General features: G+C 37.3%; 3 protein-coding genes and 1 pseudogene across 4 annotated transcripts in view; 2 read left to right on the forward strand and 2 right to left on the reverse strand.

Moving 5' to 3' along the window:
* Positions 1-2,129: 2,129 nt before the first annotated feature.
* Positions 2,130-10,297, reverse strand: LOC149828275 (triosephosphate isomerase, cytosolic). Its single transcript, XM_090017484.1, has 9 exons — positions 10,189-10,297; positions 8,884-8,959; positions 8,235-8,358; positions 6,127-6,211; positions 5,613-5,745; positions 4,847-4,941; positions 3,471-3,549; positions 2,487-2,569; positions 2,130-2,370 (listed from the first exon to the last, which is right to left on the reverse strand). Exons 1-9 carry the CDS (start codon positions 10,225-10,227, stop codon positions 2,320-2,322), a joined length of 765 nt encoding a protein of 254 aa, XP_089873610.1. The 5' UTR covers positions 10,228-10,297; the 3' UTR covers positions 2,130-2,319.
* A 15,140-nt stretch (positions 10,298-25,437) lies between these two features.
* Positions 25,438-32,176, forward strand: LOC149828276 (uncharacterized). Its single transcript, XM_090018149.1, has 4 exons — positions 25,438-25,471; positions 25,519-25,832; positions 30,933-31,149; positions 31,257-32,176. Exons 1-4 carry the CDS (start codon positions 25,438-25,440, stop codon positions 31,730-31,732), a joined length of 1,041 nt encoding a protein of 346 aa, XP_089874275.1. The 3' UTR covers positions 31,733-32,176.
* Positions 32,177-51,524: 19,348 nt separating this feature from the next.
* Positions 51,525-67,378, forward strand: LOC149828277 (transcription factor AS1 pseudogene; annotated as a pseudogene). Its single transcript, XR_016434009.1, has 3 exons — positions 51,525-51,715; positions 65,914-67,065; positions 67,155-67,378. The product of XR_016434009.1 is annotated as a transcription factor AS1 pseudogene (transcript).
* Positions 67,379-71,186: 3,808 nt separating this feature from the next.
* LOC149828278 (methyl-CpG-binding domain-containing protein 5-like) overlaps positions 71,187-72,089 on the reverse strand; it is a 2,540-nt gene continuing 1,637 nt past the window's right edge. Inside the window, exons 3-4 of the mRNA XM_090016798.1 lie at positions 71,645-71,832; positions 71,187-71,556 (exon numbers count right to left, since the gene is read on the reverse strand). Of these exons, the coding sequence (XP_089872924.1) occupies positions 71,553-71,556; positions 71,645-71,832 (192 nt within the window). The 3' untranslated portion in view covers positions 71,187-71,552. The remainder of the gene's footprint in view (positions 71,557-71,644; positions 71,833-72,089) is intronic.

Raw genomic sequence — 72,089 nt, forward strand, 5'->3', positions numbered from 1 at the left:
GTTGAAATCACATACTCCTTACATCAAAGATTCAAAGCTTTTAAGCATTCAAGCTCTTCAAAGATCTCCAACAACGAACTATCTTGAATCTTTTTTGTTGTTAGATATATTTAGGCATTTTGTTTTGAGGTTTATTTCACTCATGATTATCATTGTATATAAATCTTGTATTGTAAAATAGTGACTTGTTTTCAATCTATTTGTGTTTGTAAACTCTAGGTTTATGCTATTGTGAACCAAAAAAGGTCACCTTGTTTCACAAGGGGTATGAAACGGTTGTGTTGATAGCTAGCACCGTTAAGTTAGTGGATTAAACATGAGGCTGAGAGAACGTAGTCTGGGATTAGCTGAGCTTCTATAAATTTGATGTCTTGAATTGTCTTCTTCTTCCTATCTCTTGCAATTTCTTTTGTATGTATCAAAAAGTTTTAAATCCCAATTCACACATTTTTTATGTTTTACCTTATTGGAACTCAACACTTTTTTTTTATGATGAGAAACCCTCACCCAAGCGAGAAAAACCTCGGGTGAAGCCACAACCACCTTGCCTTACGTGGCCCACCTCTGAAAGCTATGGACACACCTATGCGCCAGCGGGGTTTGATCTGGTGCCTTCATCTCAGTACCCTCACAGCCACCCAACTGGCCACACAGGTGACCCACATCCACGTGAGTTATCCCATGTGTACTGAAAAATCAAATGTGTGTGCATATTTCATGGTTAAACAATGACTCACGAGGGCTCCACTTATGTGGTTAGGAGGTGTTTCATGACATAACTAAGGCTTTGTCTGGGAGATGGTGTTGCAGTTGGAATGAGAAAGGATATGGAAATGGATATGAAATGGACGATGGGCACGTAGTTGTCAACTACATTCTTGTGGACATAGTTGAAATGGGAAGATGAAGATGAGTGGCCATCTCCACTCTAACCTCTCAAACTCTGTGCTTCTAAACAGCAGCTTTGGTAGGAGATTGAATGGATCTCCATCTCCCTCTCAAATCCAACTCCTAAACAGAGACCAAGTTGGAAAAACGTCACAGGTCACCTGAAGTGCACAATTTCCACTGCAAGGCTGAAGCTGGGTGCAGTCCCTGGTAAGCAAGGGGAGCCTAGGGTTTTTCGCTGACAACACTGTGCATGGTCAACTGATTGTACTTGTTGACAGAAAATCAATAGTTTTCGAGTCAAGATCGGGTGCAATTACATGGCACAAAATGTGTGCATTAAGCACCTGATCGCCCTCGATCAGGCCTTGGCCCCACAACTGACAGGCCCTGTCCTCAAGATGGAGGGTGATCAGGTGCTTAATGCACAAATTTTTGTACAATCATATAGCCCTTGATCTTTTAACATCTTTTTCTCCAATCAAATAATGAGCTGAAACTTAGAGCATGTTTGCTTTGGTCACAGGATGAACAACCACAGCTGAAAAAGTAGAAGCTGTGATTGTTGGTTAAGGTCAATCTTGTGACAACTTCCACAAGATTCAAGGAATAAACAAAACAATCACAGCTGGCAAACGCAATCACAATTTCTTGGGTTTCACTAATGTTGAGAAAGTATCATGGTTGTGATCTAATGTTGCAAGATCTTGAGAAAATTCAAGAATTACAGGGCATTGCACACATGCCCTTAAAATTCTTGAATTACATAGGGGTCTTCTAAGCAGGCAGCTATACAATACTAAGCACCGTGCAGAATTATGGAGAAAAGTGCTTACTTAAGTTTAAGTTGATTCAGATTTGGTATGATTACATACCTAAAGTTGCTTTTGGACTTGACATTTCGATTGATCCAGGGTCCACTGAATCACATAGGGGTAAACACAGACCACCAGACTTGAATGTTTGTCTTGTGTTAGATATTGTATTACAAGATGGGGATTATGTTTTATGGAAAGATAAACCCCTTGATTGGCAATTAGCAAATTGACATGTAATCCAGTAATTTTTGCCTATTGTAGGTAAAGGTAGGGAGCCTTAATCCCGCACCCGCACCCATGTGACAGCTCAAGATCATATTGTAAAATTCCAAATGACAGAGAAAAAGGGCAGAAAGAGTCGAGCATCCAAAACAAAAACAGAAGATATAACAAAAAGTCCACCCTGATTCAAAGCCCAAGGCATTTGAAAACAAAACTTCATTATTTATTCAAGGCATGAAAACTAAAAGTTGAAACAACTCAAAGAGTATCATGCCCTGAAAGCCCTACCGACATGCTCATGGTAAAAAGAGGTCCTTTTAGGTTTCGTATAACAGTTAATACTAGGAAACAGAATGAAGGGAAAGAACCCTCAGAAACAGTTAAAACAAGCTCAAACTGACTTCTTGATTTCTGCGGACTTTATGATATCTACAAATTCAGCCTGAAGTAAAAAAGTAGGAAGAAATAAAAAAAAATGTCAGACATAACATAGATATGAAAGGAACTATAAAATGAAGAGAAACCAATAAGATAAAAGATAATAATCCTGAAAATAACCTTCAGAGAAGCCCCGCCAACCAGAAATCCATCAATATCAGGCTGGGCTGCCAGTTCCTTGCAGTTTGCACCATTGACCGAACCTGCACTTATCATAAAGATGTGTTAGTGAAGAAACTATATGGCGGTCTTTTTGTATTTTTAGGAGATGACTGCAATTTTTCATGATGATGAAATGGTTGGCAATCATAAAAATACTCTTAATTTCTCGTATACACAAAGTCCAGTGCATAAGAAACTGTTTGGATTCAACACTGTTGGACAAATTCTGGAACGTGAAGATAGGGAGATTTAATGAAAGAGAATGTAGGATTTAAGAAAAAAACATCCAAAGCATGACATGTTATCTGGTCAAGCAATAAATCTTACTTTGTCAATGGTGAAAGCAAAGGATGAGCTTTGGGAAATGCGAAACGCCGACTATTTTCACAGGGATCAGAAACCATGAAACAAGGAAGGTTAGACTGACTGGACAGTAAAGTGAGGGCTTTTTAGACGTCCAAAATACCTCCAATATGTCTGGGCTGAAGAGAAGCAACAGCCAGGACATTGGACTCCCCAGAGAATTCAGTCCCAATTAGCAGGCATTGGTTCCAATGCACGCGGAGAACGTGGAAAATAGAACAGAGTGACTAAGCAAAAGTATTTCCCAGATAAGCTAAGATTATGAGAACTGGACACGATGAAATTAAGGGATATAGGAGCATGGAACAGTTTTTTTACCAAAGCAAGCATCACCGTTAGTAATCAACAAGGATGGAGAAGCTAGAAAATGTGTAGCGATATAGGTTGATAGAAAGAATGGCAGGCAGGCATCATGCAACCAAAGCACAAATAGACATCTAAAGCACGCCTTTCAGTAAATGTAAATAAAAACATATAGGGCACAAGCACTTAAAAACAACACTGCCATAAAACAGGAAGGCCACCTGATCACAAGACTTAATGGAAGAAAGAATTGATAACTGTTCCGAACAATTTTACCTCCGTAAATAATCCTTGTGGATGCAGCAATTTCAGAGCCAACATTTGCTGCCAGCCATTTCCTCAACTCAGAATGCACCTGGTCCCAGATAAAGGAATCAATCATCACAGTCAAGGAAACATGTTTCACAATGTTTAATTATCAGCACAAACCATAAGCATCTACAGTCAAACTAATGTTACGGGCCAAAATGACTTGTCATGCTTCTCATACAATCTAAGAATATGAAACAACTTGTACTTACACCTATGATACACGCATCTATGATAGTAATATTCATAACAATCATCCACAAGGAATGCAAGAACAATAGCGAACCAACCTAACATTTATGAATGTTGGGAAAGTAAGAATTTGAATCCAATGAGAATGCTGTGAGCTGAAAAAGTGATTCATATGATTCACTTTCACAAGCACAATTTTCACAAGTTAGGTTATCCAGCCTTATGTTTGTGAAACAACAGAAGAATCATTTTCCCAGCCCAAAAATATGTACACACACGCACGGGATCTCACAGGTGCAAGTTCATTTGACACAGTCTGACAATGCAGATGCGTTCAGCATTGTCGATTTGCAAGAGAATTGCGTCCTGGATCGTGCTTTTAATGAAAAAATAGTTTTTCTAAAATTGAGAACTTTTTTAGAGCATTTACACCATCAATTTTTTAATCATCAGAAAAACCTGCTCACACATTGGAATCAGGCAATTGAAATGTTGATCCCCCCACCAAAAGAGGTCATGTAAAATCACATTCTCTAGGATTAGATTTTACCAAACAAACAAATAAATAAATAAAAAATATGAGAAGCACGGCCAATTGTACCTACAATTGATCATAGCAAACGCGTATATGTATGTGTGTATTGTTTTTAGTACAAAGAATTTGTGTGTATATATTATTTAATATACTGTTTTTCATATGCAATATGTAAAACAGATCAAGTTAGACCCAGTTCTGAACATCATTATCTGCATGGATCCAAGTAGACCCTGATGGATACATATCATCTGCATCCAACAGTACAAGTCAGATCCTGTTCAGGACCAGAGTGGAGCTTCGACCCATTTGCACCCCTAGATGAGTGCAATTCTCTGACAAAGTGTGACTCATGGTCAGGCCCATGACTCGCTTTCTCAGCTGAGTTTCAAAATCATGAGGTTCTTACTCTCATGTTTGCATTAACATGAGAAAGTGAGCCTTTGAACTTACCAGGCCAGCATAAGTGACTTTAAAGAGCACTTTGCATGTGATGGCCAAAAGAACAATTTACTAAGGTTTGAAAACATCTGAAACTTATCAGGATCAGATTACAGCATAAAAGAGATGGAAAAAACTGAAACTTGAGACCAAGTTCATCCTGTAAAAAACTTACTTCTTGTGCCTGAGCAGGGCTTGCAACTTTTCCAGTGCCAATTGCCCAAACAGGTTCATAAGCAATTACAACATTATCCCAGTTTGATACTTTGTCTGCGAGAGAACACAAATTAATCAATTCTTCAATCAATTAACAAGAACTTTCTGGAAACAGTAGAAAGTGTGGCATAATCTGGCGTAATGAACATGGTTACACGACACAACATACCAACACTCAGAGACTGAATCAAGATGAAGCATAATTAAGCAAACAAACAGTCAAACAACTACTCCAAAATGACTCAAATCCTCCGATCAGCATTCTACAGAAACACTAACTTTACAAAGGTGAATCCAACAATGCTAGCAGACTAAAATGTCAAATGGATAAATCTCGGTTTCTTTTTATACTTTTTATTCATCTCTTTGTTTTCTCCATTGAAAGGTGACTTGGTCTTTCCTCACCAAGCTGTCAATAGAAAGGAACCATCTAAGGTTTCAATTAAATAGGTATAGGGTGAGGACATATTGCACCTAAACAATACGAAAAATTCCAACAAAATGTTAAACCGAGAAAAACTAAGAGACATTTGAATGCCCAGGTTCTCAGATCCGAGGAATCAGATAAAAGAATGCTCCCTCCTCCCCCAAGAGCATGGATCTTTGCATGGGCCCACACCACATCAGCACCACCTCACACCATCTCAGATCAGAGAATCTGAGATCCAAGCTTTCAAACATGTCCCTAAAATGAAGAGAAAAAAAGTATAATTCTAAATGTTCACCTGCAATTGCCTTAGTTTGTGCAGCAACGACTTCCAATGTGGACCCTGATTCCCTCTGTTCAAGGGTCTCTCCTACACAAGCAATCACTTTCAAGCCTTGAGAAAGTGCATATGCCACTTTATCTCCAACAAACTGAGAAAAGTGAAAAGAACAAGATGGTGAACAGGCAGAAAAACACAAAACTATATATATTAAAGATCACACACATGCATATGTACATAGTTTCATCTTAACATGCTAGAAACACTTAAAGGGAAGACAAAATCTCAGAAAATACCATTAAAGAAAGCATATCAAGCCTTTATACTTGTAGTTCCTTAAAACAATTGCACTAATGCAATCTGTTATCAAGTGAATCTAGTTCTACAGCAGCCATTCTCTCTTGGATGGCTTGAATGTAGTACATGCAGGATTAAATTCCCATTATTTGTCTGTTTATGCATGTCATACAATGCACAATATCTTTGGTGATTGTTAAAATGCATAAATAATTGAATGCACAACAAGATATACCTCGTTTGCCTCATTCAAAATGAGTCTTCTTTCAGAATGGCCAAGAATAACCCATGGAATTCCCAAATTGACGAGCATCTCCGCACTGAAACAACCACAAAGAATATACTTTATGTTTCCAAGGTAGAAGATTTGCATTTGACACATAAGAACAAAAAAGTCAAACTTTAACGCAGACCAGAGAAATGAGCACTACATGGATAAAATATTATAAACAAGGCACAAGATGCATACTCCACAAAAGGCAGCTTTTGATGATGAAGTGGAGAAAGAAAAAAAGAATAGATAAAAATCAGTACAAATATCCTGATTTTTGTCTGCCTCAGTTTTCAAGCACATCAAACAGACAACACTCTAACTCGTTAAAGGATGACCTAGGGTAATGCTTCAGCTCTGCGAATCCAGAGTATAACAATTAGAGATCAAGATCATAACAGAGTGGAAGATTTCAAATTCAATATAGGTAGGCATGTTCATGCTGCAGTTTCTTTAAGTAAAGTTATTTTATTATAGCATCACTAAAAATACTAATAATGATAATAAGATCTTTATCATCATCAAGGTTGCCACACTAGGAAGCGGGAAACGATACGGGAAGCGGAAGCGAAAAGTGATGCATTTTAAATTGTATAGGAAGCAAGAAACGAGGAATAAAAATAAATAAATATAATAATTAAATGGGAATCAAAATGAATCACAAATAAAAACTAAAATAAGTGAATAATATTAAATTTCATGATTTTTTAGTGTAAGAATTAAATTTTTAACAAAACCTAAAAATGATAACTACCAATTTAGAAAAAGCACATGGAAGTGAGTGAGAAGAGTGAGAGAAACATGAAAAGTTGAGTAAGAGAAAATATAAGAAGAATAGTTGAAGTGTGTGGAATGCATAGGAGAAGCGTGGGGGAATCGAGGTTCTCAGCAAGTTTCGGAAGCGAGGAGTAACGCACTTCCGAAGCAAGTTTCCAGGAAGCGAGCTTCCCACCTATCTAAGAAGCTTCCAGCAACTCTGATCATCATCTCCACTAGCATACATTATAGATACAATGTTGTTCTTGTATTCAAGTTTTTGTAATTTTTATGTTTATTTACTTTATAGATATCAAGCAAAATCTTTAATGCTATTTGAGATACTCTAACATAATCCTTTAAGAGTATCAAAATATATTAAAAAGATTAAAAAAAATAATCATCCACCATTCAACCTGATATAAAAGCAAAAGTAGATCCATAAACTATCAAGAAGATAAAGATCAAGCTTAGGTAGAAAGAAAATACTGCTTTCATTAAAGCTGCTTTATCTTGAGTGGAAGAAATGGATTATGCAGTAAAAAAGTGATTGCTAGAAACACAAATAAAAATTATTTCTACTAACAAGCTACAAAAAATCCAAAATAAAAAGTCTAAAGATTATTAATTAATGTTTTTTATTTTGTCAACATTACATGCTAAAAAAAAAAACTTTTTTAATTGCCCCCAGGCACTCGCATGCAGAGATCCATTCTTACAAATTTGATAATGACATATCGACAATGGTTGATAACTGTACAGTGCAGAGAATCTGCCACTCACATTGATGCAATCAGCCAATCACACACCTTAACATTAGCAGCAATAAAGAAAACTTGTCAAGTGGAACATCTTTACATGTGAAGTCACCATCCAAACAGACATTCAAAGAAAGCAAGAGAAAAATACTCTCAAAAGAAGCCATAAAGAAACCAAATGAAAATTTAGCTTCATATAGAGCATGTTTGTTTTGGTCACAACTCACAAGTAAGAAAGTAGAAACTGAAAAAGTACAGGCTGTGATTGTGAATCACGAGGTCAACCTTGTGATCTACTTTCACAAGATTCAATGCAAACGCAAGAAAAAACGATCACAGCTGGCAATCAACAGAATCACATTCGCGGTGACTACAATCATTTGGTGGTCACCAGGCCTACCTAGGTAGACCAATTGTTACACTTTATCAGCCTCATAGAAATTAACAGTCGATAAGACAACGAAGAACACTCCAAAAGTGGAACAATGTTATCAGAATATATACATCTAAACCAAGAATAATTTACAATTAATAGGCAAAGAATAAGCTAGACAATACCTGATCTCACCAGTGAAAGCACCACCTTTTCTAACCCAGCAATTTTGTGCAGCAACAGAAAAATCAGAGCGTAGAAGGCTTTTTACAAAAGGAAGGAACACAAATGGAGGGCTTACCACAACCTCTGCATGATATCAAAACTCAGCAATTAAAATCAATAATGTTATTAACTAAGTACCAAACTTCTAGGACTTAATTTTCCATTATATGCAAGAAGTAATACCAAAAATAACACAAGCAAATAATACATTGGGTTATTGCATCTGAGAATGAATGAGGGCTTCAAGATGCCAATTCATTGGACAAAACATTGACTAATCGTTAACCTATCAAGCACATAAGGAAACAAAACTACAGTATGTATACTCCTCTACGTCAAATTAAAACATAGTATGTAGTTACGTAACACTGCTATATGTCAAATTAAAAGAGAGTCCTATGAGAGTGCAATGAAGTTTTTTGGTTAAGTATGTGCATGCCTGCATGCGCATTGTCATACACACAGACAGTGGGACAAATTAAGCAATTTTGTAAAGCAAGTCTCATTAAAAATAATATGTCAGCCTCAGGTTGCCCTCAACCTCTTGTAATTCCTTGTAACAACTCAAAATGAAGCACAATCCGAAACAAAAACATTCCGAATACATACCCACAACCTCCTCTGACGGCACCTCGGCCTCATTAAGAGTGGAAACAATCTTTTTGACTTCCTCATTTGTCCCATTCTACACGGCAACAAAATAAAAACAACAATCAGCACCCAGATACAATATTTGCATCAAATAAACATTAAGACTCACAACCCACTGAGGGAACAAAGTCGAACAAAGTAAAACTCGATACGTGTGCGTAATAAAATAATACATCATTACACGTATCTCATATGACAATGTGAGCACGTTACTACAATTCATGGTTGGAAGAATAATCTACAAAAGTGACCATCAAGATAGTACTGGAGAGCGGTAATCATTGCCATCATAAAGATGAATAAGGACCATAACAAGGATGGTGATGAAGATAATAGTAGCACAGACAAGGAAAACGTAAACAATTGGCAAATCGAGTTTCTGTCCTGAGTTATCAAGCCAAGATCAACACCATGCGTGGGTCAAAATAGACCCAATAACAGCAAACCAAGCAGCCCCGACACTGCAATTTCAAACCACTGCGAGCCAATGGAGGAATCGATACATAAAGAACAAAAAAGCACCCGCTTCTAACCCAAAAGACGCACATTAAGTTAAAGGAAAATGGAAAAGAATATAGGCTACACTGGATGGCACCATGCTATCCACTAAAAACCACCTGCTTCTTACATTTTCATGATTTTTTCTTGCAGATCAAGCCCTACGGAAAAGATCTAAACGGCTTTTTCAGACGTGGCGCGTGATCAGGTTTTTTAAGAGCTACAGCAATCAACGGTCCACAACGCACCAGATTCCACGACTGGACAAAATCATGTTTTTAAATCAAAACTACAGGATCCAAAGTGCGATTCCTAATAATCTAACCGTGCCGAGCGCATCCACAGGTCCAGATCAATCATATAAAGCTCACAGGTGCGAGCCTCTACTAGAGAGTACAGTACAGTCGAGTGCAGCCAATATTTTTCCAAAGAAAATCCCTAAACCATAAGCAAATCTTAGAAATCGAGAAAAATCAACATTTCGAGAAACGCTATAAAGACAATCTCAAGTTTACACATCATCGGCAGTCCACCAACAAAACGAAACCCTAATCTCAAAATCTCAATCGATCTAAAACCCTAGAAGAAGAATTAAAAGAAACAAAAATTAAAAAATATGATCATTCCAGAGATAAAGCTAACGACCGGATCGGTAGAAACGAAATCCGAGAGATCTCATCGGAGGGAAAGAAAAAAAACCATAAATTTCGAGAAAAATATGGGATTAAAAGCAGAAACGGAGAATTCTCAGGGAGAGTGCATTACGCATTTCCAGTTGCCTCCGACGAAAAATTTACGCCCCATTTTCCTTCTTTCTTTCTTCTTCTTCTTGTCTGAAAATTGTGAGATGAGGAGAGAGGCGATCGGGTTACGTGCGTTTATAGTGCGGTGGGTCTGTGGACAAGATAAACGGTGGGTATGACGCACGGGAAATTCTTAAATGACGATAATGCCCTCAATATAAAATATCCAAAAAAATCCCCAAACTTCTTCCAACTACGAATAAGCCCCTTAAATTCGAATAAAAAGATACAAGAAGGTTAATTTCAATGGACCCCTAACCTATAGTAAGTTTAACTTTCAAATAATTTTGTTTTTCAGAAATAATTTTTTTTGATAGAATACAATCAAATAATTTTGTTTTTCAGAAAAAACTCCAAAAATAACATCATAAATAAGATTTTAAAAATCTTTAGAAACAAAGAAGACATGGTGGTGAAAACTGAAAATTATGATTTTAACAGATATTTATTATTTTCACAATATTTTATGATAAAAATGTGATAATATCTGAATATTACCTACTTTAATGACTATGTTCCAAGTCATTTATATTTCTATATCACGATTTTTAATGAAGGCCCAGGGGCCGTGGCAAAGAGTGTCCACGGTCCACCGCTTTATGCTAATTAAATAGTTGTTTGATGTTCATATGTATTTATAAAATTTGAGATCCTGTTTATAGAAATAAAAGGCATTTTGAGGGTGTTTCTGAAACGTCACCATTGCTCATGGTTTTATTCTTTGTGGTGGACACTTTCGGCCCGTTGTTTTCCAGTTGAGTTTTCCAATCAAACACATTTAAAATTTCAGAAGTGATTCCTGACAGTATTTGTGCATTTTTTTTTGTTCTATTACGTAGTCAGGGTTGAGAGTAGGGGTGTCAACGGGTCGGGTTTGATTCGAATCCAGTAGAATCAGACCTAGGCTCGATTTTTGGGTATGATATCGGGTCTGGACCCAAGTTTAATTGAACCTACCATAAAAGAAATCATACCCGGACCCGATAAAAGCTACATGAATCAGACCCGGGCCATGCCTAATAAAATAATAATTTTTATCATTTTTACATTAGAAATTTGCAGGTCTTAATAGGAACTTGGTCGTACTCGGGCCTGGTATAAAATTTTACAAACTATACCCCCATCGAACCTTCGGGTCTGAATCCGGGTCTTAATCGGGTCTTCTTAATTATCCCCATACTCGGACCCTATAGGGTTTGGTACGGTTTGGGTCCTGGTAAACCCAACCCCGTTGACACCCCTAGTTGGGAGGTAGGGGTGTCAATGGGTCGGGTTTGATTCAGGCCTGACCTGTGTCCAACCTTATAGGGTCAGGGTTTGGTGATAAATATAAAGCTTCAATTAGAATCGCGGTCGGACAAGGGTCTGATTAATATATGGACTCAGGTTTGGTTTTAGAAATTTCACACCATACCCGGGCCTGACCTATGTTCTGACTAAGATCCATAAATTTTCAATGTAAAACAGATAAAAAATATTATTTTACTAAGTATGGTCCGGGTCTGGTTCATGCAATACTTATAGGATCCGGGTATGGTTTTTCTATTGGTAGGTCCTATTGGAGTCCGGTCTAGACCTAGTATCATCATCTCAAATTAGGTCTGGGCTTGGTTTCACTTGGGTCCGAAACAAACCCGGCCCGTTGACACCCCTAGTTTGAGGTAAGGATGTAAACGGATTTGGATATAACAAAAAATGAAAACCATATATACATCTGATTATAATCGGATATCAAATTCAACTAAGAATAATAAAATTTGGTCGGATATATTATATAATTCGGTTCATTGACATCCCTAATCCGAGGGACGCAAATGGGTCAGATCATTATAGAACCAAACTCGAACCCGCACATTCTGCAATGGATCTGACTTTGAATTAGATACAAAACATCATAACTGATTCTGAATCCCAAAGTCATATGATCATGTTGTCCAATAAGAAATTAGATAAAAAGTAAAAACCGTGTTGTTATGTGTAAGATGTTCAAATGGTTTGGTCTTATCCTGGATCTGTCTTAGATCTAGGATGAAATATTTACCGAATCCAAAGTTGAATATGAAAAAGCAGGATTAAGTAAGTTTCTATCTGATCCAAAGTTGAATATGAAAAAGCAGGATTAGGTAAGTTTCTATCTGATCCAAAGATGAATTCAAATCTTATTTTAAGATCCAAATCTAAAATAGTTGTGTTGGCTTAAGGGATCCAACCTATCCCGATCCATTTTCACCCCTTTATTGGGAGGGGGGCTCAAGAGTCACAGTTTTGCCATAATTTACAACAGTGGATCTGCAATTCCCAATACTATCATCTTTCCTTGTATTTGAGTAATGTGAATATGTGATATCAACATAATATTAAGTGATAAAAAACATATCTTTAAAAAGAATTTAGAATTTATATTCTCCTTTCTTATTTGGCATGTATTTTTACATTTTTAATATTCATACATGCATGGACATTACCTAGCTTTTTCTTTCCTAGAAAAAAAAGCATTTACCATGAAAGTTTTTCTTTCCTTTTTTTTTTATATTTAGACGGAGAAACCACCTTCCAAAATCAGAGACCTAGCTACGCTGGCTTTGTCTGCCGTATTTGCGATCGTAAAACTCCATGAGCTTACCCCTTGCCCTCATAGAGTCACCACGCTTCGGCTTGTGCAAGAGGTGACGCCCATGAGATTTGAACCTAGACCGCATGCCTAGGCGCCTAAGCCCCATTCCACTAAGCCAAACACCTTTGGGGGAAACTTTTTCTTTGTTGAAAAAAAAAATTCTAATCTCTGCCATTGGTTTGCATAGGATAGGCAGCTTTCCCTAGGTGGCAGGACTTTGGTATGTAGTTTTTATTTCTTCTAGGCACTATGAAAAGCCTTATGAGCCTGTTTGGTATATTTTGGATTTGGTTTTCCCATTTCCATCCCACTGATTGGGTCCATGGTTTCTAGGGTCCAGTTTCTGACCCACCTTTGGCCTTTTGCATTTTCAGCATTTAAGATACACTTGTTTTTTTTAATGACCCACTGATTGGATTTGGCCTTTTGCATTTTCAACCCAATAGTTAGTGATTTGAGATCTGAAAGATCATGGAAGCTGTGGAATTCTGGATCCAAACTCACATTTTGCTTTTGATTCTCTTGCTTTTGTTGGAAAGTGAGCTGTAGATCCAGATATTCTGAGAATGATGCTGGCTTTCTTATGAGACTCTTTGCAGGTTTAAATAAACTCATTGACTGTCAAGATCCCAATTTTTAATGAGCAAGCTATGAGTTAGTGGTGTCAATGGGTTCAAAATTCAAACTTGAAAGTATCTAAGTAGATCCAGACTCGGATCCAACTCTAATATTCTGGTACCAAGTTCAGGTTTGGGTCCCACCAAACCTTTCAAAGGCAAAACCATATCCGTGTCCTACTATAAGGGTAACTAGATAGTAAAGTACTAGCGTTTTATACATTTTACATTGAAAAGGTGTGGAATTTCATAAACCATAAACCGTACATGCCATGCTAGAAAATGATCAAGAAGGCCTATTTTTGAAATACATAGCAATTTGACAAAATCCATTAGTCAATCCTCTAGTGAACCTCATTGTTCAAGCGTGTTTAATCGTATAGGCATTCAAAGAGTAGCGCTTGAGGTAACAAAATTTGCTAGTGTACTTGGACAATGTCAACTTGTTCTATCGTGGCTCTAGGAACTCTTTCATCTTACGTTTTAGAACATGCACAAGGAAATAGGCATTAAAAATGTCTCCTTGAAATCTTCTCAAGCGATCATCGCTGCTCCTGCAACTTTGACCTCTCGAGTGGTCTCCCACCACCTCTTGTCATCATCCTTGAGTCGATATGACCCAAAGAGAGTCTTCTTTTTCTTAGGAATGTCTAGAATATCAAAAATATGCTCGGTTCCTCTTACCCAATACCCCGCCTTCTCGGGGTCCAACCTCCCCGTGAATGCATGCAGATCCAAATCCATAAAATAATGGTAAGACACTCCCTGCAGTTGCATATGCTACGCTTGGATGGTTTGGGTCAATGTGTTAAGCACCTCCATCATAAAGTCCCTCGGCTTGGTCCAATGTTGAGGCTGACGATCACTCTGTTGATTATGACCCAAACATATCTTATACAAAAACTTTATTGTTACGTACATTTATGTACAAAGTTCTCAAAACTATAGAAGCAGTATCAAGTCCACGTCCATGAATGTTGATGAGTTGTCCATGTGTCCTCTACTGCCACATTCGCTTACTGTTGAGTGCCTGAAAAATAACATCAATCGAGGAGTGAGACAGCATGTCTTAGAGTGATCCAACTATTCAATACGAACCTCACAAGGTAGTAGCATGAGATCAAATAAGTTGAAACACCATTAGGTAAAATTTCATTTCCCAAACAAGAAGAGTCAACCATCAACTCATCAGGGGTCGACCATCAAAAGATTTCACACTAGAAAAGAAACTCAGGAAGAGTGTTTAACTGTACATATACATACTTCTTTCTTCTCATTGGTATTACCATCCTTATAATACTCATAACTAGAATTAGGGAACTCCACATCCCAATGCAGTATACAACATACAAAAAGAAACATGCATCTATGCACAAATTGGGTCCCTCATGGACCAACCAAAATCAAGTTAGTGCCTTATTGCACAAAGATTGCTTAAAATCAACCAACACTGGAACCGTAAATCCATACATAATTGTTTCAGGTTGGTTCCATCGAATCCAGAGCTTAACAACCCATACCCAAACACGAAGTACCAAGAAACTACATTTGGGTAACTCAAGAGTCTGCTCTTTATGTTCAAGAGTTGACTCTTTATGTTTAGAAGTTGCCTCCTCATCTGCAAGGGTTGACTCTTAGGAAACAAGGGTCGACCTTGGCACTGCAGCTGTAAGACCCGCAATTTTTTTTATTTATAAAAAATTTATATTGTCGAATAAAAAACCTTATTTTAGTAGAAATTGACATGCGTGTTAATTCTGGTAGTAATTATCAGCTTAGGTTTGTTATGGTACAATTAACCTTAAAAATTAATTGGTAAATGTCTTCGCATGTGTATTGAATATTCAATAAATTTTTGAGTTTTAACTAGTTGATTAATCAATTGAAATTAATTAATATTTGTGTAAAACCTTAGATTTTCTACATGATATGATTTCTCGTGTGAATTAAAGATTTTTATAAATTTTTTTTGAAAGTAAAAATAAAAATTTTATTTGGAAATAATTAATTTAGCTAAGCTAAGTTACTATATTGCAAGTTTGGAGTGGATTCGGTCGGTTGGATCCAAATAGGAATCCAAACGTTCTGACTTGGGTAGTGTCGGAACCATAGCAACTAGACCCACGATCTGAGCCTGGTGGCACACAGACCAGATCAGACCCTAGTCAATGGGAGTGTGGACGGTTCTGCCCTATCAAAAAAAATTAAAAAGAAAATCTTTTTGTACCCTGACCAGTCATGGTAAATCTGATCAGGGGCAGCTTAAAAAAAAGTATATAGATATACCCGATTAGCCGTTGGGAACTGGCCAGTGATATATCGCTACAAAAATATATATGATAGAGAAAAAAGGGATATTTGGCCATGTTTTAAACTAGCTAGTGCGAACAAAAAGGTGGCACTTAAAACCAAATCATATATAATACATATATATATATATATATCAAATTCGGTCTATGACCTTATAAAATATTTTCATAAATCAAATCCGGTTTATGACCTTGGAAAATATTTTCGTAAATCAAATCTGGTTTATGACATTGAAAAAACAAAAAAAATAAAAGGGGGGGGGTCCACTTTGAGAAAAACCTTGTCAATGTATTTGTAAACTCGGAATTACAAGAGTATACGTGCAAATATGTATATATGGTGCAAACTCAAATAAACTCCATATATATATATATATATATATATATATATATATATATATATATATATATATATATATATATATGCACCTATACCTCGAGAAGGTATACACATGCAATTAAATGTTTATGAATGTTTGAAATAGCATATGTGAGTATGTGTTTAGTTTTTCTTATATTTTTCAGTTTGATAATGACGTTATGAATGAAAAGAGCATTCGTTGGAAGTCATATGAATGATATACATGTTTTCATTATCTTGCTTAAATTTTGTGAATGGCGCACGGGACCTTCACGATGCGATAAGCACAATTGTGTGGATGTTCTTAATGTTGAACCTAATATATGTTTTATGTGAGCATTGCTTTACACATCTTTAGCTCGTGAGTGAGTTGGGGTCTATTAAGAACCCATGAGGCACATGAGGAAGTGCCATGATACATATCCACACTTGAAAATGAGTTGCATATATTGGTGAAGTATTCTTATGGGCTAAAACTACCTGAGCATATATGGGAATTGGTTGGGTGCACGTGGTGTTCTGATTGTGCCATGAGGGGGTACCTGGGCTTATGAGCCTTGTTTGGCCTTATAGAATGAGGTGTGTAGTATAATAAATGTTAATTACACACTTAACCTTAATTATGAATTTTTGGGTATTCTTTGAAAAGGGTCTATGTTATTAGATTTTTAGGATTATGGGTATTCTATAAAAAGGGTGTCTATGTAATCAGTGTTTTTATAAATCTACTTAGAGTGGTAGATGGTACAACCTTGAGTGACATTGGCCATGTAGGTTTACATGTGATGCCACTTTGTTTTGAGAGCGAGGCATTTCATTGATCTTTAGTAACTCAGAGTTAGGAAGGCCGGAGTTTTCAAATGTGTCATAGGTGATTACCCCATCTATTGTAGTAGTGTTGGATGCATCCACGTTTAGTTATGGTTGTCATTACAGAAATTTTCTCAATCACAAGCCGCTCATTTGGAACCCCTGCTCATGTTGACTCTTTAAAAAAATAATACACACCCGAAGTAACACTGGTGATTCAGTAAGGATTCAAGTACCATGAATTAGGTAATCAAGATGAAGCCAAGAATTATTTGTATAGTTTGAGAATTTTTATCATTTGTTGATTTTCAACTCGTGCAATCATATCACGGATACATGGTTGATGAATTGTGTGATTAATGTAATTGTGCATTATTATCATATCATGGATATGTTACTAAACTATGAATGCTTTTTGTTAAATTACAATATCATGAATTAGGTGATTATCCTAACTTGTAAATTTTTATGATTGTATTATTTTAACTTACATGATCGAAAGAGTTTGACCCTATTTTATGGGGACACAGGTGATGATTGATGGTGTGATGGTGCGACGTGGTGGCGTAGCTAGTGAACCAAGGCTCTAATATTTTTGTGATTCAAGGGATGTTGAGATTTAAGTTAGACTAAATTCTTTGGCTCTGCATACTTTTTGAAACTTATTTAAATTTATACATTTGTCATGTAATTGCTTTATTTTATTGCTATTGTTAAATAGATGTAAATTTGTATTCTTTGAATGTATGAAAGTCTTGTTTTCTTATGGAAAATCTCGTGTGATATAGATCTTGATCCAAGTCCTAAAAATTAAATGGATTCGGTTTTTTTTTGTGTTTTCTTTTTGTAACTTGTGCAGAATTATCAAACTTATTTCAAACCAATTTTTTGTTGTTTAACTATTTTCTCTTTTGAGGTGCATCGTACTTCTTTAAAAAAAATTAACAAATTTTTAGGTTAGAAATTTTGGGGCATTACAGCAGGAGTTGACTCCCTAAATTCAAGGGTTGAACTTCTATCCCCAAAACACATTTCAGAATCAATAAAAATGAAGTATCAACCCTTAATATGCAGGAGTCGACCCTCAGAGACAAAACAAAACACATGAAAGATTATATTAGGTTTATTAAAAACCATTTAACGGAAATCATCTCTCTTAACACATGTCAAATAAAGTATATCGTTGGGGGCTGAGTTGTGCATTTTATTGATAGTTGCCTCTACCGAAAATATTAAAATACACTTAAGGTAAATTTAATTTTCATTATACCCTTCTACCAATTTTTTCCTTTTTAGCAAACCTATTTTCAATTGTTCCATTAACAATAAAATCAAAGAACTTTTTAACAAATCTTTAACATATCTTGTTTAAAACGTTGCTTTTTTTGTTTGTGTTAGACAGTTTTTTTTGGATGAAATTTGATACCTACTTTTAAGTAAAAAGCCGAAAAAATCTAGATTGACCTAGAAGAGTAAAGTTTTTTGTTCATTTTCTCCTTTTATATATATATATATATATATATATATATATATATATATATATATATATATATATATATATATATATATAAAGTTAATATTTGCTACAATTGATTACAAATACAATCGACGTAGCAAATGAGCAAAACCCCTTTTTTGGCTTTGTTTCTCACATATATATATATATATATATATATATATATATATATATATATATATATATATATATATATATATATATATATATATATATATATATATGTGTGTGTGTGTGTTCCTTAAGCTGCCTTTTTCCTTGTATCTCATTAGGCCTCTTCAAAAATCATAGTTTTTAAGCATTTTTTCTCAAGTCTAACACCACTGTAGATGTGATTTATAGGTTTTGTTTAGTGGGAACCGGTTTTTAGATGGCCAAAATCAGACCTGTACACAGGTTTTTTTATTGATCCAAAATCAATGGCTATCAAGGTACCAATTTTTTTAAGCTTATAAAAACATGTTTTATCATCGAAAAAACATGATCTAAGAGTCTATTCTCACTAAATAAAGCATGCTAAACACTGTTCAGATCTATCATAAAATACTTAAAACCTATGGGTCCTAATATGTTCAGTTCTCATATATATATATATATATATATATATATATATATATATATATATATATATATATATATGGGTCAGTGCTAAACCCATTTGGTGCTAAACCGTGTGCTAACTATGTTTTTTGAGATTTTTTCATTTTATTTTTAAATTCTTGATTTTTATAGGAATCACCTCACCTCTTGAAGTGTTCTATTTCAGCACATGGGTGAGTTTTAGTAAAGTTCAAAAAACTCAACGGTCCAAAATCTTTGTAAATTTTCAAGGCTCCATGCATCATTTTTTTCATAAAAAACACATTAATTACATTGATTCAGGTGTGGATTCTTAGTAAATTGACCATGCCCAACCCATTTATAGGGCCAGAACCACATAAAAAGCATTGGAAAAGCTGAAAAACCTATTTATCACACAGATTATCACCAAGTAGGTTTAGCATGAAAAATTACTAATATATATATATATATATATATATATATGTAGGGGTGGCAATCGGGTCGGGTTGGCGGGTTGGCGCATACCTCAACCCGACCCGTTTATTAAACGGGTCGGCTGTGGCAAACACGAACCCGACCCGTTTAATAAACGGGTAACCCGACACACGACCCGCCAACCCATTTAATAAATGGGTTGGGTCGGGTAAACGGGTTTTCAGGTTGGCGGGTCAGGTTGGCGGGTCGGGTTGTCAGGTTGACGGATCGGGTTGGCAGGTTGGTGGGTCGGGTTGGCGGGTTGACGGGTCGGGCAGACGGGTTGGCGGGTTGACCCACCCGCCTAACCCGTTTATTAAACGGGTCAGTCGGGTTGACGGGTTGGCATACCCCCAACCCGAACCCGACCTGTTTAATAAACGGGTTACGCGGGTCGACCCGTTTATTAAACGGGTTGGCTTAAGCCCAACCCGAACCCGCCTAAGAGGCAGGTTGGCGGGTCGTATCAAAAATTGCCACCCATATATATATATATATATAGAGAGAGAGAGAGAGAGAGAGATATAGATGAATTGGATCCTGATGTCTTCCATGCTTGTCAGGGAAGATACTATGTCACACACACGTGATGGAAGATTCGCCAGCTCTCCATAGCCCATTTAAAATTTTAAAACAGACGGTGAAATTCATTCTTCAGCACAACTGTGAGGTGGATCCAGGGGAGGTTTTGAGTCTTGCATGACGTCCTCCACCAATCATTTGGACATTCAGGAATGCCCCTGGAGATCTAAAATCTTACAACACTGCCATTTTAATCCAAGATTCCTAAAATGCCCTCCGGCGACTCGGGTGCGAAACGGATCCAATATAGTCTCATACCCTATTCAAAGCCAAAATATTATTTCTGGATTCCGATCTTTAAAGCAGGATCCGATGTGTAGTCGGGTCATATTTAAATTTCTTGAATCTGATTTGTATGTGTTTTTTGTCAAATTTAATTTAGATCAACATTTCTAACTTTTTTATCTTTTTTTACCGGATCCAGCACCACGATGTATATGTAAGATCTGCAGTCAACCCTGTCTCATTGAATCTGATTTGGATCTAGGATTGGATTTGGATCTACATTGTGTATTTCATATTTACATTCAGATCTAGCATGGTCCGGCGGGCGTCTGATCCATTTGCAACCCTATTCTAAAGATGTGCAATAGACTTGCAAGATATATGTTGCATTGATGATACGTCTTGGATTTGGATCAACTTCATAAGAGTGAGAAAGTTCAAATAACGGCAGCCAAATTTTAGTGAGAAATCAATTTTTCTTAATTTGTAGTGCTTTATCAACTAAATAATTAAATTAAAAATAAGGAAAATATGTAAATAAAAGTAAATAATTTTAAAATACATAAAAATACAAGGAACCTTCTTCTGAGATGTAGTCGTTAACATCATTATATGTTCAAAATATCACAATATTCTGATTGTTTTAATATATTGACATAATACCACAATATTTTTTGTATAACTATGATTTTAGCTCAATAGTTGTGTACGTACCTTCATTAATACCAAATAGAAACCGTGTAAAATATGATACACATAAAAGATACACAAAATATAGATATAAATAATAAATACATTACAACAATCATACAAATAATAATGATAATATATTCTTTTGAATAGTCATAATGATAATATATTCTTATCATATTGATATCACGATAAAAACACAATATTTCTAACATAGGTGATATTTGGAGAATATATGGTATTGTATCTGCCAATGTTATCAGTATTGGTGGGTATCGGCTGTATCGGAAGAAAATCGATAGGCTTCACCCCTGAATCGGCTGCTTTTTAATAAATGTAAGAAAATTACTAAAAATAATTTTTTAATATTATTTTAATAGCTTTAACATGTGTCACGTTATGATTGACACATTTTATTATTTTTTGGCCAATACAAAACGATTCACTTGAGTATTGGTATCGGGCCGATACAACTGAATCGGTGGCCAAACTATTCAGGGCCGATACAGATGCTGACAACATTGGTATCAGCCTCTTATCATTAATACTTGTCTCTTAAGTTGGTTGCCAATATATCCAACCTAAAAGAGCATAACAAGCAGTAAACCATGCCACAAGGACAAAAGCAAAACTCTGGTTTTAGGGATCCTACTTCATGGGATTATAGTTCAATCCAATGTAGTCAGTATCGGTGTGAATCGGCCGATTCGTATCGTATCGTATCGTATCGACAGAAAATCGAGAATTGGGTCACTTAATCGGCCCGTCCCCCCTGTGAGATAAACTCCGGGTGGGTCCACAACTACCTTGCCTTACGTGATCTTATGAATTGATTGATCCATGTGAAGATAAACTTGTATTTGGGTCGTTTTGATCATTTGGAGGCCATAGATCTTCATGGCCCCTCAATAAGTGTAAATGCATCTGATTTGTTCATATTTACTATCTGAATTTGGAGGCCATAGATCTTCATGGGTTTTTCAGCTTCTTCGGTGCTTTTTATTTAATTAGTTCCGGTCCTATAAATGTGTTGGATATAGTCTATTTACTACGAATCCGGATCATGTGTTTTCCATGAAAAAATGATGTTTAGAGCATAAAAAAATTTACAAATATTTTGGACCATTGATTTTTTGAACTTTATAAAAACACACCCATGTATTGGAATCAAACCCTTCAAGAGCTATATGGTCAGAATTTAAAAATAAAATAAAAAAGCCCCAAAAACTATTTAGCATACGGTTTAACCCAACCTATTAATCATATATATATATATATATCCGACCCATGCTGCAGGCTGCCTGGCCCATTGCTCACCTTGTAAGCAATGCTATGGTGAGTATTGCCTGAATTTCGATAAGTTTCACCTTGAATTGGCTATTTTTTAAATAAAATGCCAAAAATACTATACATTATTTTTTTTTATTGTTTTAATATTATTTTAATGATTTTAACATGTGTTACGTTATGGTTGACACAATATTTTTTATTATCTTTAGCCGAGATCGATTCAGCTGAGTATCGGTATCGGGGCCGATACAGCTGAATCGGTAGCCCAATGATTCAGGGCCGATACCGATACTGACAACATTGTTGTAAGCTCCGGATTCGGATTCGGGTTTACTATACGTCGCAACCGCACACGACCCGTTTGCACCCCTTCCCGCGAATCATGGGCAATCTCGTGACCTGAAAAGCAGATCCGACCGTCCGTTCCGTGGCCCCCACTCCCAATCGAACGATTAACGGCCGACTTGAATTTGCGCGGAATCTGCCTTTCTTTTGAGTGGGCCCCCACTTGCCAGCGGAGTCCACTTGGGCCCACTTCGTAAGGGGCGGAGAGAGACCGCCAACTTTCGGATCAAAACTTGCTGTCCAAGCAAAAAAGAAAATTACTAAAACATCCTTAATTTTTACTGAGTTCCAAAATTACCCTACATTTTCTCTGATAAGGCGAGGGGCATGAAATTCCAGTATAAGGTTTTGTAAATGCCATAAAAAAAGGTATAAAAATGAGTTGCAAAAATTTCAACATATAGTAATACATATCCATAGGTTTAAATGTTAAATTAGGTTTTAAGTTCCATAAAATCAGATCATAAAAGTATATATATATATATGATATTTTTTTCTTTGAAATGCAATCCAAGGCTGAGATCTGGATCCAAGCCTCAAGGTCGAAATTTGACAGACATTTTTAAAAAGTTTGTTAAATATTAACTTTCTTATTTCAATTGTTTTTCTAAAAAAAAAATACACTTTTTTTTGCAGGAACTTCAAATAAAACATTGTTTTGTTTGTTTTTCTCTCAAAATTTTATTAAAAAGATGAATTTTTTAAAATAAAATTTTGCCAACTATAGCTTGGGTTTAGCTTGAGAGCAAACAAAACCATTATTAAATATGTTTATGCAAAATATAAATATAAAAAAATAAAATTATAAAAAACCTTCACCCATAACCAGATCACTTAAATGAGTCTGCTCTCCTGTGAGGTAAACCTTGAGTGGGGTCACAACACCCAAACCCTTAAAGAGCTCACCAGTTAAAGGACACCTGATTACTATCATATTCCCTAGACATAGTACCCCCAACTAGAAAGTCTTTGTATGATAGGTGTTTTGTGACTTATAGGTGTTTTGTGACTTAGCCTCAGGGAATCATACTTTGTTTTTTTCTCTCTGTTGGTAAACCTCGGGTAGTAAGGGTGTGTTTGGTTGCTTGTGGGGTGCTATGCAAATGAGATTTACTTTCTAAATCTCATGAGAATTCAAATCTCATAAAATCTTATTTGCAATGGCTTGCTTTTGGGGAAGCAGATCAGGTCATGCTGAACATGAGCATTTTTGCTCATGCGGACATCGTGGCCATTCGATTTGCATTTTAAAAAGCTCAAAAGTCAACAAAACTAAGTGGCATTCATCCAAAAAGCAAACAGACGGCCACGATGTCGGCATGAGCAAAAACGCTCATGTTCAGCATGACCTGATCTGTTTCCTGCTTTTGGAGTATTGTGTACAACTCACTCTTTAAGTTCGGCTGATTTTGAGGTATTGTACAAATGAGATTCACTTTCTTCTAAATTTCATGAGAACTTAATTCTCATACGAACAAAGGCGTACCTAGGGGGGCAGGACTGGGCCAGTCCTGCCTCCCGAAACAGTTAAATTTTTTTTTTTTAAAGCCCAGTCTTAGCCCAGCCCTTATTTCATATGAAATAAATTTGTATCCATTTTTGTAGCCTAGCCCAGTCCTAGCCCAGCCCTGATTCCATATGAAATAGATTTTTATCCATTTTTGTAGCTTAGCCCAGCCCTGACTACAGCAAATAGTTTGATTTGTCTATATGAAATAAATTTTTATTAATAATTGTAGCCATTTTTTTTTATTTTAAAAAAAAAATTCAGGGGCGCTGCCCCCGAACTCCCAACTATCGCACAAATAATTTTTTTTTTTGCTACACCCCTGTTTGCCCCCCCCCCCCCCCCCTCACATGAATCCTATATGAACCAAACATACCTTAGATTTGACCCGGTGGGACAAGATCGCTCTTATAGGTTTTGTAGTCATGATTTTCCATCAATTTGTTGGCATTCACCAGTCGCTTCCACCAGATGAGCAGAGCCCGGGTGGTGATCATGTATTTACTTGACAACCAAAATGCAAGAACAAATATGTTAGTATTGACTAGTTTGAGAATAATGCAATACCTTTTATGTTAAGATGCATTTTTAAAAACAATAAACAACATTAGTACTGCAGTAAAATTGATAAGAAAATTTTTTATTTTTCTCGTTACTTTTTATTCAATTTATCCGTAATTAAGCAATAATAAATGCATCTATAGGTTTAAATTAAGAAGAAGAAAAAGCTTGTAATTATGTCCTTTTGAAATAGTTAGGGCTTACGTATGACCGAGACGTGGTTTATCAGGACATGTACAACATATTGAAAGAAGGCGAAGGGTAGTCTAGGGATGCAAAAAAACAAAAGGACATGTAGGGTATTCTGAAAGAAGGCTAGGGCCACTTCCGGCAGCATGTTAAGGACACATCCGTCAATTTGAAAATTATCGAGGTTAATTTTTGTTGACCGTTGCTTATATAAACCCCTCCACCGTCATCTTCTTCCCTCCATCCGTTGGGTTGCAGAGCTTTCTCCACCTCCCTCTGGATCACCGCCTTCGCCCATCTCCTCCTCCTCCCGGATAAAAATTAAGAAAAAGGAAAAATAAAAAAAAAATTCTTCCACGAATTTCGCTTCTCAGAAGGGTTAGGGTTTCTGAATTCCGATCCCTCGATCGGTTCCCAGGAGGATAAGAGGCAAATTTCGGAACCGATTAGTGTTTCCGTATACCCAATTCCACCCTTTCCCTAGTTTTTTTTTCTCTCTTCGAGGAGGTGAATTAGGGTTTCGAGGATGGAAGACGAACTGGTTTGATTTTCCGGGCTTCATGTTTGTCCGGGAGACGGGATTCTTCGAGGGAAGTTGGATAGGGTTTCGCTTAGGAACAGAATTCTCGGGAGGAGGTGAGTTGGGGCTTCCTTTTGGGTTAAGCTGGGAACTTGGGACTACGGGAGGCGGGCTGCCTCCTGTGGAGGCAGGCGGAGGGACGACGGTGGGGGCGCCGCCGCGGGCAATCGTCTCCAGGTTTTGGGCGAGGCAGGAGACGTGTGGGCGGGGGCGGACGGATGGGGCGACGGCGGTTTCAGCCACGAGAGCGAGTACGACCTGGCTCTCATGGTCAGGGACTTCGTGGAGAGCGGGAGCGTCGGTGCCGAGTCTTGGTGCAGTAGCGACAGCGACTCCGGGGTGCTTGATCTCGCACAGTGTGCGAAGAAGATCCACGTGAGTCCCTCCTAACGCCCTTTTCGTCTTTCCTGAAACATTCTTGTCTGAATTTAAGAATTTTAGCGTGGTGTGTTCTTTAATTCTGTTAACTCAAAAAAAAATTATCGATTTCAGAGGTAAAATGTTTGAAAGGCAATTTTATTCATTTTTCTTGCTAATGTGTTCGTGGGTGTAAGTAAATCTTGATGGTTTTTTTTTTTGTAGATATAATTTACTTTCTTACATTTATGTCGTTGTTGACCTGGGGTGGTGATGATTTTATTTAGATTTTCCATCTGTCTCGTTCCATTAATTGTCCAATAATTTGTTTTTGCTTTTTTGCTGCATTTGTGGTGATTATGTTTGTATAGAAAATTGCCATGGGAGTTGGTAGTTAATCATCCATCAGATTTCTTGCTGTTTTCGGCTGGGTTTGTTATTGTAATCGCTAGTCATCTTTTATGAAGCGGTTCGGTAATTGATATTGATTGATCTGATGTTAATGGATTTATGTCTTCTATTAAATCATTTCCCTTTTCGTTTCATGCATTTTTTTGCCATGGTTACTTAACACGTAAGAAACCAAATTTTAGAAAGACATGTTTGCAATTCTTCATGGATCTTCACATTTCATATATCATCTCCTATGGTGATCCCTCTTTTGTTTTAGTTAATCACGTCCTTTTGCTTTCTTCATTTCCAAGTTAATGCGCTCCAACTGTCTGAGAGCAAGAGCAGATGACTTATGTGGTATCTCCCTATCTTCACAACTCAATGTAAAAAAGGAGAGAGAGAGAGAGAGAGAGAGAGAGAGAGAGAGAGAGAGAGAGAGAGAGTTGATTTTTCGGTTCTTTGTCAATATAAAAAGCATTGAAATCATGATCTAGTCTCCTTCACAAATATCCTCAATTATTCAATTCTTGGATTTTATACGTACAAGGGGATTAAAACCCCTCTATTGATTGCCTTTACATCTGTGGTTTAGGGTGATAATGAATGATCCTATACTTCCATAAGTGTCAGCAACATTAGGTCAGGTACCAGGCTGTCTACTCACCTTCACGTTTGTCTAACTTGTTTGCTTAGTGGTTTAGCATGTGTATCTAATTGGTTAAGGCATATGTTCTGGGTGGCTAACTTCAATATTGATGTAATTTTGCTATGGCTTGATAGATGGAGCAAACCAGTAGGGATCCTAAAATCATATTTGGAGTCTTTCCTGTTTATGCTACCATGACTCACTCAAGCTGTGTTTTCTTGCTCTACTCTCTGGCAAGTATGCTATCAATAAATCAATATATACAAATTTAATTAAGATGACAGAATATATCCATGTTCCATCGGATTGAGTACTTGGCTAACTTAGTGGTGAGGAGGGGATAACTCGCCGGGCTCCACTTGTGCCATCTTACATGAATCTTTTTTCCCAGAAAGGTTACAAATCATTCTTTGCATTTCTGTCAGAGACACTTAAAACATTAATTTAATATGGTTCCCAGGGTTCATTATTACAGCATTTACAAGAAAATAGAAAGGACCATTTACAAGGAATGCCATGACGAATCTCAGTAATCAGCGATTGCACATTGTGTTACATTAGGAAAGCTAGATTCCATGTGCATGCAGCAAAGCTGAATGTGAAATAATTGCTTAAACATGCTTATTGAGTCAAATTATGTTTTATCAGGGAAAGGTGTTCCAATATAGCTTAAATGCCGTAATCGTGCAACAAATCACTTTCAATGTCCACAACACTGCCCTAAAGGTGTTTGGCGTAGTGGGATAGGACCTATTCAAATTCCATGGGTGTCACCCCCTTGTGCAAGCCAAAGCGTGGCGACTCTCTGGAGGCAAGGGGTAAGCCCACGGAGTTTTGTGCTGCTAGGACAGCAACCGTAAGTACGGCAGGCAAAGCCGGCACGGCTAGGTCTCTGTCCTGCAGGTGGTTTCTCCATGTAAATATAAGAAAAAGGGAAAGCAAATTTTTAGGCCCCAAGGGGGGTTAGCGTAGCGGGGTGGGGCCTTGGTTGCTAGACAGGTAGTCAAGGTTTGATTCCCACTCTGCGCAAGCCAACGCATAGCATAGGCCCCAGGGGCAGGGGTCCTAGCCTTGGAGTTTTATGCTGCTGGCACAATGACTGTAGGTATGGCAAGTTGAGCCAGCGCAACCAGGTCTTTGTGCCGGGTGTGGTTTCTTCGGGTTATAAATCCAACAAAAAAATGTCAACAACACCTGTACTTTGTATAAAGTCATTTGGGTCATAAAGTGTTGCATTTGCATGATTACATGTAGATATTAAAATATCTACTATTTTGGCTGAGATGGCTGACATTTCATCCTAAAAAAAAAGGATTGCATAAGATTGGTTAATTCTTTAAGGGAAGAGCAGATTAACGTATTTAGTTGAATATTTTAGGGTTTGTGTTCATTGAGAAAGTGGCGTCGGGATGCACTAAAAACCTTCCTAAGTCTTCTTTCCACCCAGTTTTTCTAATTTAAAATTCTTTAACTATTATTTCTGCTACTCAAAGTTTGGACCTGAAAGTCATGCAGAGTCATTGTGCAAGTTCCATTTTTTGTTATGCTCTCAACATTCATCTAACATCTTTACAAACTTAGAAATCTTAGTTGGCATGTTGATGATCATCTAAAAGCAGCTAGCATAGGGAAAAAGAATAAAACTTGTCTCTACCTTTGTGTACCTTAAAATGAAAATAAATGTATGAATGATTTGATGATATGAGTTCCCGCATTTGCAAAGATTCCAAATGCAGAACTTAGCAGAACTTATATGATTTAAGTTTGGTTATAACCATGTCTTTGATTTCATTAGTATTGATGTGATGGGAAATACAAGTATTGCCTAGCATGTTAAAGGAAAAAGAAAAAAAAAAGATTAATCATGAATGCGAAATGCGAAATGTAAGACATTTCCTTATACTCATGCATCTAACGAAAAGGATGATGTAATTCTGCATTAAATGACTTGCAACTAATAATTGCTTGTCGGTGAGTCTCGACTCTCGATCAAATGCAAAGGAAGCAGAATCACTTGTCTCAACCCCATGCTTTGCATTCCAGAATAAAGTCTTCACTAGCCTTGTACTTAAGATCTTATTTGGGGGATTTGTTCTTTGCTGCTAAGCATGCATCTCTTTGTTATTCATGATAAATGGTTGACAAGTATACTAAAAAATTATTTTGCAATTGTATTAGGTGTTTCTCATTTGAGACTTCAAGCTAATAGTTTTTTCATGGTATGAGGAAGAACATAAAGTTATTGAACATGCATACAATCATATGATAATCATCCACTGTAAATAGGTAAATTTGACATCCATTTATTAGTCATAGTCAGCAAGGTGATCGTCAATGTGTTGCATGCATAGAAAAAGAGTGGACAATGTAAATGAAAAAAAATGGTTCAATTATTTATTTTAATGAAAACTGATGTTCATATTACTCGATTCTATTCGACTTGTCATTTTTGGATTTTGAAATGAATAGTGATTCTAGACTTGAAAAAAAATAACAAATTTGTTGTGACCAAATACACAATACACAAGTTCAAGATACAAAGCTTGGCAAACCAGATACCAAAGTTCTTCATCATTAAAAAATAAAGGCCATATTGCTTCTTAACAAGAACTGGTCAGTTGCACAGATGACGCCACAGCTATTGATGTCAGAAGGAAAAGGACTAATGCTAGTTTCTAACATCCCATATACCTTAGGTTATAACAAAATGGATGTTTATCTTCCTATCTGAAAAGGGATTTTACTGCCATTTTGTTTGAATAGTTTGAAAGTGATGGCAGCATTCATAAATGAACAGTCCACATACTAGAGGACCTTTTGCATCTTTTTTTCTCTATTATGTGCTGCATTTACTTAGAGAGGCAATTGTGAGATTAATGGTGCCTAGTTTTTTGCCACTTTAAATGACTGTAAGGTGAAAGATCCTCTCATGTGTCTAGACTCTAGACCATGGAAGCTCACCAAATGCAGTTTTCTTTTCTTTCAATCACCATTCTTCCAACTAGCGTTTATCAACAAGCTTTCACATTGTTTTTTTTTTCTTCATTATGTGATGCATTTAACTAGAGGAAATCATCAGATTAATGGTGACTAGATTTTTGCCACTTCAAATGACTGTAAAAGGTGAAAGAGCCTCTCAGATGTGTAGACCATGAAAGCTCACCAAATGCAGTTTTCTTTTCTTTTAATCACCATTCTTCCACCTAGTGTTTATCAACAAGCTTTTGCATTGTTTTTTTTTTCTTCATTATGTGCTGCATTTACTTAGAGAGGCAATCGAGGGATTAATGGTGAGATTTTTGCCACTTCAAATGACTGTAAAAGGTGAAGGGGGCTCTCAGGTGTCTAGACCATGAAAGCTCACCAAATGCAGTTTTCTTTTCTTTCATTCACCATTCTTCCAAGTTCAAACTAGTGTTTATTAACACGCTTTTCTGCCCTGGGATTTTCCATTTGGTTAGTGCAGGTTATGTCGTTTAATACAAATGTGAAGTATCAGTACATTTTTTTAGCTTTTCTTTCATGAATGACTGACACTCTCCTCTGTAATGAAATTTTGAAAACATTATTTTGACATTGAGGCCCTGCAGTCAAGGAATCCCCAAAATTTGTGGTTTTAGCAAATCCACATGGTTGTTTGGGATAAGTGGAATGGTTCAGCTGAGGATTTATCACTTCCACTTGTGCAGCTATTTGGAATGCAGCGAAAAAGCTGCAATTAAAACTGGAAGAGCATTGGGAAGGTCGTCGGAGCAGTCACCGGTGTGGGAAGTGGTGTGGTATTTGGTAACTACCACCTCATCTAGGTGGGAAGTGAAATATGGAACTGGAGGTGTCAAATATAACCCTAGTTCCATAATTTTCTGCAACTGCACCCATCCCAAACAACTTTGGCTCTGGGTATTCCCCACTTCCCACTCCAGCTACCTCTGACGCCTAGTTTCCAAACAGTGCCTGAGTCAAATCCTCAAGGCATTTCAGCTAATCTTGTCTGAAAAATATTTGTGGAACAACTCATATCCTCTTCTTTGTAGCATCAGTTGCTGATGGCACTATTTTGTCATTGTGTATGATTGCAGTCCTTGAGGCATTCAGCTGATCAGCCTGAAGATGATTTGTTAGCAACAACCCGTTCACTCATCCTTTCTATCAGTGAGATAGATTTTCAGTATCTAAAAGTCAACCCTTGCAATTATAGCTGCATTCGTTGGTCACTTGTTAAGCTTTTGAGACTTTCTGGTTATGATGCGGGTGTATGTATTTCCAAATGGCAGAGCTCTGGAAAAGTACCTGGAGGTAAAAATTCTCTTCCCATAAATCACCTTCGTGTCTCTTCCCTCAATGATATTGGCTTCAGCTTATAGTAACCCTTCTGTCTTCTTTTTTCTTTTTCTGTTTGGTAGGTGATCATGTATATATTGATGTCATTTCCTGTGGCCATGCTGGGAGCTCTGAGCGGATGATCATAGATATTGATTTTCGCAGCCACTTTGAGATAGCAAGAGCCGTCGAGTCGTATGATGCCATGTTGAATGCTCTCCCTGTGGTTTATGTTGGTACGCTCTCCAAGTTGAAGAAGTTCCTCCAGGTCATGGTTGAAGCTGCAAAATCCTCATTGAAGCAGAATTCCATGCCTTTTCCACCTTGGAGGTCTCTTGCGTATCTTCAGTCAAAGTGGCAGTCTGCATATGAAAGAAAACTCAATCCTGACGACAAAATTGTTTGTGGTTCATGCTGTGATCATAACCAGTGCGTGGAACAGCTGAGAAGGCTCAAAGCTTTCCTGCAATCTGAATCTGAGGTTGAACGCTTGTTCAAGCCTATAATCAATGACAGCAATTGGAGGGTGAAATTTGGTGGCCAAAGGCATCTGGTTTAAGGGTCCTGATCCTGAAAAAGGTACACATATTAGTCAGAAGAGAGGTACTGTTAATTGGTTGTGTTCATATTTGTCGGGTAAAAGGTTGATTGGGGCTTTTCCTTTGGGATGAATTCTCCTTCCCCCTCAAAATAAGCATGAGCCCAGAAGCTAAATGGGCTCTTATACGATGGCAATGCATGATCAGCATTTGTTGGGTGTTTGAACACAGAGCAACATTGGTAGCTATCCTGATTTTTTTTTTTCTCTTTCATCTCAATTTATTCCAGAGATGTCACAGTGGGAATTTTTGTATGATCCTGCTGTTTTTCCTCTCTATTTTTTTACCATGAAGGATTTTGCATATATTGTTTTGTTGTGAGTTTGGCTCTGTCTATGGTTGAGTGAAGGTTTGATTTGTTCTTTCTTGATAGCTGAATGAATAATGTCATTGAACAGTAGAAACTTGTTTGTGATTATGTTGGCATTTGGCAATGTAAAAATAGGAGACATGATCATCGAAAATAATCCTAATACTGGCTATTTGTTTATGCAATGCTCAATAAGGAATTTTTCCTATTTGTGAAGCACACATGCGGTTTATGACAAGTTGGATACCAAAGTGGGTGAGAAGGATATTTATAGGCTTGCAAAGATGAGAGATAGGAAATCGAAGGATCTGGGTATGGTTAGATGTATCAAAGATGAAACGCAAAGGGTTTTAGTCAAAGATGAAGAGATTAAGGAGAGATGGAAAGATTATTTTGATAAGCTATTTAATGAAAGTCATGCTCAGGATCTTGGAGACTTTTCAATTCCTTTTCATGAGATGAATCGTGACTTCATGCGCAAGATTCAAAAGAAAGAAATTGCAGAGGCTTTGAAGAAAATGAAATCAAGAAGGGCAGTTGGCCTAGATGGTATACCTATCGAGGCTTGAAAATGCTTGGGAGAGAAAGGTTTAGAATGGTTGACAAATCTTTTTAACAAGATTTGGCAGACAAATAAGATGCCTAATGAGTGGAGGAAAAGTACTTTGGTGCCTTTATATAAGAATAAGGGTGATATACAAGATTGCACAAACTATCATGGTATAAAACTCATGAGTCATACTATGAAACTTTGGGAGAGGGTGATTGAGTCTAGGTTGAGGAAGATTGTCATGATATTGGTTTTATGCCTGGAAGATCAACTATGGAAGCTATATATCTTCTTAGACAACTTATTGAGAGAAATAGAGAGAGGAACAAAGATTTGCATATGGTTTTTATTGATTTGGAGAAGGCTTACGATAGAGTACCTAGGGACGTTCTCTGGTGGACAATGATGAAGAAAGGTGTTTCTCTCAAGTACATTAGTATAATTAAAGATATGTATGAAGGAGTAGTAACCAATGTCTGCACTTGTGGAGGTGTGACAATCAATTTTCCTATAACGGTTGGGTTACATCAAGGATCTGCTTTAAGCCCTTTCCTATTTGCTATAGTGATGGATGAGCTTACGAGATCAATTCAAGAAAATGTGCCGTGGTGTATGTTGTTTGCTGATGATATTGTTTTGATTGATGAGTCTAGAGTTGGGGTTAATGCTAAGTTAAAATTATGGAGACAAACATTGGAAGCAAGAGGTTTTAAGTTGAGTAAGAGTAAGACAGAATACATGGAATGTCGATTTAGTAAGCAACGAAGTAGTGATGGGAGTGTAGTGAAGCTTGGTGAGCACGAAATACCGGTGGATGATTCTTTCAAATATTTGGGATCTATCATTCAAAAGTATGGAGAAATTGATGGAGATGTAAATCATAGGATAAAGGTTGGGTGAATGAAATGGAAGAGTGCAACTGGAGTGTTGTGCGATCGTAGAATGCCATTGCGGTTGAAGGAAAAGTTTTATAGGACGACTATTAGGCCCGCTTTACTATATAGTACGGAATGTTGGGCTGCCAAGAGACATCATATTCAAAAAATGAGTGTAGCTGAGATGCGTATGCTGAGATGGATGTGTGAAAATACAATAAAAGAAAAAATTCAGAACGAGGAGATACGTAAGAAGGTAGGCGTTGCACCCATTGAAAATAAGATGAGAGAGAATCGTTTACGGTGGTTTGGACATATTCGACGAAGGCCTAATGATGCTCCAGTTAGAAGGATGGAGAAATGGGAAAATATATTAGTTAAAAGAGGTCGGGTAGGCCTAGGAAGACATGGATGAAGGTGATAAGAAAGGATATGAATGCTTTGAACCTCACCGAGGACATGGCATTGGATAGAAATGAATGGAGGAGAAGGATTCATGTGGAAGACCCATAATGATTTTCTTTGTTGGTTCATATCGCCGACCCCAATTGTTTTGGGATGAAGGCGTAGTTGTTGTTGTTGTTGTTGTTGTTGTGAAGCACACATGCTTAAAACTGCAAGAGGCTTTAATCATTCCAAACTACATACTGGATGACATGCCAAAAAGGCATCATTTTATTTAAAGAAAAAAAAAATCAATATGGACGAAAATTACCTAACCTGTAAGGGTCTTGCTGTAGGGTCAACAAAGTTGAGGGACAGTAGACACCACATAAGAAATGTGATCAAGGTCTACAGTGCATTATCGAGCCTAGGTTTTTTTACCAATCTTTTTCTTTCCATACCAATTCGTGTCTTTTTTTGCAAGAATAAATAGAGTTGTAAGCAAGAAAAAATGAATCAAATCTTTCCATCTCTGTAATAGGTAAACCCATCTTTCTCTCCCGAAGTTGTCCGAATTATTCATGACATGCAAATACACATTCCTAGCAAACAAGGAAGTTGAGCCATGTGTGAAAAGGCTGTTTTTTCTCAGAAAAGGATGTGTTTTTCTCAAAGACCACACATGGCTGGGAAAAGAGATGCACCACTCGTGGTTCTTCACGTGGTTTCCTTTGTACAAAGATTGTTTGAACTCATAAAATAAGCTCGGCAAGCCTAACATGAATAACAGATGTTTGGCTCCTTTATTAGTAATAAATACACGCGGGACTTAGTTTTTAGGGATGTAAATGGTTCAGATTTGGGTCCGTTCTAGGCATTATCAAATCCGACTTAATCGGGTTTGGGGTTGGATTCAGATTCGAATGAAAAAAGCTAAAACCAAACCCAAGTCCGACTAGCTTAAAACCCATTATTTATACTTAATCGGGTCAAGTTTTAGATGGATTCGGGTTTGGGTTTGTATGCAAAACTTAATATGAAACCTGAATCCGATTATTAATTGGATTCAGATTTGGCTACCAAACCCGCTTAATGGACTCAGATTCAAGTTGGGTATTGGGTTGCACCAGAACCGTTTATTGAAAATACCATTTCTATTCTTCGCAAATTAGAAAATATAACGAACATGGCTAATTTACTGTTTACTTGACACTTTTTCCCTTTGTTGCCTAAAAATTTAAGCTTTCTAATTTTCAAGCAACAACTTACATGGCCAAGGCCTCTAATTTGTTAGGCAGTTAGAGGGCAACACTGTCAAGAAAAAAATAAATGGTCATGTTTGGCATATTTTAAGTAATAAATTGGCTATGTTTGACATATTTTTCTAGTCTAGTCAAACCAAAGAATGATGGCAAAAGTGCGTCATTATCAGTAATAAATATAGTTTAGATATATTTTAGATCATACAACATTGTAGAATAAATCATTGAAGTGTTTGGCTTGCAAGCAATAAGTTCAAAGTTAAAATCTTATTGCTTCTAACTTTGAAATAATGTATTTTCTTTGTAAACAAGTGAATTTACAGGTCAAATTCTTTACTTCCAACTTTGAAACAATATATTTGCTAAAATGAGCAAACTAGAACTTGGCTCGTTTAGATTGGGCTCGTCATGAGCTCGAGCTTGGTTAGACTTTGAGCTCGGCTCGACTTGCCGCAAAAATGATCCCAGCTTGAACACCCCATAATATGTTCATTCTACTCATTTACCAACCCTAGTTTGCACTGCATCACACATGAACTGAGGAGCAGCATTTTGGGCAGAACCTTGTTTGGCTAAGATTTAAAATGGTGGCTAAAAGGAAAATCTCATGAATTATGGTTCTTCAACTTTGGCCATGGGAATTGTTAGGCATGTTGGGACATATTGTCAAGAAATCAAATTACCACCTCCACATCTGATGAGTCTAAACCTACCTTGGAAAGCCTATGTCTAAGAATCTAAACGGATTTGATCTAGGCATTACCAATTCTGACTTAATCAGGTTCGACCTACTTGGATTTGGATTTGGGTTCAGATTTGGATTGAAAGACTAAAACCGGATCCAACTAGCTTAAAACCAAGTATTTATACTTAATCAGGTCAGGTTTTTAGTTGGACACAAGTTTTAGTCAGGTTCGGGTTTGAATGCAAAACTTTATACCAAACCCATATCTGATTATTAATCGGATTCAGATTTGGCTACCAAACCCGCCTAACAGACTAAGGTCAGGTGTCAGGTTGCACCCAACCCGTTGACATTCCACTACATCGGTTAAACTTTTGAAATTTAATGAAGAGAGTTCACAATTCCACACTTTTCTATGTTGCACCCAAACAAGTAAAGCATAAACCCCACAAGAATCCTCAATATTCAAAATTCTCACTAGGATGTCCAAACACACCATAAAGAAATCTTGGCATGAGAAAACTAAAACAATACCGATTAAGTTTGAAAGTTTGAATCTAATGTGGATCCCTCTTCCTTTTTTGCCACTTAATAAAAACAGGTCAAGTTTTGGATATTGGCCAAACTCAAAGAGTGTATTTGAATACCTCCGATCTGAGATCCGAAAGATCTTTGCTCCGGCCGACCCATCGTGGGAAACTCAGATTGTCAGATTTGAGATCCGTTGTTTGAGCAAGGATCAGAACACGGCATGGGCCCCATGCCCTGATCCGCGTCTTGGTGGATCTCCTCAAGGTCCACAGCATTCAAATGCCCTCCAAAAGAAATCATAATTTCTTAACCTTGTTTTTAGAGATGTCAGATGTAGATCAGGTTATGCCTGAATGGACACTATCTGTTTTCAAAATGTGGATCTCAATCCACACCGGAAGCCTATTTGGATCTCATGTTGAAATTCTAGATCTGGTTAGCATTTGAGCTTCTGTGATACTGGATCCGCAGAAAAACACTAAAGCCTATTGGGGTTTCTTTATAAAATGAAACGGGTTGGCTTAGACCATATTTCAATTGGGATTCTAGTGTATTTGTTCACCTGATTGTGACTTGGATCCCAACAGATCCAACAATATTCATTCTGGACCTGTATCAGATCTAAATGCATACTACCGAAATCCCCAAAAATCGGATCGGAGCTCCGACCCATTTCCATTTCTATATTGGATAAAAACTTCCAAAAATGGAATTATTATTGGCAGCAGAGAATGCAGAATTATTATTACGAGAAAGGGGATTTTTCTACTTTTTTTAGTTAGGTCACCATTAGGACCCTTCAAAAATCATAGTTTTAAGTGTTTTATGCATAGTATGAATCATTAGACATGTTACCATTACTTATTTATTAAGAAACAAACTTTGTTTCCATTTGATTTGATGTAAAAATATAAATAATTTACCATAAAATTTTAGTACAATATATCATGAAAGTTTTATTTCTTTAAAATCAGCATATGTGCATAAAGATGTTTAATCAAATATATGCATGCTCTCTATTGAATAAACAATGATAAACACATCTAACTTGGAGAATAAAATGCTTAAAACTATCATTTTTGAAGGGCCTTAATGGTGACCTAACTAAAAGGAGGCAAGATAATTCTCATTCTAACAATTCACAAATCCCAAAACAGTTATTATTTAACAATATCTAGAACTTATTTGTCTTTTTTATTATCACCAAAACTTTAGGTGTGTTTCTGAATATTACTAAAAACAGTTAGCAGCTTTTTAAAATACTTTTTTACGCGTAAAATGGTAATTGAAGTACACATTTAAAGGTAACCTTTAACAACAAAAAAAACTCTGGACCTTTTTAATTAACTACTATAATTTTTATTGCCGTTTTTAACAATATTCAAAAGTTAAGTGTCTTTTCTATTATCACCAAAATATTAGGTGCATGATTGAAAAATTTTCAAAAAACAAATGAAAAACGACAAAAAAACCTCACGGCAGAAAATCGAGAACCTTCGAAGAGAACGTAGAACGAATCCTCAAAGACACAAATCCCATCCACACGTGCCACGTAAGCAGATATATATTTTCAACATTCCCACTGACTTTTTAGCTTAATTTAAAAATTCAGCAGTATATTCTATATATTCATAATGAACCCAACTATTGTTAGGTAGATTACAAAGTAAACTTTTCTAGATGAATTTGTAGGGAACTATTAAACTGTCTTTAAGAATGGCAGTGGACCAGGGAGAAATAGGGCTCTGCCTCGCCTTGCCTTGTTTGGACCGAGGATAGAAAACATGAAACGGGAATGAAAGTGGGGGATGAAAGTTAAAATCAAAACCCGTGCAGAGATGAAGGTGGGGATGGACTTATGCTTTTCTCGTACTCGCCATACTCGCCCTATTTGGACCGAGAATGGAGGACATGAAAGAGGAAGGGATGAAAGTTAAAATCAAAACCCGTGCAAGAATGAAGGCGGGGTGAAGTATGGGATTTTAAGACGGGGCAGGAGTGGAGACCTTGTCCCCCACCTCAGTCCATTGCCATCACTGCCATCCCTATATGTCTTGTACTAGTACAAAGATGTTACTACTTTTTTTACCATTCAACAATTCAATATTATTTGTATCGTTATCGGCCCTGAATTGTTGCGTCACCCATTCAGGTGTATTTGTCGATACCGATACTCAACTGAATCATTTTGTATCAGCCCAAAAATAATAATAAATTATTATGTATCGATTATAACGTGACACATGTTAAAACCGTTAAAATAATATAGCTTAATGGAGTGGGATCTTGGCTGCTAAACAGGCAGTCAAGGTTTGATTCCTATGGGTGTCACCCTTCTATGCAAGCCAACATATAGCATAGGTCTCGGGGGAAGGAGTCTTAGCCTCGGAGTTATATGTTGTTGGCACGATGACTATAGGTATGGCAGGTTGAGCCAACATGGTCAGGTCTTCGTGTTGGGTACAGTTTTTTCAAGTTATAAATTCGAAAAAAAAATTATTTAAAAAAATATGCTCCACACTTATCTAGTAGAGATGACTCATGGATGTCACCAAGTTGATGGAACAATGCCATTTTGAAAACTGCTGCAAGAACAAAGTTGGGTATGCACTTCAGTGGGCAAAAGGGATCCAATTATACGTCGAAATGCAAACGGAGCGATCCAAATAGACAAATTTCTGATTTTTTGCTATTCTGACCCGATTTGGATCCAACTTTTCTAAGTATTTAGCTGATTCAGATTTGATTTACACCCCTAATTATGCTGCTTCATTGGATGAGTGGAGTTTTTTCTCAAATATTACCAATGGGGGCTATGCTTATCAGCTAGGAGAGGTTAGTGCAAGTCACCTTGTGTTGGAATGTTGCAAAGTTCGAACCCCAAATGGTATGGTTGTATAACTTGTAGGGTTCGGCCTAACCCCAACTTTCTCTCTCCTAAAAAAATGAATTTTCTCAAATGTTATTTAAAATATGTCCTTAAAATATATTAAGGTTTAGATCATCTTAATCGCCTCTATGAAAGTGGAATTTATACATTCAAAAGTGAGATCAAACTTTACAGGGAGATAAAAAATAAAAAAGTGATTAATAATTTGTTTTATGTGATGTTTGAGGTTTTGGTAAAGAGTAAATGACTGTTATTCATGAACTGTGACAAATATTAGGTACGTTTCTGAAAAACTTTGCAAAACAGGTTTCTTTTTTAAATTATACGTTTTATTTTTTTAAAGAAAAAATAATAATTACACTGTTCAACAAATTATTCGAGGCAGTTGTCGTCTTGCGACCGCCTCCTTCCGTGTGGGCCCCAGCGAAGCGTAAAAAATACATGTATAAGTAAAAAGGAGAAGGGAACTAAGGAAAGGATGGGGTTTCGGGGCCCGCGGCGATAGCGACGGCACGGATCTCTGACACCTGGCGCGCTCTCGTCGAGTCCCTATCGAGCGCGCCTCCTCCGCCGCGAAATCCGGACTCCCTCCCCCTTCGCCTCGTGCTCCCCGCTGGCAGTTAAGGCAGGGCTCGCGTGGGCCCCACTGTTCGGTGGAAATATATATATATATATATATATATATATATATATATATATATAGAGAGAGAGAGAGAGAGAGAGAGAGAGAGGTTAGTGTTAAACGGCATTTTTTTTGAGTTTTTTTATTTTATTTTATTTTTATATCTGACCGTACAGATGTGTTCAATGTGCTTGGAACAGCTCTTCAAGGGTTTGATTGTAACACATGGGTGGGTTTTTTATAAAGTTCCAAAAATCAACGGTTCAAAATCTTTGTAAATTTTTGGGACTCGAAATATTTGTTTTTTTTTATGAAGAACACATGATCCAAGTGTGAATTCTTATTAAATCAACCATGCCCAACACATTTATAGGGTTAGAATCGCATAAAAAGCACCCAATAAGCTGAAAAACCCATTTAACACAAGGCTTAATACCAAATGGATTTAGAACAGACCCATTACTCTATAAGAGAGAGAGAGAGAGTAATGAGTGCTAAACTCATTAGGTGCCATGTTAAAATAAGCTTTTAGGGTTTTTTTATATAAATTTTGGCAGTACGGATGTGATTTGTGTACTTGATATTATAGCGATCAAGCATTTGATTTCAAACACATGGGTATAAAATTCAAAAAATCAACAGTTCAAAATCTTTGTAAATTTTCAAGGCTTCAAATATCATTTTTTCATAAAAAAATACATGACCCAGGTGTAGATTCTTAGTAAATCAACATGCCCCAACAAATTTATATAGAGCCGAAACCGCATAAAAAAACATCAGAGAAACTGAAAAACCCATTTAGCACGTGATTTAGCACCAAATGGGTTTAGTACAGACCCATTTTCGTGTATATATATATATATATATAAAGAGAGGCATGAGCCAAAGCCTACTTTTGACAAATAAAACATGTTGAACATATCTGCAAGGTCTGATTTGCAAAACATGATTTAGATCATTACAAATCAGCTTGTATATGCGGTACTTGGAACCATTTTTCAGCACCATAAACATTATATGAGGATCGGAATATGAGATTTAGGATGCGTTTGATTGCTTAAGATGAACTGGCATAAATCTTTGGTTATGCAAACAAGGAATCCCAAAACATGTTTAATACATCTGTGAGGTCTGCAAAACATGATTTAGATCATTAAAAATCAGCATCAGGCAGCACTTTTAACCATTTCTCAGCACCGTATATATGAGGATCGGAATCTGAGATTTAGGGTGTGTTTGATTGCTTAAGATCATCTCGCATAAATCTTTGGTTATGCAAACAAGGATTATCAAATCTTGGGTTATCAAAAGGCTCCTAATACAATGATCCCTTCTCAAAGGGGAGGTCGGGTTAGATATCTACACATTACAAATAGTATGATTTGAAATCCTATGATTTCAGACAACTTTGAACTTGTGATAAAAAAAAAAATCAAACACACCCTTATGTATCTATTTTTATTCAAAAGAAGAAAGATGGCCTTTGCCAAGAACTGAGTCACTTAATGGGCCTGCCTCCCTACAAGGTAAAACTCTGAGTCAAGGACACAACCACCCAGCTTCATGTGTCCTAACTATTAAAGCAATGGCAGATCCCATGCACCAACAGGATTTGATCCTGGGCCTTTAACAGTTTAACTTGACACAGGAACCTGCTGACCACATGGGAAATCACCAAAGTGGTAACACACTTTTTTATGTATCATGTAGTCCTGGATCTCTGGCTTCATCACTGTTATCGTTTTGTAACAGTAGCATTCAATTATCCTGTTACCGTGTATACATGCAACACATTTTTAAGCATTTTGTATCATAACAGAACATTCAAGAAATTAATCGGATAACTATTTTTAGAGTTTCACAAGTGTCAATCTTCACATGGTATCAGAACAGGTTGATTGACCTTGCTTCTCTCGTTATTCACAACCATCACAAGGCACTGCAAACTCACCCCCTCTATCGGTCATCGTGTAAGCAGCAAAACAACAGTTTTCCTGCTGCATATCTGCTGACCATCGTGTGTGCACAGAGCAGCATATCAACGCTGACGGTCACCCTATGCACAGCGGTTGGACTATAGCACGTTTTTTTTTTCAGGTTCTGCTGTGATCACTAAGCGACCTTGTTGTCGCTGTTGTGCTTCCAACAGCGCTGCTATCATCGTTGTTGTGTTGTTGACCACTGTTGTCACACTGTCGTACAGTTGCCGTTGTTGTGCTTTCCCCTACTTGTCGCTCATTTTACAGGATCCCAGATCGATCTTCTTGATTTTGATAATATGATCGTCCCTCACAGCACCGATGCATCGGATCGTGCTGTAGCTATTCTTGAGTATCGCTTCCTCTGACCACAATTTTCCTGGCTTGTGAAGGTGTTCCCACCAATATTAAGAGTAAGGCATAGATGCTGATTCATCTTCATACTATATTCATCACTCCGACAATTCTGGTGCAGTCTTAGTATAAGCACAGTTAGATGGGGACAACTGTTCCACGTGGAAATGACCTATGAAAATGACATTAAGTACGAAAAATAAGTATAGATTTGTGGATAAAAGCATCTCTCAACCACTTCCTCCACTCAATGACCACAATGGAGTGGCAAGGACATTATTTTGTCTTGGCTCCTCAATGCGCTAACAAAAGACATTGCTTGTAGTGTCATATATGTCGAGACAACCAGAGACATATGGGTCGACCTTGAGGAAAGGTTCTCTCAAAGTAATGTCACCCACATGTTTCATCCAAATAAATTGATTGCAAAACATCGACAAGAACAATCACCTTATTTACTTATTTCATCGGGCTAAAAGCCATATGTGATAAACTTTCATCCTATTCCGAAGTCACCACATGCATGTGTGGCATGTTCAAGGAACAAAATATCACCCAACAATAAGAGAAAGTATTTCAATTCCTCATGAGCCTGAATGAAAGTTTCACAAACATTCAAAGTCAAATTCTCGTCATTCAACCCTTACCAGATGTCAGTAAGGTGTACTCCATGGTTCTTTAAGAAGAAAAATAATGATCACTTCAACCTATGAGTAATCCAACTGAACCTGAAGCGTTCTATGTCAGAAGTAACACTTATGCTCAAACCAAGTTTGATTCTAATGGCTACTACCCCAAAAGAAAAAACTGAAATCAGCCTAAATGTGATCATTGTGGCATGCTTGGACATTACAAATCTAAATGCTATGCCCTTCATGATTATCCTCCAAATCATCCTAAAGGGGGGAGTTCATCCAATGTGGCACTTATTCAAAGACCTATACAAGGATCCAAAATAGCCGATTAAAAGCTTTGATTCTATCCTATCGTTACCCATGGGTCGATGCTAGGTGCTAATATTGATCACAATATGTCACAGATATCTGAAGAGCAATTCAAGCAATTCTTTGCTTTTGTCAATAGGGATTCTACACCCAGCCTCTGCTAATCTAGTAGGCAATGTCTCTCTTAATCATGTTGACAATATGACCTCTTGGATCATAGACACTGACACCTCTTATCACATGACCTCACACATTCATTCTTTAAGCAATGTAAAGAACTTAGCAAAAACAAAAGTGGTTAACTTCCCAAATGGTCAAAGTTTGATGGTTTCTCACATAGGTGACACATTGGTATCACCCAACCTAAAACTTTCAAATGTCCTTTGCATTCCCAATTTTCATTTTAATCTTCTTTCCATAAGTAAATTGACTCAATTATTGCAATGTGCTGCGATATTTTTTTCAACCTTCTGTGTTTTTCAGGGCCTTTTGCCGAAGAAGCTGATTGGAGTGGGTAAAATGTAGGACGGGCTATACCATCTTTCAAATGTCCCAAATAGTCAAGCCTTATATGTTGGATCTTCTTTTGATTCACGTATTTGACACATACGACTTGGACACCCGGCCAAAGACCGTATTTCTTTATTATCACGTGATAATCCGAATATTACTCCCTATTCTGAATTATTTTGTAATTCATGTCATAGAGCAAAGCAAACTTGTTTACCATTTTTGGTTAGCACAAATAAATGTGATTTGCCTTTTGACTTGATTCATTGCGACATATGAGGCGCTTATGTTACACCATCACACACAGGTGCACATTATTTTCTTACCATAGTCAATGATTTTTCACGTTGCACTTGGACATATTTAATGAGGTACAAATCCAAAACATATTATTTTTTAACAAAATTCATTGCCATGGTCAAAACCCAATTTAACACACAAGTCAAGAAAATTTGCACCGACAACTGAGCAGAATTTCTCTCACATATGACTAAAACTTATTTTCACCAAAATGGTATAGACCATCAAAGAACCTGTGTTGGAACCCCCCAACAAAATTCTAGAGCCAAACACAAACACCGTCATCTTCTTGAAGTTGCACGGAAATTGCTATTCCATGCCAACTTGCCTATTTCCTTTTGGGGGGAATGTGTTCTCACTGCCACTTACCTTATTAACCGCATACTTACTCATGTTTTGCATAACAAAATGCCCCATGAAGCTCTTTTTCAAAACAAACCAAAATACAATCATTTACGTGTTTTCGGGTGTATATGCTATGCTCATAACCTCATTGCATCCAAGAATAAATTTTCCTCCAGAGCCAAACATTGTATTTTCGTTGGTTATCCATTTGGGCAGCGTAGATATCGTCTTCATGATCTAAATAATGATGTTATTTTCACTAGTCGTGACGTTACTTTTCATGAAGACATATCCCATTTCAAACATCCATTCCCTATCCACCTTTAAAGACACCCGTCCAACTCGTACCAGTTATGACTCCCATAGCCTTGGTCTTATTAATAAGTCTCACGAAGACACAGTTTCATCACCTTCCCTGACTCTGGTCCAGGTCCTCCACCGCAAAATGCGTATTTGCATTAATCTACCCATACATATCAGCGCCCCAATAACCTCTTTTGACTATGTTTGCTCTTCTGCCTATACCCAGCCCACCATGCGCACTTTACCCGATTCTAACGGTCAGCTCTCTTCAGGTACACCATATCCTGTTGCTCAGTTTTTACCTACTCACAAATTTACTCATTCTCATTTCACATTCATTTATGTTATTCTTTCTGAGGGAAAACCTCCCAACTTTAGCAAGGCGATAAAGAGTCCACATTAGCAAAACACAATGTCTGCAGAAATTAAAGCTCTTGAAGACCATGGCACTTGAATTATTATGTCCCTACCACCAGGTAAGTGACCCATTAGGTGCAAATGGGTCTACAAGGTGAAACATTGGGTGGATGGATCTGTTGAGTGGTACAAAGCCCGTTTGGTAGCCAAAGGTTACACCCAAATTGCGATATTTGACTATTATGAGACATTTGCCCCAGTGGCCAAACTCGTCACTATGTGTTGTTAGCTTGTGCTATCATCAAAGGTTGGAACTTACATCATCTCGATGTAAGCAATGCATTTTCACATGGAGACTTTTATGAGGAAGTGTACATGCACCTCCCACCAGGATTCCAAAGTGAGGAGGAGCATCAAGTGTGGCAGCTTCGTAAATCCATTTACGACCTGAAGCAAACTTCTCGTAATTGGTTCAGCAAGTTGTCACTTGCATTAAAAACTGCTGGTTTTTTATAATCCAAGGCGGACTATTCCCTCTTTACTCACAATACGAGCACTAGCTTTTCAGTAGTTCGGGTGTATGTTGATGATATTATCATTATAGGCGACGATGAACCATTTATTTATAACTTGAAAAAAAATCTACATTCATAATTTTATCTCAAAGACCTTGGCAACTTGAAATATTTTTTGGGCATTGAAGTTGCACGAGCACCCGAGGGCATTTTTTTAAGCCAATGAAAATATGCTTTGGATATCTTGGATGATGTAAGCCTTCTTGGAGCTCGACCTACAAATTTTCCCATGGATCAAAAGCTTCGCTTGGCTGCAGATCAAGGCGAACCATTGGAAGATCCCACCCGGTATCGTTGCTTAGTGAGCAAGTTGATATATCTTACCATTACAAGACTCGGCATTGTTTATTCAGTTCACATTCTTCGTCAATTCATGCATCACCCCCGTATCCTCAGTATGATACAACAATTCAAGTTCTACGGTATTTGAAATCCAACCCAGGCAACAACATTCTCTTATCCTCTCACGGTAATATTCAGTTGACAGCGTATTGTGACCCTGACTAGGCCAGTTGCTCTATCTGGCTATTTTACCATGTTGGGAAGCAGTCCGCTTTATGGAAGTCTAAAAAGCAACCCACTGTATGCAGATCATCCGCAGAGGCAGAATATCAGGCTATGGTTGTTGCAACTTATGAACTTGTGTGGCTACAAACTCTTCTATATGATCTTGGGTTTTCTCATCATCAGCTCATGCAATTATACTGTGATAATCAAGCCACGCTTCATATTGTGTCTAACTAGCTCTTTCACGAACATACTAAACACATTGAGCTCGATTGACACCTTATTTGAGATAAGATCTAATCCTATGTCATTTTCACTGCTCATATTCACACCACCTTTTAGTTAGTCGATATTTTCACCAAACCACTTTGCAAGGATAGATTTATCTCTCTTGCTCGCAAGTTGGGCATTACAGATTTGCACGCTCCAACTTGAGGGAGAGTCTTAGGGCTCACGAATATTCGATCTCACGAATATCATGAGCCAAGATTTATCCCATGATATTTGGTCCCACGAATATCGTACGATAATTCAAATATGTTAAACACAACAGATGATGAGATAACAAAAAATGAAAGCAACGTTAGCACTTTCAATTAGTCGAATATGTGGAAAAGGCCAGATGAGATATTCATCTGATAACAATTATCATTTTGTAACAGTAGCATTCGATTATCCTTTTAGCATGTATATATGTAACACATTTTAAGCATTCTATATCATAACAGAACATTCGAGAAATCAATCAAATAACGATTTTTTGAGTTTCCTAAGTGTCAATCTTCACAATCACCACCTTTTCAATTGGGCATTCCAATTAAATTTTGAGGCAGGGTGGTCGTAGGACCCCGCTCAAGGGTTTTTTCTTGTTTCGGCAAAGGTTCTTCGTTGTAAAAAAACATTAAAATTTGAATATTAGATCTCCATTTTGCCCCAAAGGGGTTTGGTGTAGTGGGATGAGACCTAGGCCACTAGGAAGGTGGTTTAGGTTCAAATCCCATGGGAGACACCTCTTGCACAAGTCAACGTGTGGCAACTTTTCGGGGCAAGGGGTAAGCTCACAGAGTTTTATGCTACTCGTATAATGACCGTAAGTATGATAGGTATAATAAATGCAACTAGGTCTCTGATCCTGGGGCCGATTCCTAAATATCAAAAAAAAAAAAAAGATCTCCATTTTGAGGGAGATGTGAGATTCAATATTTGACTTGTCTTAGATCTTATCGTTGGTCTCTCACCACTAAGGATGACAGTGGACCGGAGCGGGGATGGGGGACAAGTCCATCCCTACCCGGTCTCAAAATCCTACCCTTCGTCCTTGCATAGGTTTTGATTTTAGCCTCCATCCCCATTTCATGTCCTCCATCTCTGGTCAAAACAGGGCGAAGCAGGACAAGACCCTGTTTCCCCTCAATCCACTCTCATCCTTAAAGAAAAAATGGGGATGGGACAGGGTGGGAGAAAGCGTAAGTCCATCCTCGCCTTTATCCCTGCACGACTTTTGATTTTAACCTCCATCCCTGATCCAAACAGGACAAGGCCGGGCGGGGCCAGTTTCCCCCCATCCACTGCCATCCCTACTCACCACATCCAATGTTGGCCATCAAAGGCACCATATGTGATAAGTTCTATGCATATTATAATTTTTTTAAGTTTTCATTTAGGAGCCAACTTTCACCCTTAATTTCAAAGAAGGGACTCACCTTTCTAAATTTGTTAATATGGGATCTTTGTTTTTTTTTAAACTGCCAAATAAAGACCTTTTTTTTCTTTTTAGGACAAGGAAAAACCCTCCATCGCTGACTACTTCGACCAGTCTCCAGTTGGTAAAACCCTTAAGATCTCCTTGCTCACAGGAGAGTACACCCAACCCAACTTCGACCTTGCAGCAAAGGTTTCCTCCAGTGGGTTTCGAACTCATGAGGTCATGTCAATGTTTAGTTCAAAAGTATGAGTGGAACCCTTGTGGGCAATACAGAACTACTCTTACCATTGTTCATTCTCAATTAAATTGAGATAAAATGATAATAATGCCCTCAAATGTCTAAAAGACCTTCTCTTTTCTATAAGGGTAAATAAGTATTTTTATTAACTACGCATGAATCACATTTATCAAGACAGAGTTTAATCTAAGGTCCCAGACATTTTCAGGAAATTGTGGCTCCTATGTAGGGGTGTCAACGGGTCGGGTTTGGTTCAGACCCAGTGGAAGCAGACCTTTATTTTCAGTTATGGTATCGAGTTTAGATCCGAGTCTAATCAGACCTATCATAAGAGAAACCATACCCAGACCCGATAAGAACTACATGAACTATACCCAGTAAACCAATATTTTTAGCATTTTTACATAAAAAATTTACAAGTCTTAATTGAAACTCAGTTGGGACCTAGGTCTGATATAAAATTTTACAAACTATACTCGGCTCCATGTATTAATCGGACCTTTGGGTCCATACTCAGGTCTTATTCAAGTTTTCTTATTTATCACCATACCCGGACCCTATAGTGTTTGGTACGGGTTGGGTCTGGGTAAACTTAACCCGTTGACACCCCTACTCGTATGAGACTCATTTTTTCAATTAAAGGCAAAAGGTCCCCTAAATGAAACTTTCTCTTCTTTCTATTGCAAGTTTTTACTATAAAAAAATCATGAATTATATATATATAAAAAAAAAAATCTTCACCTAGCTAACAAATATCGTTTCGAGGAATTTGCTGTGTGGGGTGAAATTCAATGGATTTATGAATCCTAGGAAATTAGTTAATTTCAAAAAAACCAAATTAATGTGTTTTTGTGATTGTTAGTATAAGAAAATTGGCTTCCTCCAAATTCAAAATAGGCCTTCAATATTTCCTAGGGAGCTTTTCAAATGACCACCAAATTTTTAGTCCTAAATAATATATCCACCAAATTAATCTTTTCTATTTTTCAAAATCCCTGCAAAAAGTTTGCTTCCATTTAAACTTGCATTTTGGATGTCTAATGTACCCATATAAAACTAACTAAATCTTATTTTTGTTATAAATCTTCAAATCATCCTGATTTCTTTTTGGTCTCGCATGATAAAATGTATTGAACAATGAAAGCCTTGCCTTGCCCCGGTAATTTTTTAGACTCGATGAAAATTTGTCATTCTTAAAGGAAAAAATAAATAAATTTATATTGACTATAAAAAATATATATATACATTTTATGAGAGTAATATGGTATTTTGAGATAATATTGGCTACACTCGTGGGTAGGGGTGTCAATGGGTCTGGTTTACCTGGACCAAACCCATATGGGGTTCGAGATGATGACAAATAAGATGACCCGATTAAGACTCGGGTTCGAAATTGAAGGTTAGATTAATACATGGATCTGGGTATAGTTTGTGAAATTTTATACCAGACCCGAGCCTGACCTGAGTTCTGATTAAGACCCATAATTTTTTGATGTAAAAAAGATGAAAATGCTATTTTACGGGTCCGGATCTCTTTCATGTAGTTCTTATCGGGTCCGAGTATGGTTTCTGTTATAGTAGACCCAATTAGACCTGGGTCTAAACCTGATACCATACCCAAAAATCTAGTCCAAGTTTGGTTCTACCTGGGTTTAGAACCAAGCAAAAACTTTATTTTTCTTTATTTTTAATACATCTGACTTATAAATGTGATCTACGTGTTTGGTTTATTATAAATGAGCCTTTGAATCATGTTTTTTCCAAATGTTTTATAAAGAGTCTGTTATATATTTAACATTTACCTTTTTTATTTTTAAAAAAGGGAAGGGAGATATGGGGGAGGTGCGAGTGGTTTTTTTTTACAGTCATCACCAACATCCTTTGGTTTGAGACTAATTTACAAAAATTCACCTAACTTATTAGCTATTTACTGAAAGCCACTTAAGATGTGAATTATTACATCTAACAACCTGTTTTTTAATGAATTTCATATATCTCGTAAAGTTTAAAATAACATTTGTTTTTTCTTATAAAACAATTAATGGATGCCATTTTTTTAAAAATATAAATTATAAAATTACACCCCCAAAATGATTTTCTTTTTTGGTTCATATCGCCTACCCCAATTGTTTTGGGATGAAGTTGTTGTTGTTGTATAAAAGTACACCCCCAAAATGTAATAAGTGAAATGCCAATTAGTTTTTTTGTAAAAAAGAAAATAAGCTTAAACGGCTTTCTGTAAATTATTCTTTGTTTGAGACAAGTGATTGGAAGGATCCACATTGGCTTGTGGGCAACTCATAGATCTTATTAGAGGCACCAATGTGATTATAGACTTGTCAACTTTTTTGTTTTGCACAAGCAAAGCAAAGGTTCTAACGTACATTGTCATCACTTTTTGATGCAACAGACATGGAGAAGATTTTCAACTAAGTTTAATGGTTTTAAATAAAAAACACTGTAAAAGACATGGAGAAGATTTCCAACTAAGTTTACTGATTTTAAATGAAAAGTGATTTTTAGCACATACACCTCCAACACAAACTGACAATCATCAAGACTAGTCAAGTCCTCTCTGCAAATCTCAAAACATAGCTTTATGAGACATTACCAAAAAAACAAAAAACAAAAAACAAAAATAGATAAAAAAGGGACACCAATATTGTCCCCTAGCCTATAGGGCCTACCCTAGTTCGTAGGTGACCTGTAGAGTAGTAAAAAGCTAGAAGCATCTTTATGGCATGCCAAGATACATCATTTATCTAGAAAAGTATCATACCTTGTGAGATTCCATTGTACCCTGCAATACAAGTTTCAAAGTCTAATCTAACATTGAAACATGCCCTTTAAAAAGTAAAATTTGGGAAATTTTCAACTTGTTAGTCCACAATACTATATCCCAGATTATCCCACTTTTCTAAGCAATCACATTCCTTTCTTTAAAACAACAGAAGCCAGTAGCATCTTTCAGATTATCTCACTGAAATGAATAAGTGGGTGCACTTAAACCCCCCAAGCTTAAGTATGACGCGTTCTTCTCTTATACCAAAATAAATCATTAACAATGCAATATCCCAACTTATCTCATCTTTTCTGGATATAGGGTTACTTTTTTTAGAGAGATGGGTGGCTTCGGAATCACCACTAAGCAAAAAAGAGGATGCTTTGAACTGTTGTTAGCACTGAAAAAAGTGGGGGGCGAGTCTGAAAGGTACGTTCAGAATCCCTGGCGGTGCTGCAGCTGCTGCTTCAGTTTGGTGCTAGTGGGTGGTGGTGCCCCCACCTCTCTCTCCAACCTTTTGTTGTACATGCACCCCCTTCTTTTCCCCTCTTCTCCCTGTGTACATCCAACCCCACTCTCTCTCTCTCTCTCTCTCTCTCTCTCTCTCTCTCTCTCTCTCTCTCCACCATTTTGTTTTGTCCGCTGCATGCAATAAATAATCAGAAACAAAGATGAGCAAAAAGCACCGAGACATCCAATAAATGCTGAATCCGGTGCTGACGCCACCACGTTCTCCCGCTCTTTCCGTGACATTCTCTCTCTCTCTCTCTCTCCTTTTTCGTCTCTTTAAACGCCACGATTTCGACGAATTGCGGAATCGGGTTCGGGGGGAGGGGGTTTCGGGAATTCTAGTCGGTTCGGTGGCGGGCGAAGAAAGGGTGTATACAAGGGATTCTCATGGTGGTGGCTTCTTCGCAGATGAAGTTGAAGTTCTGGTGCGTTCTTTTCCCTTCTTCCTGGTTCTTCTGTTTCTTTCTCGTCTTTCTTTCTTCTGTGGTTCCTTTTTCTGTTGTTAGCAAGACGGTTTCTGCTTGTTGGTGGGGGTTTAGGGCGAACGGTTTACTCTTCTTCTCTTGTTTTGGGGCTCTGGGATGAGTTTTGTTAAGTGGGTGATTGGAGTTTGGGCGAAAATGTGCGTGCTTCGAAGGGTTGGTTTCTTCTGTATCTTCTTCTTGTGTAAGAGAGAGAGAGAGAGAGAGAGAGAGAGAGAGAGAGAGAGAGAGAGAGAGAGAGAGAGAGAGAGAGAGAGTCCCTTAAGATTAGATCCACTATTTTTGTTGATTCAGGAATGAGTTGAATCGATAAAAAAAATACACGGAGAGGTGAGATGAGACGAATTTCGAGTTCTCCAACTAGAATAGGTGGAAGGGAACTCGGGGTTTTTACTTTACTCTCAACTCTGTTCCATACTCTCTCTCTGTCTGTGGATGCGTGGGTGTGGGTCGTGTTTGGATTCGGCGAAAATGGGTTCCAGGACATTCTGTTGTTTGGATGCAATCGCAAGGAGCTCTTTTTTTACCAAGTTGAATGTAGTCCCCTCAGGAGGGAGGAATTGAATTCCACGAAAATTCAGTTTTTTTGCCAAACTTGATTTTGTTAGAGGTATGCCTTTTTGTCTTGTGATGTTGGGGTGTGGGCTGTGGGGTGGTAAGAAAATTGTGTTTGTGAGGGTTGAAGAAAACTATAGGCTTGTTGGCATCACTGAATATAGAAAGCCCATTTGAAAACTTCGGATCTCATGTCATATCCTACGTTTAGTCCTCCAACCGTCATTGTTCAAGATCTCTCTTTGCATAAGCGATCTGTGCGCACACCTTGTCCTTCTTGGCTTGAACACCAGCATAGCGTTTTCATTTGTTTGTAACATTATGTACATGACATTGCATCATGTGTATCATTGGATCTTTTTTTCGTTTTCAATCTACCCACAAAACAAGTGATTTTCTTTGCACAAGATTCCCAAATTTCTGAATTCATGAAAGATGACGTTGCATCATGTGTATCATGGATTTGACATTGCTAAGGTAACATTATGTACATGACATTGCATCATGTGTATCATTTGATCTTTTTTTCGTTTTCAATCTACCCACAAAATAAGTGATTTTCTTTGCACAAGATTTCCAAATTTCTGAATTCATGAAAGATGCACTGGTCATTATGTACTTTGTATATTATTTGTCTTTAAAGTAACCTTAGCATTGTAAAATCCATGTTTAACTTGAGTGATTGATTTATGGCTTTGTCTGCGTGCTGCAAGATATGGTCTTTCTGTAGCTTTGGATCTAGAATTGTTTTTACCATGCCAAGTTTTTAATTTATGCCATATACAAGTAGGTTGTGAATTTTGAAGAGTTCCTGGGGTGCCACAAGTTGGTTTTAGGAGTAAGTATAACCTTTTTCTGTTGTCAAAGAGGAGGATAGGCATGATTGAACACAAGATCCCTTAATCCTTGATTAGGATGGTGAGATTCTGTAAATGAGTCTATCACATTTCACTGGAAAATGTGGCCTATTTAGGGTCCATGTCATTTAGGAAAGTTCCAAGGGAGGTATATAAATATGTCACTGTTCAGTAGTCTCAAATCAAGTTTTCAGCAATAAGGAATTAGTGTATGGTAATTGTCACTGGAGGTTTCATCTTGTGCATTCAAGAGCACTCAATGTAATGCGGCTGGAGATGACATGGTGATGGTTGTGGGCTATGTCACTTGGGTGCGAGTACGGAGGTTACGACACGGCAATTTCAAAAATGTGGGTATGGGGACATGGCTATATATATATATATATATATATATATATATATATATATATATATATATATATTAAATATCACATAAATACAAAATAAATTCAAAATAAACCGAATCTAATCTAAATACATATGCTATATCTAAAATATATATTATATACTAAAAATATAGTTATAAACTGAAAATATAATTATAAATTATAAATTAAATACAAACTTGTATGTACGGAGGGTTAAATGGCGTGTTCGGTTGTCAATGTGTGTCGACATGGGGATACATGTGTTGACACGGGTACGGAAGGCAAAATGGAGTGTCCAGTTACCATAGGTTGTGGGCATAGTGACAATTGACAAAAGTTAAAAATGGCAAAATCTTGGGAGTCAAAAACTCGGGAGATTTTGAAATTTTTCATAAATCTCGTGTTTTTTTTTTGGCAAAATCTCAGCAATAAAAATTAAATTAAAAAATATAAAAGAATATTTTTTATAAGAAAATATAAATAAAACACATTTAAAAATGAAAATCTCGTTATAAATATCTGCTAAAACGGTAAATATCGCGATATTTGTCACGGTTTGAAAATCTCGAGAGAAATTGCCGTTTTAAACTTTCAGGATATTTCTCGCGAGATTTTTATAAATCTCGCGATATTTATTACAGCAGTTGTGGGTAACTGTTTTGAATAAGCGATCTTTTAGCTGGTTTGACTTGGTCTCTAGTTGCCATTGTGATGGGCTAATAGGGTTCACTACATTGGTGTTGCTTTCTGAAAAATATGACTTTAGGCTTGAAGGTCTGAAGTCTTGCATGATATGTGCTAATATGCTCTTAGACTGTGACATGGGAATATTTGATGTCTTTCTTGCTTAAAAAGTAGTTAATTTCTTTCATGTGTCATTTCAATGGTTGATGGAAACTTACCTTTTCAAGTGAATTATGGATGTGAGGAGTTTGATGAGTGCTAAAACTGAAAGGAAGTCTACCCAGCACAAAATGGAAATTGATCAAGTTCTTGAATCCCACTAACATTCAGATGTATCATGATTGTTGATCCACTGATATTGAGCTGTCCGGGTGCAATTCTAAATATATGTCATACAATGGTTACATTTTCATTAATCTTGTTCTAGTTGTTGGCATTAATTAGATTCATCAGAATTAGCATGGTGTTACATGTTCGTCATGACATAATCTGGATATTGTTGGAGTTCTTAGAAAATGTTGCATAGAGGAATTTTCTTCCACTGTATAACAACTCTGAAGGCTTTCAATGCCAATGGAAGCATCATTTATTGAAGCATTGAGCATATCTTTACTAAGTGACAAGATTTAACATTTTGGTCAATTGGACTTGTTATGTTGCCATTTCCCTGTTCTTTTAATGAAAAAACTGGGTCATGCATATGTGTTACGGACTCCTGCCCCGGGTCCGATCATCCTGATCCGCCCAGTTGGAGTCCTGCGAAGTTGGGGATTGTGCAGAAGTGATAAAAAGAGCTTCTCAGGACTCTTCCAGAGTGGGACACCCCCTACAGAATCCCCCTTCCACCAAGACTCTCACTTACCCTAGGACTCTTTAAGAGAGTAGGATGCCCCCCAAAATCCAATCCAGGGATGAACTATGGATGTACAGTTTATCTTCAATCTCCTTTTTTGTTCTATAAATAGATATGTATAGTTCTTTTATTTTTCAATGAGATTTATTGAGTTCAACCACTAAGTTTCATTTTGGTTCTTGTATGAGCGCTCCCTTAGGGAAAGATTATGCTCCTTCATCCGTTCATCCATCCCTGCTCTTCGTCGGTCAGTACATATTTCTTCCTTCAAGTGTAGTCATCGCCCTTTGCCTTATTTTTTGAACCCGCAAGCCCTAGCTGCACATGCCATGTTCCTTCATGAGCTTGGATCCGCACTCTACTAGGCTCGAACCGATCCTATGGGAGTCGGGTTCTAACATTTGGTGTCAGAACATTACTTTTGGGAAACTGTGTCGACCAGCCAGACTGTTTTGGTCAATGCAGCAAGGGCCCAAGCCTTTCACGGCTCCGCACGACAGATCCAGCCACGACCAACAGTGATATGCATCAACCATATCGATCTGCATCCCAAGATCTCTCCTCTAATTGTTCCAAGGAGATTACATTGGCATCAGGTTCTTTGATTCTTGTACTTCAAGTTTAAATTTGGAATAGTTAGAATCCGACCTCCGATGACTCTGATCTGACTTTCGAAAGTTAGGCAAAATTCTGCCTGTTTTTTTTTTCAAGGATTGGCACAGGACTGCATCCAAGTCTGATTTTCCAAAATTCATCTCGGTCCTCTGTCAGTCCCAAAAAAATCACCGTTGATAGCCCTATTTGTCCCAGAACGAACCCAATTTACGGATCTGAAAAATCATATCTCGATTATAGATCCATTTTTAAGGAGCTTGATTTGGTCCAGATGAGATATAGAGTACGATCCCTTTCACTAACTAGTCTTGATGCTCAGTACATGTAATAATCGACAAGGTCAGATCTGTAAAAATATCTCTAACAAGATACTAAGATCAAGACCTTAATATTCTTGATAACAAACTCGGCACACATGCATGATAAGCACACTGTAGAACACTTGTGCACAAAAGCACAACTCACAAAATCTCACAAATGCGCAACGGCATAAAAATATTGGAACCACTTTATTGATCTCTTGGGCTTTGACTCAAAGCCATAAGAAATACAAAGGGGTGAAACCCCTATTTATAAGTACATAAAAGAGCCACAAAAGGGGGCTCCCAAGAGAGTCGTTGGGAGCCCCCAACGGTCACATATGTGATTGTTGGAGGCTCCCCAACGACTCTTTGGGGAGCCTCCCTATGTGGCGCAAAAACCAAGAAAGAAAAATAAAAAAGAAAAGAAAGAAAGAAAAAGAAAAAGTAAAAGAAAAAAGAAAAATTACAATCATATTCCAAGGAGAATATGCGTAAAATAGGAATTTACAAAAATACCCTTTTCAGGTAAAAAGAAACAAAAAAGAAATAAGTATATATATATATATGAATATATATACTAGATTACATAATTTAATACCCCCCCTCAAACTTAGGGCATGATGACCGAAAGTTTGCCAAGGAGAAAGTTGAATCGTGGTACACATAAAGCTTTGGTGAAGAAATCTGCCAACTGATATTATGAAGTAACATAAAGTAGATCAATGATTCATTTTAGATAACTTCACGAACATAATGACAGTCTATTTCAATGTGCTTAGTCTGCTCGTGGAAAGTATGATTTTTGGCAATATAAATTGCACTCTTGTTATTTCAACATAGCTTAGTGAGCCCTTCAATAGTAATCCCCATATCTTCAAGCAGTTGATGGATCCATACGATTTTCATGGTAATAGTTGTCATGGCACAATATTCAGCTTCGGTCAAAGATAGAGAAACTTTTTATTGCTTCTTACATCTTCACGAGATCAGTGAATCACCTAAGAACACACAAAAACCAGTGGTGGAGTGACGGTTATTTGGGTCACCTCCTCAATCAGAGACAGTATAAGCAATTAATTTTAAATCAGAAGAAGATGACAGAAAAATTCACTTGTTTAGAGTACCCTTTAGGTATCTTACGACATGTAAGACAACACTCATGTGAACAAAAGTTGGTGCATGCTGAAACTGACTTGCCGTATGAACTGCATGTGAGATATCTGGTCTGGTAATACTCAGGTACATCAACGATCCTACAAGTTGTCTGTAGGGAGTAGGATCGGAGAGGCTAACACCATCATCAATCTTCATTTTAGCTCCTACTATAGCAGGAGTTTCACAAACCTTATCATCTGTAATACCTGACCTGTCAATAATCTCATATGCAAGCTTAGTTTGAGACAAAAAATACTCTCTATGAGAGTATGCTACTTCAATACCAAAAAAATAAGTTAAAAATCCCAAGTTAGACATTTCAAACCTATCCTTTAAAATTGATTTTATGCTTTTGATCTCTTTAGAATCACTTCCGATTATAAGTATGTCATCCACATATAGAAGTAAAATAATAATCCTTGCATTGGATTTTCTAACAAACAAAGCAGTATCAGTAAAACAAGATGAAAAATCATTTTCTATCATTAAAGAATTAAACCTATCATACCATAAAGTGCTTTTCGAAGGCGAAGCACCTTTACTTTAGGAGACTCCATACCAAGAGGAGCATCCATATATACTTCTTCATTTAGATCTCCGTTTAGAAATGCATTCTTAACATCCATTTGATAGATGTTTCACTTGTTGATTGAGGCAACAGTTATAAGACATCAGACAGTGACCATTCGAGCTATTGGGGTAAAGGTCTCTTCATAATCAATCTCATATTCTTGATTATATCCTTTTGCAACCAAACGGGCTTTGTATCTCTCAAGGGACCCATCACTCTTAGTCTTAACCTTAAATACCTATCTACACCCTATTGTTTTCTTACCTTTAGGAAGGTCTTGAAATTCTCATGTCTTGGCTTTTCTCAGAGCTTCGAGTTCATTATCCATTGCGGCTATCCATACAGGATATTTTCGTGCTTCCTCGAAGTTTCTAGGTTCTATGTAAGAATGAATGGCGCTTAGACATGCTCTATGTTTAGGTGAAAAAGACTCATATGAGATGAACCTAGGAGTTTTTCTATGTCTTTCGGTCCTACGAAGGTTCTCCTCATTTTGAGGAGCAGTCACACTAGTATCATCATATTTTTCAAGGGCACTTCTGAAAGTATTTCTATCTCTATGAGTATAGGTTATGGGATCTCTATGTGGTTCCTCATTGACATGTTGATGAAATAAAGAGGACACAAGACTGGTTTCATTATCACTTGAGTCATTTTGATTTGACTCATCATCACTAGTTTCATCACCTTCGTTAAAAGATCAAATAGAAAAGAATAGTCTACATTCTCATCATTAGATTCAAGTTTTTCGAAACCACTAAGATTTTCCAAAAAGCTCACATTTCTGGAGACATAGTTTATCATTTTTAATATCATAACACTGAAAACCCTTTTGAGTTTCAGAATAACCAAGAAAGGTACAAGGAATGGCCTTGGGGGAGAGTTTGTCATTTTTATCAGTAAGGACAAAACATTTATATCAAAAAATCCTTAATCTGCTATAATCAGGTTTTTTTTCATATAATCGTTCAAATGGGGAAACCTTGTTCAAATTTTTTGATGAGAGTCTATTTATGAGATAGACCGATGTAAGGGCTGCCTCAACCCAGAGTCTTTTTGGAATATTTTGAGAAATGAGCAAGGTTCTAGTAGTTTCAATGATATGTCTATGTTTTCATTCAGCCAACCCATTTTGTTGCGGGGTCTTTGGGCAAGATTTTTGATGGAGAATACCATGACTTTCAAGATAACTTTTGAATTCATTTGAAAGATATTCGCCACCAGAATCGGTTCTAAGAATTTTTAAACTTCCATTGAATTGATTTAAAATCATCATATGAAATGTTTTAAAAATTGAAAAAACTTCATGTTTATGTTTAAGAAAATATATCCAACAAAATCTAGTGTAATCATCCACAAAAATAACATAGTATGAGAAACCTCCCTTAGATATCACAAGAGCCGAACCCCATACATCGGAGTGAACAATTTCAAAAGATTTTGTTGTAAACATAGATCTTTGAGTAAACGGTAGACTTTTCATTTTTTCAAGAATACATTCATTACATACAAAATTTTCATTACAAAGATGCTTAATAAAAGGCAAATAAGAGATTTTAACAATGTTGGGATGCCCCAGTCTCTTATGCTATACATGAATATCTTTGTTTTGAGCAACATTACAAAACTGGTTCTTGGGAATTTGAAGAAAATCAACGTAGTAGAGGTCTCCTCTCCTAGAGCCTTCCCCAATCAACTTCCCTGACTGGCTATCCTGTATCCAACATTTATTAGAAGAGAATTTTATATCGAACCATAGTCCTAGACTTGAGAGACCGAAAGTAAATTTAAGTTTAGTTTTGGTATAAGACGATTTTTTGGAATAAAGAAGTCTTGTTCTTCAAAATTGCTTATTCCTTTGATTTCAAAAGGTGTTCCATCCGCCGTTTAGACAAAAGATGAAAGAGAATTTTTAGAAAAATCGAAAAGAGAACAAGCACTTGGAGTCATATGAAAAGATACACCAGAATTTAAGAGCCAAAACGTTGTACCTGGAGGTGAGGAGGATGACATAGCAGCTCTGGAAATGCCTCCCTTGAGAAGAGGTTGTAGAGCATCCACAATTTGTTGAAGGGAAAAAAACTCATTTGATTAAGATGGTCGTTCCTCTGGTTGGGATGCTATAGCCGCAACAAGAATTTTCTTCCATTTGGGGCAAATGGGTTTGATATGCTCGGGTTCTTTACAAAAATGGCAAGTTAATTTGCTATAGTCTCTTTTGCCATATCGATCATTTCCTCTTTTACCTTGATTTTTGAAATGAGGAGGTTTGTAGGCCTTCATATTATTCTTGGGTCTTGACACAACATTAACCCCTTCACAATCATCTTGAGAAGATGATGTAACAAGGATGCTAGGATTATTCTTACTAATCCCCATATGGGTTTCTTCACCACTTAGCTTGGTGATTACATCTACAGTAGAGGGAGATGTGAAGGCGGATAGAAGAGAGGACCGAATTTGTTCAAATTCGGGTCTAAGTCCATTTAGAAAATTAAAGAATCGATCTTCCTCTAGTTGTTTGTGTCTTAACTCAATTGCTTTTCCGCTCCATTTTGGTTCGAGCATAGCAAGCTCGTCCCAAATGGACGATAGTTTGGTAAAATATTCTCGAATAGACAAATCGTTTTGTTGAAGGGTCAAAGCCTTCTTTTGGAGGTAATACTTGTGAGATAAATCCCTTGAAGTATACATTTTTTCAAGGTACAACCAAGCTTCGGAGGCCTTTTTGAACTTAATGATGTTGGCGTTGATCTTTGGTTTCTACGGATGAAAAAATCCAAGACAAGATCTTGAAGTTCTTCATCTCCCACTCATCATATTTTTTTGAGTAATCTTCTAGGGCTTTTTGTCTATCTTCTCATTCAAGAATCTTAATATCCCCTTTTTCAATGATTGTAAGTTTGGGTTCGGGTTTCGATATTGAACCTTGAACGTACTCCTAAAGGCCCTTTTCTTTGATATGGGCTTCCATATTGCCGGCCCAAACATGATAGTTTGAACCACTAAGTTTAAAACCAAGGGAGAAGTGAGAGTCCTTTTCACCCATTAGAGAGGGTAGAAGATAGAAAATAGCACGTACCTCAAAAGATTTTCAAGTCTTTCTTGCCAAAAGAGGCTTCTAAAATATTGCCCAAAGAAGAATATCTACTTCAAATTCCAATAGCTTGAAGGCACGTTTTTTGAGACACTTCAAAAAATGAAGAGATGCACTATCCTCCTTCAACGAGGCTCTGATACCATGTAAAAATATCTCTAACAAGATACTAAGATCAATACCTTAATATTCTTGATAACAAACTCGACACACATGCACGATAAGAACACTTTAGAACACTTGTGCACAAAAGCACAACTCACAAAATCTCACAAATGCACAACGGCATAAAAATATTGGAACCACTTTATTGAACACTTGGGCTTTGACTCAAAGCCATAAGAAATACAAAGGGGTGAAACCCCTATTTATAAGCACATAAAGGAGCCACAAAAGGGGGCTCCCAAGAGAGTCGTTGGGAGCCCCCCAACGGTCACATATGTGACCGTTGGAGGCTCCCCAACGACTCTTTGGGGAGCCTCCCTATGTGATGCAAAAACCAAGAAAGAAAAATAAAAAATAAAAGAAAGGAAGAAAAAGTAAAAGAAGAATTACAATCATATTCCAAGGAGAATATGTGTAAAATAGAAATTTACAGAAATACCCTTTTTGGGTAAAAAGAAACAAAAAAGAAATAAGTTAATATATTCATATATATATATATATTGAGATACATATACATAGTACATATGTATATGTATTTCAATATATATATATATATATGAATATATATACTAGATTACATAATTTAACAAGATCAACACTCATTTTGCCCATAACTGAATCAAGTTCTAGCTATGTTTCGGTGCACCAGCAACAACCATTGAGGGGTGATGCTTCATCCATGCCTTCTTCGAAAAATGATGCAAGATCCACTTCATGGAGAACTAGATCTATTTTTTGACAATCTTCACATGGTCCCGCAAAGAACAACAGAAGATCTACAAAATAAATGATCATGTCCAGAATAAATGATCATGTCCAGATTTATTATTTTTCTTTACTCAGCGGATTCGCACAACTCTTTGCCAAATCTCACATGGCATTGCCTATCTTGCGCAGTGATCAATATATCTCATCACCTATCTTGCACCACGATGAATCCATCTTGATTGCACCCTCCAAGTCAAGTGTTATCTGCCTGCAAGATAGGATGTTGCTAGTCTAAAGTTTCAGTGGTACAAAGGGCGAAGGTAGGTTTTATGGCTGGTTTTGGGCTTGGTCGACTAGTGGGAGGTCTCAAGTACATAAAATAGGTTTTTCTGATATTTTTTAGGGGTTTTAGAAGGTTGAAAATAATTAATTTTTGGGACTAACGAGGACATTACAGGTTCGGTCTGAAATTCGAGTTCTGACAGATTCCAAAGATTTAACTTGATCTCAACAGTCCGAACAAACATGTGTATATTCCTAGGGTAAAATTTGCAGGATTTAAAGGCTTAGGATCAAGACTAGAGAAATTTTTGAAGTTAAAAAAATGTTAGGTCATTAGGCTGGATCTAACAGGTTTCAGTAAAACGACGATATCTACATCTCAACCAGTCGCTCCAGATCCGCTTGACCCGTTCCCCTTTGGAGGCCTCTCTTATGACTTTGATTGGATCATAAAGAATGTTCATGGCTTCAGTACGCATGTTGGGGTTGATCTTGCTTGGTTCATTCACTTTATAGAGCAACTTCGAGATCTCGTTCCATATTGTAGACCCATAACCCACAAGGTGGAATGATATTGAAAAAAGATGAGGACTGACCAACAACTCAGTGCCTAGAGTTCTTGCCTTGAAGGCAAGGCAAGTTTGAGGGGGTGGTTTGTTACAGACCCTTTCTTGCCCCGGGTCAGACCATCCAGATCCGCCCTACACCCGCCCAATTGGAGTCCTGCCAAGCTGGGTATTGTGCAGAAGAGAGAAAATGGGCTTCCCAGGACTCTTCTAGAGTCTGATACCCCCTGAAGAATCCCACTTCCTCCAGGACTCCCACTTACCCCAAGACTCTCTAAGAGAGTGGGACGCCCCTCTGAAATCCATCAAGGGAAGAACTGTGGATGTACAATTTATCTTAATCTCTTTTTTTGTTCTATAAATAGGCATATATAGTTTCTTTATTTTTCAATGAGATTTATTGAGTTCAACCTTTAAGTTCCAATTTGGTTCTTGTGTGTGAGTACTCGTTGAGGTAAAGATTTTGCTCCCTCACGCGTTTATCCATCCCTGCTTTTCGCCAGTTAGTCGGGAACATATTTCTTCCTTCTAGCCACGACATTGCCCTCCGCCTCATCTTTCGCACGTGCCCTATTCCTTCACGAGCTTGGATCCGCGCTCCGCTAGGCTCGGACCGATAGAACCGATCCTCCGGGAGTCGAGTTCTATCAATATGGTGCACTCTTTGTGCTTGTAGAAGGTAACTACTACGACTTTTCCTCATTGTCTGTCCCAGGCTCATTCACAAGAACTTCTAGATACAAAATACTCTCCAAACACTGGAATTGCATTTTGTAATTACTTTTTTACTAAGATGAAGCAAATTACTTCCTCAATCAAGTACATCCTCCAAAGTGCATATCAACCCCATATAAGAGACTTTTTATTGTCTCATACTTAATTTTCTCATCTGGTACTAGGATTTCTTGATCTACCAGCAGCTACTGTGACTTGATTTCATATTTCTTTCTCTTCAAAGTTCTTAATCTTGGATCCTTGCTTTAAATCTTCCCTCTCTCCATCCTTTCTTTTTCCTATTTCTTAACCCCATAAGATTTCTATCTTTTTTCACAAAATTATGCTCTCTTAATCTTAAATTTTGAATCTCCCATGCTTTGTCATGGCTTCCAACTAATGGGGCTCCCTTTTAACCAGATGTGATCATGCTCTGATGAATTAGACACATTCTTTTTTAGAGGTGGGCTAGGGGTTGCAGGGTTCGAACTTGAGGTCCCTCAGATAATGCAATTCTAGCCAGTCCAGCTAACTTATTTGAGCCCCTTGAACTATACACTTACTACCAACAGATGGATACATTGTCTTATATCTAATTTGCAAAGATAATAATCTCAACAAATTGAGAGTAGAAAATTTCCTAAGAAAGTGTTTTATTTAGAAATTCACATACCTTTATATATAGTATATGCATCCATAGAAATGAATGATGCACATCCCGTAAATGCAGGCACTTTTCAAGTTGTGCAGTAGAAACTAATGCATATAAGCATGACATACCTATATTCAATAAATTTGGATTCACAGTTATGTATTTAATAATTTAATAAATAATTTATTCCATTTGTGTGTGTGTTAATATTCTACCTAAGTTATTCCTCTTCTTTGTCTTGTGCACCATTTTTCTACTACAGATGCAGCACCTGCTCATGTTTCCCTCTCCTATTGACTGATGCCTGAAGACAGGGATTATCCTTTCCAATGTTAGTTCTAAATCTAAATTAATATTAACATTACATCCAGTTCAAATTCATGGTGAAGCTGTTGAGTTTGACAAAAAATTGCCAGCATATCTGTGTTGCCACATCTATAGTTGCTGGCAAGTTTTTTCTGACAATCTCTTTTATGTTTCTTATTAATTGCAAAAACATCGGCATATACCAGCATTTTTCTCTGTCATCCTTTGTGGTCTTTCTGGTAAAATCAATGATATGTACTGAATTTTATTATTCTTTTCCAAATGATGGCCAAACGCTTCAACCATGAATTATATAATGTGGTCCTCCCTCAGCTATGAAGGCCCATATCCAACATTTTTGACCTCATGTGGTTCCTATTAATTTGACTTCTTCAGGTTCTTTCAGTTCAATGAGGCTGATTTGGGGCATTGTGGACACAGTCTGAAAATGATGATAAAGGAGGATGGTAGTTGCTTACTATTTTAGTAGAAAAAAATTTAACAAGAATTTAGGATTCCCTTTCCTACCACTATCATTCTGCTGCATTCTGGTTGATATTGACCTATTGAACAAATGACTAATGGGAGAGGAGCCATATTTTCCATTCCCAAAGTTCAGGTGAAGAGCTGATATATTTCAAATGCATGATGGTAGAGAAGATGCAATGTCTTCCATGTATCCAGCCATATTAGAAGAATATCTTGGAAAACCATAGAACTCATGCAAGCAAATGACCTTGGATCCATGATAAACTACATTTTACAACTGGGATTTGGTATACAATGGGATCTCTACTAGAAATATTATTTAGTTCCTAATTTATAATAATTAAATGTATAACAATATCCAACTGACCCAACATATAGTTACTTGTTGCATCTGCAAGATATTTGGTTTGGAAGGGAAGGATGTCCAAAGATATATATAGGAAAATCGAAGAGATATAGGACTCATCGGAGACATGGGATTTATGTTCAAATAGCATAAAATTTGATGGGTTTCTGACTGTTTTTGTGCATTGCATAGTTATCTCTATTGCCATTTTGAGGAGAAGATTATGTCTTCAAAAGAGGAGTAGAAAGAAAAATTGTTCTATGAAGTGAGGCATTGATTTTTAAGAAATGTCTTCTTGATTTTTATGAAAAATGTCTGATATTGGAGATCTGAAGACAAGATAATCGTAGCAGAACCAATGAATCCTGTATTTGCTTTAAACTATTTTTTTTTTGTTAATTCTACATCTTCTTTAGATGTGATTTCAAAATAAAACAGCAAGGGATGAGAGTACTGTGGGAAAATATAAGAATTGTGAGGGTGTTTTTTGGTTAAAGGTAATATTGCTTTCATGGATTTTTTGGGGGGTATATGAGAGTATTCAGCTCCTATTCTCAAATTAAACCTAACAATTCATCTGTTAAAGCATGAACTGGTTCCTCTGCATGTTCATTACTTCATTGTGAAAGAAAATCCATTTATTATTTTCTTTAGGTATCTAATGTTCTAAATTCTTTTATTTTCTGGTTCTGTTTCCGGATCACCTAAGTCATCATTTCTGTTTTCTCATAATAATGGAATATAATGATTTTCCAGTCAGTTGGCTCACTTCTATAATCCATACCTGGAAAATCAAGCAATCTCCAGCATCATTCCTTTTGGATAATCCCTCTGTTTGAATTCAACTTGTTTGCAGACGCATTATGAAGATGTTGAGGAAATTGGCACCAAGTGCTCGAAATGAAGGAGAGGCAGCGGTGGAAGCCTGAAGAGGATGCACTGTTACATGCTTATGTGAAGCAGTATGGACCTCGGGAATGGAACCTTGTTTCCCAGCGGATGAGCAAACCCCAATTCAACAGAGATGCCAAATCCTGTCTAGAAAGGTGGAAGAACTATCTGAAACCCGGAATCAAGAAGGGCTCCCTCACCGAGGAAGAGCAGCGGCTGGTAATCCACCTTCAGGCGAAGCACGGCAACAAGTGGAAGAAGATCGCTGCTGAGATCCCTGGCCGGACTGCCAAGAGGCTGGGTAAGTGGTGGGAGGTGTTCAAGGAGAGGCAGATGCGAGAACAACGGGAGAGCAATGCTGACTACTCTCTTGAAAACGGGAAGTACGACCGCATACTTGAGACATTTGCAGAGAAGCTTGTGAAGGAAAGACAGACACACGCTGGTGTCCCATCGCTCAGTCTCCCAGTTGATAATAACAGCTGCTTCTTCATGGCTGCCTCCGATGGCTTCCTTCAATCCATTTCACCTCCTCCTGTTCCTACACCAATATTCCCACCATGGATGTCTTCCGCTCGACCATCCTCTCCTTCAGTAGCCCTGACTCTGTCCCCGTCCCCATCAGTTACATCTGGGTGCACAGCTTCACCAACTCCTGTGGCATGGATCTGTCCAGAGCGAATGGATGTGGTTCCTGGCAATCTGCATCCTAGCAATGGGTTTCACCTATCAGAGTTCATTGAATGCTGCAAGGAATTAGAAGAGGGCCACCAGCAGTGGATAGCACATAAGAAAGAAGCGGCATGGAGACTTAAGAGGTTGGAGCTGCAGCTCGAGTCTGAGAAGGAAACCAGACGGCTGGAGAAGATGGAGGAGATCGAGTCGAAGGTGCGTGCACTAAGGGAGGAGCAGAGAATATTGTTAGAAAGAATGGATGTCGAGTACAGGGAACAGATATCCAGCCTGCGGAGAGAAGCCGAAGCCAAAGAACAGATGCTAATGGAGCAATGGATGGTGAAGCACGTGCAGTTAATGAGATTTCTCGAGCAGATCGGATTTCGGCCATATCCAGCTGAACAGAATGGGTGATCAAACATAGCTGAGTGATTTCACATTGGTGAGATTCTATACAAATGAGGTTGCAGGAGATAGTATCTAGCTTAGTTTGCACTCTTTATAACACATTTCCTTTCTCTTTTTCTGCAGTTCATATAACAAGGGTAGAGGCTTGAGGGAGCAAAACCAGATTTCAAACTCAAGATTGTCATTCAGTGTTTTTCACGTAAACCACATTCATGGGAATTAAAGTGAGTTTTTTTGGGGTATCAATTCTGGTTCTCTTATTGATTTTATCATGATTCCTTGATGTAAGCACAGACATCAATATACATTTGCCTCACTAAGATGTTATTGGACAGCTTGACACAATCTGAAATTCAAGGCTTGCATTGCCCTCAAGTGCATTACTTTCCATTGTTGTAAAAAGGGGAAACTAATTGGTAGGGTTAGCTTCTTTATATTCAGAGAAAGGGATAATTTACATCAAATTACCTAAAGTATGGAAAAAAATTCTTTAATTTCGTTTAGCTACCTCGCTTTTCTAATACTTGAAGATAAACGCCTACCTTTAAAAAAATGCTCAAATAACTCCCTAGAGTTATTTTTTTATTTTTAAGTGGAGAAACCGCCCCAGGCACAGAGACCTCTACCCCAGGGAGTCGCCAAGCTTTATGTGTAAGCCCCCCTGACCTCAGGGAGTCGCCAATCTTTGGCTTACGCATGGGGTGACGCCCATGAGATTTGAACCTAGACTGCCCGTCAAACGGTCTAGGCCTATCCCACTAACCCTTGGGTCTCCCTGGAGTTACTTTTTATTATCACCTGACTCTAGGTAGTTTTTTAAAGATGACACTTTTAAACTTTTCTCTTTTCGGTTATTGAATGCCACTTTTCTAACTGCTCATTCTGCACAGCATTTAAGGGCAAATAAATAATTTCAAAAAGTAGAACATAAGTCACGAGTGATTTCAAAGAAAGGCGTTTATCTAACATATTCGAAAAATGAGGCAGCTAAACATAAATTCATCATAGTTTAGTCACCCACATGTAAATTTCTTCAAAAATTAAAATTTTTGGTAGGTTTATCAGAGTCAGGGGTGCAAAGGGTTAGGATTTTGGATCAGAAAATACTTTTTGGAGTGGGATCTGGAACAACCCAAATTTGCAAAAGCCCCATCCTGAATACGAACAGTTTGCAACCCTTGCTAGTCTGTCTCATTGGTATCACTGGGGATATGGTGATGCGGCCCTTTCTATTATTAAGTTTTCCAACTCTTAAAACTGTGTATCAGTGTGAGTTATTCTATGCTTGCCATATATAGCATGGCTCTAGTGGAATTGGGAGTAATACTCCACCTTGATGATCATCTTTCACAAAGTGTTATGTATTACAATAAATATATATATATATATATGGGGAAAATATTTGCTACTAATGAAGCTAAGGAAGTAGTGAGCTAAAAAAAATTATAGGTGCATGAAGGTAAGGTAGTTTGCTAGTATCATATTATATATATGTGAAGGTCACCACATATTTGTGAACCACTTTGATAATCTTTTACTTAAAAGAGATTTGCATTGTAGCTCTTGAATGTCGTACTATATATATATATATATATATATATATATATATATATATATATATATATATATATATATATATATATATATATATATATATATATATATATATATATCACCACATTTGCAAATATTTTTGAACATTTACTTAAAGTAGATTCACATTGTAGCTTGCAAATGTCGTACTATATATAGTACAACATTCGCGAGCTACAAATATGTGATGACATTCGCATACATATGTACAGTACGACAATCGCGAGCCACGTGACCCTCACTCAAGAGCAAATGAAATCATTGAAAGCGGAGACATTTCGTGTGTATGATAAGTTGCATAATGAACAACTTAATGATTGTGAACAATTTCAATGGCTAACAACATGTTTAAATGATCGAGGTACATGACCTTCAATCACATCTACTTCTTGAGGATCCACATTAACCTCAACCTTAGAATTTGCATCCTTCCCTTATTAAGGTATCTTCTTCGCCCTCTTCATCTTTATCTCGCCACTGCTTTGGAGGTGGCCGCCTCCAACTTCATCTATCTGAGCATTGAGGCCTTGGTACAAGCTAATGGGTCACTATAATTTACTACTAAGTCTCCTTCCCCCTCAAATGCTTTTGAGATGAGAGATAAGAATGTGCCTACAAACTGATCAACTTTTTCTACACATGTTGCCTTAAATATGGGCCACTTTGAAATGTATAGTTATTGTTTAGCCGATATTGAAAGTTTTTGTTACTTATTTGAGTGCAACTTTTTGTGTTTATCGAGGGTGAATTTTTTATGAAAAATGTTGGATACACAAACTTTTGGTTTTGGATGTGGCTCCCTCTCTAACCACTTGTGAACACTAATATGTGCTTGCAAATAATTAGGATAACTCAATTTGTGATTCTTTGTTGTCTTTTGTTGTTGTATTCCAACACTAGAAGATTATGTGGGTGTGAATCTCTCTGACATAGTCTTTTCGGTGATAATATTTTATTAAACAAATTAAAAAAGTTTTACAATAACAAAACAATAATATTTAATAAGTATTGCAAAAAACAAACAAACTATTTGCGAGGATGACCAAGTCCTCTAATAAAACAATGTTCTCTAGTCATGCTTATAATACAAGCTACACAATGTATAAACAAATAAACAGAATTTATGAGCCATACAAACAAATGAAATAGGTTATTGAACATGCAAAGATAACTTGTTGGGACCATAAAAAATAAGATATGCTTACCAGAAAAAAAATGTCATCGATGGTTCAACCGTGATGAAAGTGTCGCCTATTCGAAAATAGTTGCCGAAAAAAGTGATCATAAAGTGGCTAAAGGGAAGCGGGTTAGGAGCCACAAAGAACCCTAGTTTATGTGAAAACAACCCTGGAAGTGCAGACAATCGGCTTTTATAGTATTGAAGAGCCGCATTTATTACACGAACTCCATAACAAATAATGAATTTTGCATAATATTTATCCCAAACACATGCGATGTTTCAACATATTTGTCAGAAAATCCACATCTATGCAGAGATAAGCGCATATATGTCATCATTTTGCAAATATATAAGTAGGATATTTGTAAGGTTGCGATGTTCTGTTTAACTAGAGGTTCACACATTTATATGTGAACTTTGTGAGATATATGCGGACTGAGTAGGATATTTACGATGTTAGAGATTTCAGTCTAATCACAAATAAATTTATGTGATGTTTGTATTATATATGCGACTTAGGTAGGATATTTGTGATGCTCGAGGTTTCAATCTAACTGGATCTTCGTAAATAAATTTATGCGAGCTCCATGAAATCCGCATAAGAAAACATGTGATTTTATGTTTAAGTGAGAGTTTGCGCTAGCCGACGAGCGAAACGATATATCGCAAAACTCCATCTTTTTACACGTGCGAAGAGTACGAAGATCCTCACAAAGTTGGGTATTTGTGATTTGGGACATAGAGAGAATAGCAAAAATTTTGGAATATTTCAGAAAATGTGTCATTTTATCCAAATAATAGGATCATTTTTTGTTTGCGAATTCCTCTTAAACATGTGATATTTCTCCTGCAAAGAGTTGCATATTTGTTGCTATATACCCGTTCCTTGCAACTCTTTGTAAGAGAAAAATCCCAATGATACGGCTGTATAACTAGTGGGGTTCAAACTACCCCAGCTTGCCTATAAAAAAAACATGAATGTTCATAGGCAAAAACGTGTAAAAGATAATGCCTCGTGCATGGCTTTCATGTGAGACTAACCGCTCAACCAAAAAGGTGGAGTCCACTGTTCACACTGCCCTGACAATAGCTAACGAGGACTTTGATATGAGCTCCAACACAAATTTTTGAAACTTAGGACACGAGGAGCTAAAGTAATGTATGTTGATATTCTAATGTACAAAAATCTATTTATTATTGAAAATATTAAATTGGTGTTGAACGTGTCACCTAGACACTCGACCCTAAATAGCATGTCCCTGTGACAGTCCAAAAACACAAGCACAACCCCACAACATTCATAATTCATGTTCCCCACAGGGTGCAGACCAGAAGGAACTGTGCAGCATGAGAGGTGATGCAAAAGCAATGCTAGAACTGAGTAAAAGGAGAGAAAAAAAAGGCCATCTATTCTATATACTTGGATGAGGATTACATTACAGAATGCATGTTCATTTTCCTTTTTCTGTGCATCCTGATGAGTTACATTGTGAGCATTCACTACTGCTCATACTTTCGGATCACACACAAATAGTAAGTTGACAAACTTTGATAAAGATCTCGCCAAGCGCAGCATGCTCACCATTGAAACCTTCTGCAGAGTGCATGTACCCTTTTGCAGAAATCTAGCTGCATAATTTCTTGTTGTGCAGTTCTTAATAAAGATACGCCTATCTGCGATAATCCTTGAAGAGAAACAGGTAGTGCCGCATGATCCTTCCAAAACAGGAGATTGTCCCAACTTGGTATTATCTGCAAGCGTAGGACGTCAAGGCAAACTGTGAATCCCAAAGATTTTGCAATGCCAAGATGAAGAAAGCTGAGTTCCAACAGAAATTACTCGTCAAAAGGGTCTGATTCGTTCCCATGAAGATCAAAGGCAGCCATCCACGCCCTCTTGGTTGATTCAGATAGCTCTTCATCACCAATAAATGGTGTCCATGAGCCGTCTGGCCCATCAAGAACCCATCTAACCTTTGCTGGTCTACTGAAAAAATTAAATTTTTTCCGCTTGGAGCTTAAGCCAGCCTATACAAATTCAATTATAATTGTGATCGATAATGTTAGTTCACAAGTCCACTATTGAACACAAACTAACCAGTTTCTACTACAACGAATCTAGTAATGACCAGGCGGACAGAAACACATCATAAGGACAAACACCAATGAATTCCGGATGGTTATACCCTTAAGGTCCCCCTGCCCACTGGAAACTACACCCAGCTTTGACCATGCAGCAAGGGATACCTCCTGTGGGTTTTGAACCATGGTCATCTCATGTCAGG

This window comes from Nuphar pumila, chromosome 9 (assembly GCF_984573655.1).
Source record: "Nuphar pumila chromosome 9, dmNupPumi1.hap1.1, whole genome shotgun sequence".
Lineage (NCBI taxonomy): Eukaryota > Viridiplantae > Streptophyta > Magnoliopsida > Nymphaeales > Nymphaeaceae > Nuphar > Nuphar pumila.

Bases quoted from the DNA above. Each gene is read 5' to 3' on its own strand.
- LOC149828276 (XM_090018149.1), top strand. From the start codon at position 25,438: ATGTTTGTCCGGGAGACGGGATTCTTCGAGGGAA. The intron at 25,472-25,518 runs GTTGGATAGGGT...GGAGGAGGTGAG, and splicing joins GACGGGATTCTTCGAGGGAA to TTGGGGCTTCCTTTTGGGTT. The intron at 31,150-31,256 runs GTAAAAATTCTC...TCTGTTTGGTAG, and splicing joins CTCTGGAAAAGTACCTGGAG to GTGATCATGTATATATTGAT.
- LOC149828275 (XM_090017484.1), bottom strand. From the start codon at position 10,227: ATGGGGCGTAAATTTTTCGTCGGAGGCAACTGGAAATGC. The intron at 4,942-5,612 runs GTGAACATTTAG...GTTCTCTCGCAG, and splicing joins ACAAACTAAGGCAATTGCAG to ACAAAGTATCAAACTGGGAT. The intron at 2,371-2,486 runs GTTATTTTCAGG...TTTTTACTTCAG, and splicing joins TTGGCGGGGCTTCTCTGAAG to GCTGAATTTGTAGATATCAT.